Source organism: Mytilus trossulus, chromosome 8, assembly GCF_036588685.1.
Source record: "Mytilus trossulus isolate FHL-02 chromosome 8, PNRI_Mtr1.1.1.hap1, whole genome shotgun sequence".
NCBI lineage: Eukaryota > Metazoa > Mollusca > Bivalvia > Mytilida > Mytilidae > Mytilus > Mytilus trossulus.
Window position 1 is genome coordinate 6,087,049 of NC_086380.1, and position 72,089 is coordinate 6,159,137.

The 72,089-nt window shown below is 31.9% G+C and overlaps 3 protein-coding genes across 3 annotated transcripts in view; 1 reads left to right on the top strand and 2 right to left on the bottom strand.

The window, feature by feature from the left end:
* Window positions 1-14,681: 14,681 nt before the first annotated feature.
* LOC134728183 (matrix metalloproteinase-2-like) lies at window positions 14,682-35,956 on the bottom strand. The gene is made up of 9 exons (XM_063592676.1): window positions 35,010-35,956; window positions 27,535-27,797; window positions 21,720-21,901; window positions 21,110-21,208; window positions 19,529-19,687; window positions 18,620-18,813; window positions 17,383-17,527; window positions 16,399-16,671; window positions 14,682-15,120 (listed from the first exon to the last, which is right to left on the bottom strand). The coding sequence occupies exons 1-9, from the start codon at window positions 35,253-35,255 to the stop codon at window positions 14,879-14,881; spliced, it is 1,803 nt and encodes a 600-aa protein (XP_063448746.1). The 5' UTR covers window positions 35,256-35,956; the 3' UTR covers window positions 14,682-14,878.
* A 22,378-nt stretch (window positions 35,957-58,334) lies between these two features.
* Window positions 58,335-63,368, bottom strand: LOC134681608 (acid sphingomyelinase-like phosphodiesterase 3b). The gene is made up of 6 exons (XM_063541258.1): window positions 63,278-63,368; window positions 62,649-62,841; window positions 61,921-62,165; window positions 60,768-60,937; window positions 59,505-59,679; window positions 58,335-58,839 (listed from the first exon to the last, which is right to left on the bottom strand). Exons 1-6 carry the CDS (start codon window positions 63,339-63,341, stop codon window positions 58,361-58,363), a joined length of 1,326 nt encoding a protein of 441 aa, XP_063397328.1. The 5' UTR covers window positions 63,342-63,368; the 3' UTR covers window positions 58,335-58,360.
* An 8,583-nt stretch (window positions 63,369-71,951) lies between these two features.
* The window catches only part of LOC134728184 (uncharacterized), a 5,553-nt gene continuing 5,415 nt past the window's right edge, over window positions 71,952-72,089 (top strand). The window contains exon 1 of the mRNA XM_063592677.1: window positions 71,952-72,089. This exon is cut by the window's right edge and continues 3 nt beyond it. The gene's annotated coding sequence lies outside the window, so the exon portion shown is untranslated.

Below are 72,089 nucleotides of genomic sequence, written 5' to 3' on the forward strand. Positions count from 1 at the left end.
TGTTTGATTGCAAAGACATATCTTTTCTCTAAGATCGATTATGAATTATAAGAATTCATGAACCTTAAGAAACCATACCAATAATTGGCATTTCTGCCGCGAAATTTTCAATAGGCATTTATCCGTTTCAGATCCGTTCATCATCCGTTTTATACGTTATACGTCCGGTAGAAGTCCGTTTCAAATTCGTTCGACATCCGTTTTATCCGTTAAGCGTCCGGTAGACGTCGGTTGGTGAATTTGTCTACCAGACCTCCAACGGATGTATAACGAATACGAAACGGAAACGAAACGGACGAGTGCCGTACGAAACGGACATTTTATCCGTTGCACGTCCGTTCAAAGTTTTGAACATGCTCAAAATTTTCCACCGGACAGAACGGACGTCGGCAGATAAAACGCAAGTTTAACGGATATGAAACGGATATGGACGGACGTCTAACGAGTAGAATAGAGTAAGGCCACGTCTTCACAATTAAGCATCCCTTATTCACGCCAGACACTGCACTTTGGTGGCATTTTGAAGAACAAACCAAAACCAGTTACACAGAAACAATCTGAATATTTATGCGATTTACATGTAAAATATTGGCGCCTTTAATTTTTCCATATATCTTGTTCATCCGTTTTATCCGGTACACTTCCGTTAGGTGTCCGTTTAATGCGATACTCGTCCGTTGGATGTACGTTCGACATCCGTTCTGTCCAGTACGTCAGCGTTACGTTGCATCCGTTGTGTGTCTGTTATGCATTCGTTACGCATCAGTTTTACATCAACGGACTCCCAACGGATACAAATTTTGCCAACGGACAACTTTTATTTTCATCCGTTAGACGTCCGTTCGTGCTATTCGGTAAGGTGTGACCGAGGATTTAGGTGTGACCGAGGCTTTACAAATTCATTGTACCAACTACTAAAAAGTATTTGAGGTTTTCATAGGTAATCTCGTGCAAGTCAAATATTCTGCTCCCATGTAACATACCATCTTTTTACATTACAAGTTCAAAGTTCCTCCCTTCATCTATCTGGATCGGATCAACCATCTTTGCCGAAACCAATTAAATTTGAAATATTATTTTTTTTATATTTAAAATACATGAACTTTTTGTCATTGAGTGTTAAGACGATCACAACAAACGGTTTATATTATCTTCCCTATACCCAAAAGGAAAGATTTGTAATTTTATTGCATTAGACATCCGTCAGCTATCCTTGATCTTTTCATAGATTTGTTTGTATGTATACCTCGCCGTTTCGAAATTTAAAACGGTTTCTTCGATTCATAGGGATAGAAACTACCAACTAGATCATGATTAAATGTTTAATCCTTAATATTCATGATATATTTGCCGCGGGACCTTACGCTAACATCAATCAATCAACAATAAGACTACAATGTAAAATTGAACTCACATTGGTACTACAAATAAAAATATATAGAGTTTAAGTATAGTTTATAAAAAACACGTGTCCTACCGATAGGTCAAATGGTGTTTGGCCGTCAGAAACAAAAACCCAGTAAGACAGACGTTGTAGTAATATTCTAGTATGATGGCACACATATGTTTAAAAGAGGGACGAAATATATCAAAGGGACAGTCAAAATCATAAATCTAAAACAAACTGACAACGCCATGGCTAAAAATGAAAAAGAAAAACAGACAAACAATAGTACACATGACACAACTTAGACGATCGAATGCATTTCATTTTACATTGTTATTCTGGCTATTTAAAATATTTAAATATTTTGGTATATGTATGTTGTGTTATTTTTTTTAACAGTCGATCATATTGTTTATAACATAGAAAGTTGTATATTGAGGTACAAAAAAGAACCGTTTTGTTGCGTTTTTATTCGCACTCGTCGGGACACGTCGATCAGACAAAGCTAAAAGATGGGACAGCCAAACATTGATAAATAAAATGTACAACAGGACTGTATACCCAAAACATGTCTTAAAAGACACAACTTTTACATTGAGAGTTTCAACCGTATCAGCTTTGTAAACATATCAATATAAATTAATATGTTTTCTTTTAAACATCCATAGAGCAAATGTATCATGATTTGTCCCGAATTCTCCGTCTCCCTGTACGATTAGAAAACACTTGCAACAACTTTTCAATCTTCCATGTAGCATTTGTTCCAAAATCCAATTCAATTTGCCATCATTTTCAGTCAAATTCCCTTTCCTTCATTTCGGTAGAACCTCTTTACAAAGCCTATCTTTCTTGCTTTTTTCTCGTCATGAACATGGATCAAATATATTTTGGACTAGACAACGTTTGCATTTCACTCTAAACTGTAATATCCGGGGTAGGGGTAAAGTGTTATTTTTGAATATCGGATGAGATAGGGTAAACTCTATTTTTGTCCGTCTGATGAGCTAGCCTTTTTTCAACTGATTTTTAGCTCTTATGTTGTACTGTTATACCAGTGTCCCAGGTTGTGGGGAGGGTTGGGATCCCGCTAACATGTTTAACCCCGCCACATTATTTATGTATGTGCCTGTCCCAAGTCAGGAGCCTGTAATTCAGTGGTTGCCGTTTGTTTATGTGTTACATATTTGTTTTTCGTTGATTTTTTTACATAAATAAGGCCGTTAGTTTTCTCGTTTGAATTGTTTTACATTGTCTTATCGGGTCCTTTTATAGCTGACTATGCGGTATGGGCTTTGGTCATTGTTGAAGGCTGTACGGTGATCTACAATTGTTAAGGTTTGTGTCATTTTGGTCTTATATTTTCTTTGTTTCTGCTGTCATCGATTTTGGACTATTTAAACTCTGGACCAACACATTAATTTGAAAATTATGTAGTAAAAAGTTCACATCCTAATTATGATGTGCACTATAAGCTTCAAGTTGATATGACAATAACTTCATTATAAACTACCTTAAATCCAAAATTTAATATGAGAATGTACTTATTTGACACTGTTGTACAACCCCAATTTGTTATGTTTGTTTGAAAGTTCACATCATAATGGACATGTCTTCCCAGTTTCAAGTGATATGACCGCATATAAATGTTTATAACATAAGATGGTTGTAACGCCTTAGTATAATTATATTGTTATTCAGTATAGTTTGATAGATTGATTGTGTCCAAATAGTTCAGTCAAATCCAAAGTATTGCTAACTCCTACAAAATAGGCTATAAATAGTAAGGAAAGGACATTTTGTCTTTAAAATGGTCAATAAGTTTTTTTATATAGATTGGGGCGTTGGTTTTTCCGTTTGAATGGTTTTAACACTAGTAATTTTGGGGCCCTTGCTTGTTGTTCGGTGTGAGCCAAGGCTCCGTGTTGAAGGCCGTACATTGACCTATACTGGTTTACTTTTTTAAATTGTTATTCGGATGGAGAGTTGCCTCATTGGCACTCACACCACATCTTCCTATATCTATTAAGGTATATTTAAGAAAAGTGAGGGATGGCACACTCTTTTGGATGTTGGACATACATGTAGGTCACAAATGACGATGTGAAATTTAGAAAGTCAACAATTGGGATGTATGATATATATATATATATATATATATATATTACTATAGATAATTTAGCTGATCTGTAACAATAACATCTTCATGCCTTATATATCATGTACTGTAGTACGCCGCTAGATTAAAACTGACGTGGAAAGGTAACATATGGCCACCGAAAGCTCTTTTTTTGAGAGCCCAGGTGGTCGTGTGGTCTAGCGGGACGGCTGCAGTGCAGGCGATTTGGTGTCACGATATCACAGTAGCATGGGTTCGAATCCCGGCGAGGGAAGAACCAAAAATTTGCGAAAGCAAATTTACAGATCTAACATTGTTGGTTTGATGTTTAGACGAGTTGTATATATATATATATATATATAGGGGGATACAAAGTGGAATGTATGATATAGGGGATATAAGAAGTGGGATCTAGGGAAATAATGGGGGAAAACGCTTCACAAAAAGCTAGATTTTTAAAATTATCACCCCGTGTCACCCCCTCAAAAGTTGATATGAGAAAACACATATAACAAGACAGAATTTTCTTACTTTCCTTACAAATATCGTCATAAAGGTGACATAATTTGTTTCCAGCTACAGGTTGTGCAAAGTTCTTGCATTTGTGAGAACTATACAGAAAATCACATTATTTTGCTTTACATGAAAACTATAAACTACACACCAAAAACACTTAATAATGATTTGGGAGAAACAAAGAAATGTTTTTTTGTTACATAACAAGCAGATGATTTTAATGTTCCTTACACTTTAAACCTGAATAGTTGTAGTTGTTCTTCCCTATAAAGCAACTTATTTCTTAAAAGCAATCAGAATTTTCATTTCTGACAAAATCAGTTATGAACAAAAAATAGCCAATACAAAGTTCTTAATTTCATAGAAAAGTCACACAAATATATTGTTTATTTCCAGCCAGATATGATAATTTTAGTAAAACCTCGAATTCAGCAACCCACTAAATTAGCGATTCTTCGCTAATAAATCTTATGATTAAAATTGATACAAAGATGTACTGAAATATGTACGATTTATGAGTGTGTTCACTCTTCATAAAAGAGTCGCAGTGTAGTGAAACAATACCATACAACTTTATATTCTTAGCTTTTCATTATCCAAACACTTTACTTTGAATTGATATACCAAATTAGAACTGCCGAACAGCTGTTTACAATGTAAAATAACCTACTAAAAAGTGTTACAGATAGTTGTATTCGTAATGAAATTGTATGTATAGTACGTATGTGTAGAGATAAGTGTCATCCAACACCTACAATGCATATTAAGTGAAGAATTGTTATTGTTTCGTTTTTTCATGATCCATTCAGCTAAGTGTATGCTATGTTTGAACATACAATAACATCAACACCATATAATTTGTCTTAGTTTATTAGCATTGGTGTTAGGGTGGTATAACATAGTAAGAACATCATGAATATGTGAAATGTGCTATCAAACTGAACATGATAAAACTGTGTAAAACATTTATAGCACTCTTTGAACACAATGATAGGAAGCATTAAAATGTGCAACTCAAACACAAAAAAAATTCTACCATTACAAAAAGATTTTAAGTTGTACAGAAACGTGTGTGATTAACGATTTTTTCACTCTTCAAATTTATTGTAAAAAATGCCCCAGTGTGTTGAAACAATACCATACTAATATGTATTCTTAGTTTGTTATTCTTCCAATACATTCCTTTAAATTAATTTCCCAAATTTGAACGACCGAACTGCTGTTAGCAGGATTATAACCTATACTTAAAAATTCTACATGAAGATACTTTTATTTCATTCAAATGTGTTTTGTTTATATGACATATGCTGAGGGTATATGTACTTATTATGTAAAGAGTAACCCAACACCTACAATGTTCATTAAATGAATAATTGTAATTGTGTTTTCCTCGCAAGATTCATTCAGCTAAGTGTATGCTATCTTTGAACATTTATAACACCCAACATAATTGAAGTCTTCATTAGTTTATTAGCATAGTGAAACATAGTAAGCATATCATGAAAATGTGAAATGTGCGTAAAAACAGCTTATTCACGAGACGTATACAAATTAAAAGTACTGCTTAGTGGTATGACCGAAATTATGGTGATATTTTTAACTGCTACTGACCAAAATAGGCTTCTATTGATATAAGAAAAAGACAGTTTGTCGTCCATACAGTCATCAATGTATCATTTAGAAAAGATTTTTGATGTGTGATAAAGAGGGTAACAAAAGAATATGTGAGTAGTTATGGATGGGTTAGATTAATTGATTCTTTGATGCTAAAAGATCAACTGCAAATGTGTAGGTCATTTTCACGACAAGTACAAATTAAGAGTACTGTCTGCTAAATCGTATGACAGAACTTTAGGTGAACACTGATCAGAAGTTGATATAATTTAGTACTACTAAACGTAACATTCTATACATTGTAAGGAAAAGACAGTCATGTAAGTTTGTCTTTCAAAAGGTCATCAAGGTATACGTCCAAAAAGTCATGGTTGGGAACGGAATTCAGCAATTTTTCCATTTGTATAAAGGAGCATATCTCTAGAACGGTAATACTGACTCATCCAAATTCAAACTTAACCAAAGTTCGTGGTAATAACCATTTTGTGTAACTTTCATCACATATATGCGAGGCAAACTAAAGATAGAGAACGGAGTGTTGCGGTTGATGACAAGCTAGATGTGAGAAATAAGCACATGTGTAGTCTTCCTCAAAAGTAAATATGAGGTAATTGAATTAACATTTTTTTAATACTTTCCCTACTAGTTGTATACTATACCGGTATGTCGTCATTTTATCACTACTGCAATAGAATGTAAAAGACACTCAGCTTGTTCTCAAGCTTCAGGTTGTGCAAAATTCATGTATTTGTAAGAAAATGACTGTAAGTTGACTACTAGAAACACAAAACACATTTGTAAAGTAAGATATATGAATACCCCACACTTTTTTTGGGGGGATGGTTTCTTGCTACACAACAAGGAGATACATTTTAATGTACATAACATTTAAACCTAAATAATGTAAGTTGCATCTTCTTATAATGCAAACATTTATTTCTTTGAATCAATCAAATAACCGTTTTGACAGGATTCTGAAAATGATCTTTTATAATTGTCATTGATATTGTTATATTTATAAATTTACTGTTTACAAATTTTTGATTTTTTTGAAATACTAAGGCTTTTCTTCCTCAGGCATTGATTACCTTAGCTGTATTTGGCAAAACTTTTAGGAATTTTGGTCCTCAATGCTCTTCAACTTCGTACTTTATTTGGCCTTTTTAACTTTTTTGGATTTGAGCGTCACTGATGAGTTTTTTGTAGACGAAACGCGCGTCTGGCGTATACTAAATTTAGTCCTGATATCTATGATGAGTTTATTTACACAAAGTTCTTGATTTTAATGAAAAGGGACAACACTAAATTGCTTATTCTCAGCAATATGTTAGTAAATTTTCAGCAACCGATTGCGATCTATCGAATCTTTTCACAAATAAATCTTGTACTTAAATTTGTATGAGTATTTTCACTTTTCAGAAAAGTGCCGCAGTATGGTGAAACAATACCGTAGTACTTTATATTCTTAGCTTGTCATTTTCCAAACACTTTCCTTTGAATTAAGTTCCTGATTAGAACAGCCACACAGCTGTTAGCAAGGTAAATAAACTACTTAAAAAGTGTTACAGATTCTTGTATTAGTAATAACATTGTATTATAGAACGTTTGTAAACGGTCCTTGGTAAAGTGTTAATAGCATGTGCAATATTGTTGTTGAATAATAAAAGAAAACGTATGTAAACTGAAGGATACATGCTTACCCTTCCGGAGCACCTGAGATCACCCCTAGTTTTTGGTGGGGTCCGGGTTGTTTATTCTTTAGTTTTCTATGTTTTGTCATGTGTACTATTGTTTTTCTGTTTGTCTTTTTTCATTTTTAGCCATGGCGTTGTCAGTTTGTTTTAGATTTATGAGTTTGACTGTCCCTTTGGTATCTTTCGTCCCTCTTTTGTAAGTGTCAAACAACTCCTACAAAGCTCATGAAATCAAGGTATTTTTTTTTCAAAGTGTATACGGTCTTAACACATTTATAACACCAACACAATATACGTCTTCATTTGTTTATTAGCATAGTGAGAACATCATTTTAAATGTGAAATGTGCAATAAAAACAGAACATGATAAAACTCTGTAAAACATTCATGGCTCTCTTTGAACACAATGATAGAAAGTAGTGAAATGTGCAACTCAAACACAAACAAATATATCATTAAATGAGTTTTTAAGTTGTACTGAAACGTGTATGATTTACGAGTTTATTCACTCTTCAATTTTTTTGTGAAAAATGCCACAGTGTATTGAAACAATAACATACTTATTTGTATTCTTAGCTGTTATTCTCCCAACACCTTCCTTTAAATTGAATTCCCAAATTTGAACGACCGAACAGCTGTTAGCAAGGTTTATTACCTATACTACATGAAGATACTTGTATTTCATTCAAAATGTGTTTTGTTTATATGGTATATGCTGCGGGTGTATGCACTTATTATGTAATGAAACCAAACACCTTCAATGTTCATTAAATAGATAATTACAATTGTTTTTTCCTCCCAAGATTCATTCAGCTAAGTGTATGCTATCTGTGTACATTTGTAACACCAACACAATACAAGTCTTCATTAGTTTATTAGCATGGTAAAACACAGTAAGCACATCATGAATATGTGTAATGTGCTATTATAACAGTCGTGTTCACAAGAAGTATACAAATTAAAAGAACTGCTTAGTGGTATGACCGATATTATGGTGAACCTTGAACAGAAGTTGATATATTTAACTGCTACAAAATAGGCTTCAAATGATAAGTAAAGACAGTTTGTCGTCCATACGGTCATCAATGTATCCTTCAGGAAAGAAGGTGTATGTAATGTGTGATATAGAGGGTAACAAATGGATCTGTGAGTAGTTATAGATGGTTACACATGGATTAGATTAATTAATTCAGGATTCCTAAATGTCCACGGCAAATACATCGGTCATTTTCAAGTCAAGTACAAGTTATAAGTACTGTCTGCTCATTTGTTTTACAGACAGAAATTTAAGTGAACCCTAAACAGAAGTTGATAAAATTTAGTACTACTAGACGAAAAGTTCTATACATAATATTAATGGAAAAGACAGTCAAGTAAGTTTGTTTTTCAAAAGGTACCAATTTTCCCGCACCAGATGCGCATTTCGTCAATACATGTCTCTTCAGTGATGCTCATGGACAAAATATTTGAAATCCAAAGCTTCAAGGTATCCTTCCTTAAAGTTATGATTGGAACGGAATTCAGCATTTTTTCCAATTGTAAAGGAGCATAATTCTAAAACGGTAGTAGTAACTCTTCCAATTATAAAGGAGCATAACTCTAGAACGGTGATAGTAACTCTTCCAATTTCAAACATGACCAGTTTGTGTGGTGATCATCATTTTGTGTAATTTTCATCACATTTAGGCGAGGCAAACTAAAAATAGAGACCGGAGTGTGGCAGTTGACGAAAAGCTAGATTTGGGAAAAAAGCACCCCTCAAAACTAAATATGAGGTAATCAAATTCACATTTGTTTTTAATACTTTCCCTACATGTTGTATATAGTTATCTAAAGTACCAGGATAATAAAAGAGGGACGAAAGATACCAAAGGGACAGTCAAACTCATAAATCTAAAACAAACTGACAACCCCATGGCTAAAAATGAAAAAAAAGACAAACAAACAAACAATAGTACACATGACACAACATAGAAAACTAAAGAACAACACGGAACCCACCAAAAAATCTAGGGGTGATCTCAGGTGCTCCAGAAGGGTAAGCAGATCCTGTTCCACATGTGGCACCCGTCGTGTTACTTATGTGATTACTAATGCGGTAAATAGTCTTATTCGGTAGGTCACATTCATGAAAGGGAATGGGATTATAGTTACGACGTAAGCAACATATCCGATATCATTTGTGAAACGGTATTATAATTTAGTACGTCAGACGCGCGTTTTGTCTACAAAACTTATTAGTGACGCTCATATAAAAATAGTTATAAAGCCAAACAAGTACAAAGTTGAAGAGCATTGAGGATTCAAAATTCCAAAAAATTGTGCCAAATACGGCTAGGGCAATCTATTCCTGGAACAAGAAAATCCTTAGTTTCTCGAAAAATTCAAAGTTTTGTAAACCGGAAATTTGTACTATACCGGTATGTCGTCATATTATCACTACTGCAATGTAATGTAAAGGTCACTCAGATTGTTCTCAAGCTACTGGTTGTGCAAATTGCATGTATGTGTAAGAAAATTACAGTTAGTTGACTACTAGAAACACTTAACACATTTTCAAAGTTTAATATAAGAATATTCCGACACTTTTGGAGAAAAAAAATGGTTTCTGGCTACGTAATTAGAAGGTTAATTTTAATGTACATAACATTTAAACCTAAATAATGTGAGTTGAACTTCTTATATAAATGCAAACATTATTTCTTTGAATAAATCAACATTTAATTTGATTCCTGTCAACAATTATGACCACATTCTGAAGATAAGCTTATACAAAGTTCTTGGTTTTAATGAAATAGGGACACAACAAAATTGCTTATTTCCAACCAGATATGATTATGTCGGTAAAATTTCAGCAACCGATTGCATAAGCGAAATTTGTATGATTTATGAGTATTTTCACTCTTCAGAAAAAAGGCCACAGTATGGTACTTAGCTTGTCATTATCCAAACACTTTCCTTTGAATTAATTTCCAAATGAGAACAGCCACACAGCTGTTACCAAGGTGAATTAACTACTAAAAAAGTGTTACAGATACCTGTATTGGTACTAAAATTGTATTATAGTACGTATGTGTAGGGAGAAGTGTCATCCAACTCCTTCAATGCTCGTTAAATGCAAAAATGTAACCCCCCCTTTTTTTCTTCAAGATCCATTTGGCTCTTTAAACATTCATAACACCAACACATAATAAGTCTTCAGTAGTTTATTAGCATGGTATAACATAGTAAGAACATCATGAATATGTGAAATGTGCTATAAAAACCGAATATGATAACACTGTGTAAAACATTTATAGCTCTCTTTGAACACATGAAAGGAAGCACTAAAATGTGTAACTCAAACATAAAACCGCCAGATACTAAAAATGGATAAAAGATGCAATAACAATTTGAAATAAAACCATAAAAGCTGATTTGTCATAACATTTGTTTTGCTGAGTTTTTGCAGAATGCGTAAGGTTACCCGGATGTATATATGACACGTGGTCGTAATACTGCTCTTTAATGCTTTGTGCGCATCATCTATTTTTATCCCCTAGAAGATGTGACTAGAATAACTATCTTATTTTGATTCATCTTATAAGTATTGATTGATTAACAGTGTACTTAATGTCGAATTAACCAGCAGGAGTTTTAAATAAAGCCTAGAACCTTAATGCCAGTAATCCTATTATCATATTATCAAACAACATGTTGGAATGACTCTAATGTATCATGCATTCTCCGACAATGAAATGGGTTTAATCAGATAATATATGTATATAGTTTGCATGAATGAGTATTTAAGTTATTTTGTATTATGACTTATATGTTTGGATTTCTGTTAAGTTGTAAATTTATCTGAAAATGATTTAAAAACACAAATAAAAAATTTACATTTGGCACAAAAATACGTTTATACATATATATAATATAAATATATGGCAACAGAACAATAATGGGACTTTCTTATCATAAAAGAATTATACATCAGCTACATTATGAATGTAAATAAAATATGGCAAGACAAAAACAATGAATAATGAGGTTATGTTAATAAATATTGCACATAGTGACAAACTTTAAACTTTCCCAATGCTACCACTTAAACACACTGAAAGTGAAGCGGTTTTTAGATCCTTGTATCTAATAATAAAAGTATTGTAAAATAGCTCCAGGTAATCAGTATTCAGATGTGTATTTAAACTAAGGATTGCTTTGGAAAACAATGCATATTTGAAGCATTTAAAGTAGCTGTAAATATTCGTCGTGGTATCATGCGTTTTAATATAATAGAGTCAATCTGCAGTCAAAACTTTTAATGCATTTCTATTCCAATAATTGAACATTTAATTTTTAAGTTTGACATTTAACAGTTCCACTTCCAACAAGCAGTAGTAGCATTAAATACAACAACAGGCACTTCATGGGTATATCACACTAAATATCACGTATATATTCTCTATTTGTAATAAAGAAAAATACATCGTTTCCTTATTTACAATGTATGATATGGTAGGAGCACAGACAAGGCAGGTGATATTTGTGATTAAATCATAAAATACCTAGAAAGAGGACCGGTTTGTATGGATATCCGTAAAAAGATTTTTATCTAAATGGGCCTGATTTCCATGCAAATTTGCAAAAATAATATTCATGGTGAAATACAAACGTTATTTAGATTTCAAACTAAGAGGGCAATATGTCTGATCCTTGGTCTGATCTCATACTGCACCGGAAGTGACATTTTTTTTGACAACTTGATTTAAATTCATATTGGCCGCGGTTAATTGATATTTCTACAAGACCATGAAGACTATCAAAAACAATTAGTTTGCTAGTCTTCACTGTGAAGGCTGACATTGTCAAGTCAACACGTACATTCAAATTGTAAAATATGTTTTGAACTTTAATATTTCATGGAAGGTTATGATATATATCACATTCATAACCAATATTGGTTGTCCCTTAAAAAGTACATTGTACTTTATGAATGAATATGGAAAATAAAAAAAATGACTTCCTTTAAGGAAAATTAAATGTATGAAATAGATGTTTTGACAATATCTATAATTGTTAAGCACGAGTATTAATGTCTTGTTGAGTATATATGCATTAACATATCACTACAAGTAAAATCATAGTGTCGTAACAAAATCACATGGCAAACTAGTAAATGAGTAATAATTTCTTCAAATGTACACTAAAAACATCGTAACTCTGAATATACGATAGATATTAACGGTCGTTATAGAGAGACTATATCACAATTCTTAGAAGATCTTATAGTACGACTCGTGACTTTTTTCAGTAAAAAAATATGATGTCAGGAAATTTATTTAATTTCAGGATATTCACCTAAACGATTATTCAAGCTAATCTCAAGGAAAAATCTGTGTTTAAAATCTCTTTTTAATTTCAATAAATAATCTAACATGACCCCCTCAAATATAAAATAATTAATATTATCTCACAATTTTTAATAATTTCGTGGGGTAATATCGATTTGTACAAAGTAATTAAGATGCAAATATTTTTCTGCTTAGTTTATCAATATTGATAAAAACTGAATATTACCAGTTTGGTTTATTCCCCCAAGTACATTGATCATATTGATATAAGTGATTTGATAACATACAAAACACAGGGGGCGAATATCTATCACAAAATGTTCACTAGTATTATGATTCATTTATATTTTCAATAGATAAAATAAAACTTTGATTATCTTAATTATCTATATGAAAAAAATAGAGACGTAGGACATAAACGTTGGGTATTATGAGACAGCAACCCAAAAGTAAAATTAACACAAAACACGAAAATTTCATCAAGATAATAGATTTGAATCAATTCAGAGAATTCTACAAAAGTGACATATTTTCATAATTTTCTTCGAAACAACAATTATAATGTCCTTTGTTAAAAATGACATGACTTCAGAAAGAGACGTGAGGCTGATCATTTAAATAATCAAATGTTCAACTGTTGCACGATGATTATGGTTATTTCTGTAACTTTTCCAATATTTTTTTTACAACAGACATGTTAATTACCAAATTGGTTGTAAGGTGATATATATGTCAAGTTTTAAATTCAAGAAAGTAATTGTTTTATTAATATAGGACCTTTTAAAAAGGACAGTTTTGAAATGTTTATCAGGACAATTTTCTAATGTTTATTACTGTAACCTTTTAAATAATATGATACAGCAATAAATATCTCTATCGATTACTATAAATGTTATACCATATAATATATGATTAGACATGAACCTGGTCAATTTATTATTCATATTATGTCTAGATCGGGAAAATGTCTGGGGCAATTGGTCTGTAACATGCAAAGTTCACATTACAATGAGATAAATTAGTCTTAACCAATACCATGATTGATAGTAAATGTCTTACATGTATAATATGTGCACCAATTTGCCTTGGCATTCATCCACACTCGGAACTTCGGAAGCATACAATTATTAAACCACGTAACATAAATAGTCCCAAATACAAACACCACTTGCATATCTTTCATACATTACAAATTATAAATAATAAGCAAATTACAGGCAAAATATGGTAAAACTCGTTTATAACTTAACTTAATTTATAAATAAGTTCATGATGACCAAAAATGATAATCGGATTCTACTGACCTAGTTTTTAGCCATTGATATAACGTTTAGAAATGCCTTTGGAAATATAATTTTGCAGTTACCATAACTGAGATTGGTACTGTAATATACCTTGTAAACCTCATCAAGATGTTCAATAACTAATAATTTGCTAAAACATTACTACTTTGATTAGATTAATAGATTCTACTACACTATGCGATTGAAAACAAATTGTATCCAATCGAGATAGTATTTTTTACTGTAAAATACAAACAGCATTTTTTTTATATTCTAACCATGAACCATAACCGAGTTTTACCCTCTCCAGGTGGGAGTTTGCTCTATCATACATAATGCCAACAAACTATGAGTCTACATCACAGTATTTTGATTTTAAAAGGGGGAACCTTTTTTGATAACATACACTTTCATTCTAATTCACATATCACCGGTATCATACTCGACCTGATATCCACAATACACCTTAGTGAGCTACCATTTGATTTTTATGGGGGGCTAGGATGAAAAAAAATTTCCTGCATTTTTTTTTAGTTGTAATCTCTGTCCTGCCTTTTTATTTTTCACTCTATCCGGTCCTCCTTTTTTTCTTTAGCTTATCCTGACTTTTTTACATAAATTGTCATCCTGACTTTTTTTTTTGCAAGTGTCTCATCCTGACTTTTTTTTTACTCAAAACTCCTGTCCTGCCTATTTTTTTCAAATTTCATCCTAGCCACCCCCCCCCCCCCCCCCGCCCCCATAAAAATCAAATGGTAGCTCCCTACCAAACCACTCGTTCGAGTATCTATCTCCTTTGCAAAAAAAAACATATGCAAAGAATAGCATGAATAAATCAATATATAGCACCATTATAAACCAAATGCATGTTGACCAAGCATTGTCATGTTGTTCATGTTATTTCAATAGCACTAAGTTTATAATTTTAACAAACATTAATGGTAGAATGAACTTACAGACAAAATAAGTGTTAAAATTATTGTTAATGATGGGAGTAAATTGGCACTACCACTGCCGCCCGGTGATTTGATGGCTTCAACTGTTTTGTAAGAGTTTTTGTCATAAGTGTCACAACCTAACCAATGTTTCTTTATCAACTTTGGATAACCTTTCTGCACTCTCATCTTCTTGTCGTTGAACTGGTAATAAAACTGTCCTTTGAAAAAATACGTTTTACCTGAAAGAGATAAGGACATTTTTGAAAAATATAACATTTAACAGCATCCAAAATCAATGTGAAAGTTTAATTCAAGTGTTATTTAAAAAAAAAACCATGAGGATACAAAGATGTTATCCATGTAATCTAATGATATAAGCCAAAACCAGACACATTGACACTCATACCACAACTTTTTATATCTTATTTCACAAGGTCCGTTTTCAGAAAGGGGTTTAGTTTGTGTTTCGTTTGATTTTAAGGAGGACATGGGTCATGACGCTTAGATGTTGAAGAATAAGGGATCGGATGGTAAACCCATTACAAATGACAAACAACGCCCACTTCCATGGGCACACGACACCCAATTCCGAAAAAAAAAATCTATCAGTTTTCCATTATAAATATCACACGAATGATCGAGCAGCCTGACAAACCGGGATAGGATTTGGGGAAGGGGGGATTCACAGGCTTCTTTTAAGTGTAAGCAGTTGTTGCTCATCTGGTGGTATAAGTCCAATTGCTCAAAATTTGCAACAACACGGTGATAATAATATTTATTGTTAAATCTTATCCAACACTTTTCTGTAATTAAGATTTTTTGCTTATAAATATTCCTAAACACCTATGAAGATCAGTGTTTTCTTACAAGTCTGTTTATATATCAATCATTTTCTAAGATAAACTGAGTGATATCATCGATTTACTTTAAAGCTGAAACCTTAGAAAGGTGTCTACAAAAAGATTTAAAAAGGAAGAGAGTGTCTAAAAAAAATGTAAGGCTTATTTTATGTCCTTCCTGTTCAACATAACATTGGTTTTAAGGTTTAGTCCTAGCTTATAATTATACCGATGTACATTAATCTTGTCAAATGTTAACATACATCAGACTATTTATAAATATATCTGCTTTTATTACTTAATTTGAAACACATACTTTTGAACTTTTATTGATTAAAATTTATTGATACAACTAAAGATTTTATTTAATACTAAGAGAAAATTATAAACAAACTAGTTTGTTCAAAAAGATATTCTTTCCCTCAATATTTATTATCATTTATAATCAATAAAACCCATCAATATTGTGTTTCTAACTAACTGTCAAAAAACAATTAAAAGTGTTTTTTTAAATCTATTAAAACAAAGCAGTACTAATCTCCGCGAAAACTCAATTATATTTTTAATTATTAATCTATAAATATACTGTTTGGTACAATCCCACTAAACCAGTGGCAAGAACATTTAATTTACCGAACCTTTTTTTTATTTCTTCTAAAAAGGATTAGAATGACTTACCATCCCAATACTTAAACGCGGAATCTAATGGAACCGGAACCTTCCGCCAGATGCTCATGTCACGTGGGTAGTCTGGTTCTATAAAGTCGTTCTTCTCGTTGAGCTTCCAATACATGTCGCCACTAATAATATAGGTCCTGTTGTTAAAACCCCAAACAAAAACTGCATCGATCTTCTTAACGTCTGCTGGGAGGCCTAGTTCTGTGAGGGGAATTCCGGTCTTAGGATGGCCTGGTATAAGACTGTTGCCATTGAAAGTCCAAAACTTGTCGCCTGAAATGGTAGAATGATGTACTTTGAACTGAAGGGAAAACTTTACCACAGTATAAATTGACAATTGTCTATACTTACTTGCGATCGTACTCTAATTTGTTTTGAACTTCCAGCATTGTTCATGTTTTTGGCTTTTTTCAGTTTAATTAGTATTTTGAGTTCACATGCCAACATATTTTCATGCATGTCTTTTTCAGTCCGAGACTTCCATCTGTATGTTATCTTGAAATGGGTGTTGTTTAAATGAACGAATATTTGTTTGTTATAGATGCCTAACTTCTGGATTCAGTTCTAAATTATACTGAAGTTATTACCCAATAAATTAGACAATAAATTCAATTTATATGAAATATGAAATCGGGAAGATTATGTGATGTTTCATGAAATGTTTTTGATTTTGCTATTGGAAATATGCCGTAAAATAAGGGAGGTCTGATAATAAAACAAAATCCGATTAAAACTTAAGTTTAGAATAATGGGTAATATGAATTTATTGAGGAAAGTAAAACATCTTAGAATTTGCCAGAGCAAAATCTTTATTCTTTTCATTAAAACTTTCAAAGTGGTATTAACCAATATATTATAAGATACATGCAGCACAAATTTAACCTTGAGATAATGCGGCCCCTATTATATCTACGTGCCAAATGTCAAAACTTATGTCTATATGTTTAGGAAGTCCTGTCAATCAAATTACTGTATAAAACATACCTAAGAAAAATAAAATCCTTCCGTCGCTCTTCCGCTCAAAAACTGCGTCAACATGGTCTGCTGTGTCAGGGAAGCCATACCAGAATGAATGAATCTCTGTGGGCTTGCCTTGGATAATACCTCGTGAGTCTAACCGCCAAAATGTCTGTAAACAGAATGCAATAGTTACGCCACATAATTTAAAATATTCTTTTCAAAATGCATTCACTGGACCCATTACTGTTCACCGAGCTTAACACAGTGACAATACAATATTTCGTACGGATTTTGATACAAATAAAAGGAATTTTATGTGTTAACCAATAACACAGGAACTGAACATTCCCACAAATCCCACAAAAGCACATAAAACTGCACACCCTTCGACAACCAACAAGCGCGATCGTCAGGTGCGCATATTTTTTACGTTTAGATTTTAATCAAATTTTGATTGATATATATATATTTTAGTGTAAAGCAAAGATGCTTTCATTTGCCCTTACTCAGGACTGAAAATTCCTATAAAGGTAAACGAACAACCTTTATTTGTCTTTCACATTTTAGTCAATGATAAAACTTTTACCTACACTCCAACTTCATAACATAAAACAATGTGTAAAGATAGTATTATCCACGATACTATAGACTTAAGTTTATAGTAATAACAATCATTAATGGGAATACTAAATTTAGGTATATAAACGTCGAGATAAGCACCTATAAAGTTACATACGTCAATAAGCACATATAAAACTGCAAATGTCAACAAATGTAGGGTCTCTTAATTATGATACTTTGTATATTTAACTTGGAGATATTATATTCTGCTAGATGTAGTACAGCTGTATCTAACACAATACTATTTGTTCTGTTTTTCGTTTATGTTTTCTGTTCTTTGGACGGGTAATTGCACAAAATATCATAATAATTAGACACAGCAGTAATCATATCAAATTGTGTAAAAAAAAATCAAGATTTTTCAAGTTATCGATTTTTAAATGTACAATGAAATCAGAATAAAGATTAATATTCAAAGCATCGAAAACCAATGGCCTTTCTAATGATAAACTACGAAACAATAGAATCTGCGTTTTAACAACCAGCTGGGATCTACTAAATAATAACATAACACAAAAGATATGTGGGGGTGTCCAACAATAGATCCCTATTCAAATGAATTGAATGTCAAACATGAGAGTTCAACTCCCTCCCCTCAACCTCCCCTTGGGTCTTCCACTATAACATTAAATCAACATACCTGACCCATGAATAGGAAAACTTCTTGACGAAGAACTGCAATTGCTTCAAACGCATGTTCACAAGGATTAATAGTGGTCCCGTCAACACGTGGTCTCCTTGTCGTTTGACTTGGTCTAGGTGTTGATGGTTGAGGCTGATAGCGAGGAGTGACGGGTCTGTCTGGTGGAGGTCTAATGCCGCCAGATTTACCACCTGTTAATTAAACAATGTATCAAATGAAAGTAATGATTAAAATCGTATTAACGTTTATTTCAGTTTATCAGTTAGGCATTAGATTTTTTGGACAATGTTAAATCTTTATTATGCATAATGATATGTTCATCCAATTAATAGAAACGTAATATTTTATGAAATATTTGTTATACTTTTTTATTCTAAGGGTTTTACTTTCCTTAGTAGTCAAGAGACATCTTAGTCCAGAAATTTATATTAGGTTGAAACCCCAGTATATTATGAACATGCCTGCAGTTGAATAATCTATTCCTTATAGAACTCATTGTCAATCGTAGAATTGTCCTACGGAATCAAGTTAACATATTTTTTAGTAAACATGCTTTTTTACAATTTGGAAATTAGTATGGTGTTCATTATTATCACTGAACTAGTATATATTTGTTTAGGGGCCAGCTGAAGGACGCCTCCGGGTGCGGAAATTTCTCGCTTCATTGAAGACCTGTTGGTGACCTTCTGCTGTTGTTTTTTTCTTTGGTCGGGTTGTTGTATCTTTGACACATTACCCATTTTCATTCTCAATTTTATTTTGTTTATTTTCACAAGAGACACTTCAGTTTTCCTGAACAAAAGCCAACAGAAGAAACGTTTTACCTCTAACCTGCAATGTATCAGTTAATTACATTCGGAAGTCAAAGGTTCGGAATTTTACTCTATAATGTGCAGATGTACTTACCATAGAGAGTTTGAATCCCTTGGATGTCGTCATGTGGAAGTCGGAAGTTTGGAATGTAACCTTGGTACCATGGGTACATCAGAGCTCCAGGTTGGTTGCTATGGCTAAGACCTAAGGCGTGACCAAACTCGTGGGCTGCTACCATAAACAAGTCCACGCCTAAAATAAAAAAAAATGAACAATTTAAGTATATTAATACCATAGATATACAATAAAAAGGGACAAAAACGAAACGTCCAAAAAACCACAAGTCTACTTAATGTTAGTATGTCAATGCAATACAATCAAAAAGCTATAATGTATTACACGATCGGAGTACATGTATGTGCAGTAGAGGCTATACATTCTCAATTTTATGTAGAAAACATTTTAAGAAGGGATACATTTTTATCCCTGTATTTGCACAATAATTCCTCATTTTAACTAACAAGAAATATAAATTCTAAATGTGCAAATTCGAACATTTGATTTATTTTTCTCCCTTAACCCAAAATGTACCTCATACTGGTTACTGGTGTTAATAAAGAATTAACCGTATTTTTATTGGTTTCAAACTTGCTTTCTTTTAATTATTACTTTTGACTTATGATCTGTTGAGGTTAATCATAAGCCGAGATCATAAGTGATGACTAAATTATACACTATATATTACTCATCCAGACAAAGGATTCTAACTAGAAACGATTCTATCTGCCAAAGTATCAAATACAGCCATTCGATAATCAACAGATTTTTCATCAAAGAAGTTTGTTTTTCTTTGTTTCTTATTTCTAATCTGTCATTTCAATTAAGACAAAGCAATGCCAACGCACTTCCTACAATTGATGAATTAGTGCCAGTTCCTGGTTGTACGATAACCTATTTCGCCAGGTACATATATAAAATCAAGGTGTCTGGCTCGGTAACCAGATGTTACTATTGATTTCCGTTCAGTTTTGCAATTGTACGTAACATACCAGAGAAAAAAACATTAAACTTAAATATTTCATTTTTTCATCAATAACTAAGCACTCTATGAACATGGCATTTATTGATAAATTTGTCAATTTACTAATGCAGTTATTTGATTATATGATGTCATTTCTAACTTGTGGGACCAGCGGTTAGTAATTAGGATTGCCATACACAAAAACCATTTATGTGTTTACCGATTTTCTTGCAGCTGATCAAAATTAATCAACACATGTTTATTTAATGCACTGTCTGTTAAAACATTCTCAGGGATTTGCAACATGCCTGGTATCCACAACCGAACATTAACATTGTCGAAGCCCGTACGGTTGGTTATAATTGCCTATGACATCCACTTCATTGGAACTTGATGAGTCCTTGTTGAATACTTGTGGCATTGGCAATCAAAATACATCTTTTATTTTCATATAAAAGAAAAGAAGATGTTGTTTGATTGCCAACGAGACAACTGTTCAAAAGATACCAAAATGACATAAATTCTATAAGACACTATAGGGCATTATGCATTTTTGAATTCAGTTTTTTTACTCTCAATTTCATTAGTTTTCTGTTTGTTTTTCAACTTCTCTTCGATGATATAGCTGCATTAGTATAGAAAAGTATATGTACCATCAGAATCTGAGTTGAAAGTCCAGGTCTCGTCATCATCAAAATGAGTATCACCACCTTTATCTGTACCTGGGAAGAAGGCATGGGCTAAAACTAAACCTGTAAAACAAATAATTGTATTAGTTATATACCTAAGAAATGCTAAAAGATTCTTATAAAGTGACAATTTTCTTTTCTTTATGAGATAGTACCAATATGACGGTATGTAATCTCGAACAGGCCTTGTTTTCTATTTTTCGATTTATAAAAATGTCGCAATATTAATGTCAAAGAGGCTTCAGAGTTCTACAATTACATTCAGTGTGCTGATCTCTAATACTTTCTGCAAAATTATCAAATTAGATCTATGTGTTTCCATGCTGTTCATGGTATGTCTTCCCAAAGAAGATGGTGCTACTCATCTGTAGAAACTACAAATAGTCGATGCTTAACTTTGAAGGAAAGTTCCCTATTTTATAATTGTATTATAATGATATTCATGTTACATCTACTATCTAGATTGCATTGCATATGTCATTATGTTTTATGATATTCTTCATATGCTAGCTATGTGCCCTCCTGGAGCCCTAACTTTGTAAATATAGGTATTCTATTGTATTCAATCGCATACCTTTGCCATCGAAAGGATAACCATCTTGATGATATAGTCTGGCGAACTGTATTATAATATCAGCATCCCCACCTCCAACTTCTGTGAACCGAAGGTCTGTTACACCTTCCCATACCTTGAACGCTTCGGTTATTGCACGTCTTACTGTACTTTGAGGTAAATCAGGAGTGTAGTTTGTAATTCTGAAAAAGAATGAGTTATTGTGTAACTGTACAAAATGAAATAAAATAGGGGAAAATCGGAAAATCTTGACACAGCCTAGCTGTTATAAATTGTTTATGTTTTTGAAATAATATAGTAATTCTTTTGCTGAAGAAGGTTACTAACAAAAACATGGTCAATACTTGTGATATTTTGTTTAATCATATTTCTTGATTCAACGACAGTTTTTCATTGGTTGATACGAGGGTAGATGTTCATTTCGAGGCAGATTACTGAACAGGTAGCAATTGATTTTAATGCTCCCATAAAAAAACCAACAAAACAAATATCAGTGATTAAAAGACAATAATAACATAACATTCAGTGTAATAAATCTGAGAGGAAATATAGCTTAGAGGGTATTTGAGCGGTTCGTTGCAACTCGGCCTTTGTCTCGGCTGACAATGTTATTTTTGAAGGTAGCGATCTGCTTGGCCTCTGATCTTTTATTTATTTATATAATGGAGCAGAAAAAGAGTTTTACGATCAAGTGTGGTCAAATTTATTGGCTTGCATGGAATCTGTTTTGGCAGGACAATGTATTATGGTTTGAGTTTGGATAAAAGAAGACGTGCATTGATGCATGGGGAATACGTTAATTAGACAGAACCGGTTGAGACAGATATCAACCAGCGACATCAATAACTAAACAAACATCTAGAAAGAAACAGGCTCCAGCTGTAAAACTTTTAAATGAATTAATTATATGGAAAAAACAAACAAACAAAACGGCATCAACATTAAAATCTTTAAATGAAAAAAAACACCAAACAAAGAACATGAAATATGACGTTACATGACAATTGAAGAGCAAGCTGAAGAGATCCATATCTTCAGACTGTAATAGCTTTCACTTTTCAAACATTGTTTGATCATAAAATTTTCAGAGAGAAAAAACAACTCGGATTTTTTTAACTTGTTTGAGTCAATTTATATGAAAATAGACAAACGATGGTCATGACTTTTCGACAAAAATATTTGTATGATGCAGGCAAGTCTTTTGTATAATATGTAAGAATAAAACAATATTTTCGATTTACACAAGAACAATAAGTTAAAATGGATATACTACAGATTGTGTGGAATAAAGTTTTACAAACAGCCAATAAAATCCAGTAATTAACTCATACTACAATAATTTCTATTTAATCACAAATTTATATACATGTACATGTATAAATATCTAACATGCACAATTATATAAAGATGTTAAAACGCTTAACATGAAACATATAACTAATAGTAAAATGATATTTGATCTACTTTTCGTGTAACAGGTAGGACGCATTACCAATTTTGCTTCACGTCTAAGTATGAATCACTACTACATGTGTAGAAAATATTAAAGTGAGATCATGTCGCACTTTTTGATGGTTAAGAGACCACTTAGATATCGGTACACGCTAGCGTATTTTTCTAACATGTGTATATTTAACCAGCCTCCAGCTGCAGCTTTATTCACAAAACATCTTCACCTACTCGCCTTCCTCCACTTTACAATATTTCCTCATTCAAATTAAAATATAAATTTTCAAAAGATTTTAACTAAGCACTTTAATTAAATTGTTGATGACTGTTTAATTTTTGGAATTGACAATTTCTCAAAATACTTCTTCATTCTACAAAAAGAAAGAACGCAGATATTAAAGCAAGCCACGTGTTTAAACAAGAACTGTCTCTTTATAGTAAATGTTTGAAATAATCTAAAGGGTTCCTATTTCTTGAACGTTTATTTCCGGTTTGAGGGCGCCAAATATCTTTCAGACGTTTATAATGTCCCTCCACCAGATAAAAGGTTTTGGAACGACCTCTATTGACAGTTTAATCAAAAACGTGTTAAATCTGTTTTCTTTAAAAGAAGACACATTGCATGAAAATGCATACATATTGCATAGTGAAATGTAGCGTGACCATGTATCAATCACAATGTTACTTTTGCAAACCATGTACACATGTATACACATGATGCTACTCCTCATAAAATGCCCAGTTACAACTTAGACATGGTGGTAATCATTATTAACTTTGACAACTGTTATATTACATACTACATAGATTATCAGCACGAGAGATAACAAGCTTCTTAATTTTGAGCAGAATGCTTCCCTGTGTCTCTAAACTGACCAGTATAACAGCAGGGGCGGGTCCAGCCATTTAAAACAAGGGGGTCCCAACCCAGGACAAAAGAGGGGAGGGGTGTTCAAACTATATGTCCCCATTCACATGCATTGATAAAAAGGGGGTTCCGACCCCCGGAACCCTTCCCTGGATCCGCCACTGAACAGGAAAGGAATGACATCTAAATCCGTTTTCTAGGCTTTATATTAAATCATCCACTTTTTATTTTGAAAAGACAAATATTGAAATAACCAATAAAATTTAGTTGATACGAGAACATGTAATAGCCATGAAAAAAAACCCTGAAATATCAAACAAAAATCAATATGAAACAACACACAGAACTAGAGTAGGTCTATAAATGTAAGGTGGACTTCGTAAAGGAAGCAGCCACTTATGAACATTTATTCATGTTTTGTATCAACTGCTGTAATGAAAGGTTATCGTTAGCTATAGTCTAATGAATTCCGATCGCCACTGTAATGACAAGAGACAAAGTAGGGATAACGCCTTTCCGTTCGCTGATTAGAGAAAAATAAATATGTCATTGATATTGTATCTCAAAAATTAAAACTGCTTCAGCGTCAAAGATCAGTTAGTTTTATTCACCCATTTAGATTACCTTAAAATCAATAAATTATTACTGATATAATGCATAAAAAAATCATTGAACGGAAAAAAATCAACTGGTTTATCAATCAAATCAGACAACTTCTACCATACATTTACAGCAAAATAACCCGAAGTTTTAGTAACCAAAAAATATCTTTGAATTATGGAAAAAAATATTACCTTCATTAAATAATAACTTTACGTTTGAGCTTATTGTAGAGAAAAATTACTGTGTTCTTGTAACGTCGCAAACCCGACACAGCATAACATACTAGATACATGATGAGCGACCATACTATACATTACATATCTAGCATTTCTTCATTTTTAGGTAATCAATATTCAAACAATTTGAGATGAAGAAAAATGCCTTTGAAAATAAAGTGGCTGCAACAAGTTAAGTTCATTTAAAAGTAAAAGGAAATCACTGGTATTGATAAATAGAACAAAAGATATAAATATATTGAACAAACGACATATTTCACACCAGTGTCAGGCTTGGCTTTTGTTATGTAAAAAAAGATTCAATAAAAGTACTGCACTGGTTTCTTTTCTTATAAATCTTCGAACAATCTAAATTGAATACAAGAAAAAATATGATAACTTCAAGAAAATCAATACTTTTATGGAGAGTTTTATGCGAAAATTACTTTTTTTGCTAGATTGACAATATTCCATGGAGCGTTAGTGATTTCTGGAAAATACAGATAATATAGAAAACATGCTATTAAAAACACGGAAACATAAAACCGGTATCAGGGTTTCATCCAATTCTGTCCTAATGAAATTATACAATTTTATTGCTGCAACAATAATTTTCACTTAGATGGTAGACACATTTCGAGACTGCTAATCAAATGCAGAAGGTGGTCGGCATGAAGCATATACATGTATAATGCTGATTAGCATGAAATATATCACTTTGGAAAAGAGTCACTTCCAGTGATACACAATGTGCGAACCAAATGTATTTCGAATCATTAGTGATTATCGCCATGAGTGTGTATGCGTGAATTTTTGTCGAAAAAAAACCCAACAAAAATATATGTTAGTTCATTTATACAAATAAAAAACAAAATTATATACGAAAGCTTTTTCCCATGAAAATTATGGCAAATCGCACCTCTATGTAAACTAAATCCCCATGTGACCCCAGAAACATTAGTCTTCAACAGTTCTAATGCTCATTAGTTCCAGATGTTTTCTATATTTATTTATACAGAAGCTAGGTCGAGTGTTGGGGCTCAAAACGGGACCTAAAAAAACCTTTTTTTTAAGTAAAGTTTTTGCTTTTGAGATATACTTTTCAACTTGTTACGACAATGACATAGATAGAGGTATAGTCGTCTGTACATTTTGTAAATTAAGAGAACGTTAACTCGAAGTATTCTGCGAGTTTTCAATAACACGTACATTATTAAAACACGTGCACGACAGAAAAGAAACAAAGAACTACGCATTATAAACTCCACTAAAAAAGAAACTAAAAATGTAACGCTACTAAAACCAAAGAAAATGTCTACAAACAACATAACTTAGCTATACTACGTCCACATACGATTCTAATCAAAAACATATAAAAGTCCATAAAAGACGCTGGTCACTCCAGAGTTATTCCATTAGTCAGTAGATGGTCAGCTATTGTTGTCAGTCATTGCCGTATGCCCTCATTCATGCAGGTTGTGATGTTTCTTATCTACATGACAACATGATGAACAAGGGTACAGTAGCAACAATCGGTTGATGATAAATCCCGCCTAGAACGTGACATCTTCTGCTGCTGAAACCTAAAAGCAAGATGGCGGACCCAACTCGCAAATCACGACTGTTCTCAAAGTAGTGTGGAAGTGAAATATTAGATGTCATAAGACATATGATTTTACCATGCACGTGGAACCGTGGTATAACATGAATTTTGATTGGCTTAACTGATGCTATTTTCCCAAATCTTCTCACACTAAGAAGTGAATGTCCTTCCACATGTGAGTGATTGAGGTGATCAACAGGGGTTTTTCATCGAACGCGGTCAGCTTTTGGCTTACTGAGCACCAGAGATAATTGGCAAATGATGTTATCTCATATTCTTGCAAGATATGATGAAAGTGCGCTTATCAACTTGATGATTTTTCCGATATAAGTATTGAAGGATAAAATCACTTGGTATATTCCCTCCTGCCTAACTATCTTATGATTATCAATGACGGGAAATCTACAAAGTGCACTTAGCTTTCTCAAGGATTATATGCTTCACCATTTCAAATCTTAAGGGTAAACTTTGTAACAAGTAGGTAATTAAAATATGAAAGGGAAGCGGTTCTTTTTAATATTGAAATTATATATGTGTAAGAGTTATAATCAGATGTATATATGCTAGTTGGTATGTGTAACCCTAACAGTATTATACATGTATAAATCTTTGTTTTTATCAAGGTCTCTCTAGACAAAAACAAGTCAACTAACAACAGTTACTTATTTTTTCCATCAATGTAAGCAGTGCATACATAGTATACAAACTTTTTTTCATACAATGAAGATTTCTTTTTTTTTGCTCCTTTGAGATCTAGTATAAGTTACCTTGAGCTCCTACACACTTGTACTATTTAGGAGAGAGTTTATAAATATCGTTTCCTTGGTGCACCCTTTGTGACATTTAGGTTTTTACTCTATACTTGATAATTTTGTCCAACTATAAACTATTAGATTTAATAAAAATGCATCATTTTGTTCAAATTATTCCAGTAATAAGATTTATCTTCTCAGCCTATAATTAATTTGCTGATTTCAGATAACAATTTCAGTTTAAGACCATTTTATTAATTTGACCATTATGTCTACAGTAATGAGACGGATTGAATAACATTAATCATATTACATTAAGACTAACCTATACGTAAGGTCTTTTTTGTCCCACTTTGATGGTGCCAATACGTAACGACGCATGCGTTCTTCTGAGTCTCCAACAGTATCTTTGTTGCCACAACGAGGTTTCAGAATCTGTTCTTTGGTACGTTGGTCTAGAACACCAGTCTCTGGAATATTGGCGAATTTCTGGAAGTTCCTGATGGCTTTTGGGAATTCTGCTGGGTCCATGAGGTTACCTGTTTCACTAGATGGACCTTCTAAATACCCGAACCGGCTAAAATAATCCTGAAAGATCAAAACAGTGTGTCAAACTCTCTTTATAAGAACTCAAGAGAAAATTGTTCGATTTTTTTTAAATTTTGACGTTCATTTATGTAGGATGAAATGGTTCACAAATGTACCGCTGTGTATATCGATGATATATTGTTACACTCCAAGCAGGAGGCACGCATTTTGCAACGCTATAGACAAAGGGCACTAGATGGTAGACGGTAAAGTGTATATTTCAAAATTATATAAATTACAAAAGACTAGACTAGGAAGTAGAGAGAAGTTTTGTTAGGACGCGAAAAAACAACAAACTGTCAAAAATCTTATAACCCAAAGGGTAGTCATACAGAATGTCCCCTTCCATTTTCATTTTCATTTCTTAGTATCGTTATTTTTTTCTATCACAAAAAGGAGGAAAGAAACATGGTGTTTCCCTTTCTTTCAAATGTGGGGGCATTTGTACACCTCCACCCTTTGTTTGCCTAAGCAGCTCCTATACCGGTCCCTGTGTAAAATGTGATGACTTATTCCCAAGATGTCTTAGTTTCTCATTAAATTTAAAATCTTTTGCTTCTTAAATATATACATATATACATGTATATATATCAAATGCAAGTAAGCATATTTATACCATCATCAATGATTTTTCACTATTCACATTTTATCATATTGCTAAAAGGCAAACATTGTATGTCATTTAAATATCTTTAATAATAATGAAAATCTGCATCGATCAATCTTTTCAATGATAAATTCTGAGAAGATAAAAAAAAGTTTAACAGAGTACTCAGTACAATAATCAATTATTAAACAATCTCTATTAGTTTTTCCATTATTTTTTGTTGCAATATATTTCCCCCAGATATCTTCAGTCACTTAGTTTGGCAGTTGTTTCAAATACATGTACGTATTATATAAACACACAACTTGACGAAACATGTATGCTATATATGCTGTCGGCTTCAAGACAGAATTATTTGTTTCTAATTATTGTCTTATTATCTATTTATATCATTCATTACAAATACTCCTACAAACCATGCACAACATCTGTTTCATTTAATCAATCATAATTATTGTGCACTTTTCATAATATAGGGATCTACACAGTCTTGATGCTATGCTCTGCATTTGATATGCAAAATAAGGATATATACGTCAGGCAGGGGAAAGATGAAATTGACCATTTTTTAAAACACTTTTTTTTTTTTTTTTTTTTATCTTTACGTGATAGGCCTCGGGAAAATCGTTCGCGCAATGACCAGAGTGATATTTCTGTTATAAATACATAGAGAGGCATAATTAACGAGGGTAGGGGGTAGCCCGATTTTCTCTTTTGGTTCTACATATATGATGCATGCATAGATTATAACATGTTGCACTCCAAACTTTTTCTACGTGACATGTTCTTCAGGCAACCTTTTTTCAAAATATTTGATCCGCAATTAATCATGATTCAATAAAACTGTTTTAACATGCTCTACGTTACGGTTTGATACTTGGCGTACCAAGGATATTTATAGTATGAATACTATGATAACTAATGAAATATGGATATAAACACAACTCAAGTCTCTTTAGCGGAAGTTGAGGCCAAGTTTAAAACAAATTCAAAATCTGAAACAAACGTTGACAATCTAACAAAAAACTAAGATATAGGTAGACCCGGGCAATAATCAACAATAAGCAAGAGAGGGATACATTCCTAAATGTCAAAAGGATTTTCAAATTTTTCAATGTCCTTAAAAAATTTCATTGCTGTAGAATTATTAGTTTACTACAATACATGTATGTGAGAGACTACAACGGATAAATATTTACCTATAATAAATATGATGCCAAACATGATATCTCTGAGATTGCAAAAGAAACCAAAGAAATTGTAACCGTTTTTCTTTAAGAATATTTTTAGCATAATATTTACGGTACACTATGTATATTTTTACGGTTGCCAAGGATATGTTGCACGCATTTCTAGCCACATTTTATGTAATTTATTACGTATTCCTGCTATTACACTGCGTTTGTCGCTAATTATTCAACAAACTGTGTTTACTCATCTGAAAAAGTCGTATAATGTACTCGTAACCTGCAGCAATATAAACATGTATTCTTAATCTTCAGTAATTTTAATAAAATTTTGTTGCTTTTATTAACAATCTTTCAGGTAAAATCATTATAGACAATTATAAATGAAATTGTAAGTTCTAATATCCCAGCAGAGTGAATCATATTGTAACTGAGTACCATGACGAATTCTGCCTAGAAAACACGTTTGTGACCTCTTTGACATTTGATATCCCATCTGGTGTGGTAAAATTGGGTTAGAGGCTTTAAAAATACAAATTTCATACATTTTAAGGCTTCTCTAAATACAGATGATGCAATATTAGCACTTGAGGGGAAAATGATTAAAAATTATGGACGAAAATGGAATAAAAAAAAAGTCTACAGGGTTTGAAAACATGTCCCCATGTGCTGTTCACCCTTCTGCAAAGATCATGGAGGTGAGATAAAATAAAATGTTACACAACCTAAATTAAGCAACAGCTTATAACATGTATACTATGAACACAATTTTACAATTGTAGTTGGTGTGTCGTCGAATCTTACTACTGTAACTGCAGAATTTATAGAAAACCTTAGAACCTGTAAATGCAGTTCTGATAACCATTGATCACCATTAACAATGCTGATATAAAAACGAAGATGTGGTATCTAAAATTGCCAATGAGACAGCTCTTCACAAGAGACCAAATGATACAGACATTTACAATAATAAATCACCGTACGGCCTTCAATAACGAATAAAATTTACTTTTAGAATGTATATGATTTCACGTAATTTCCTCAAAAGATATGGTAAATGTCTCTTCAATTTGTTTCACTCATGATGTCAAAATACAATGATTGTGCATCTGTAGGAAATTAAATATTATAATGTCTTCTTAATATACTTTGAAGTATAAGAAAAGAAGATAAGGTATAATTACCAATGAGACAACTCTTCACACTGAGAGACCGATAACATTGAAAGTTATTGTATTCGTAGGTATCAATGTTCGTGTTTTCGTTGTTTTGAGCACAAGCTACATGTTTATGTTTCTTAAATTCGTGGATTTTAGTTTAGAATATTTTGATAAAAATGTGCCAATTTGTACATGTTTTTTTAACATTTTCCATCGAAGCACATCCTTAAACCGAAACGATTACTTCGTATTTGCAAGATGATATGTTATTGGCCTCTTGCTTTAATAGAGTATATATACATTAATCCCTTATAATCATAAATAAACTTTTGAACTTTAAGTAATCGTTTCCGTGGTTTTATTTATGTGTCAGTTTGTGGTTTATATAACTTGTGTCCACTTGATGTCTGGTGCATCATAGGATAAGATAAATAAATAAATTGAAGGTCTGAAAAGGAAGGCTACCAATCGGACTCACACATCTTGAAATAATTCTATTGTTTTCCCATTTATACATCAATATTTTTGTAATGTTCGTTGTTGCTCAGTCTTTAGTTTTGTCTGTTCTGTTTTGTGTATTGCTGTTTATCTGCTAATTTGTTGGTCTTTGGTCTTTTTTTTTTCTTTTCCTTTCTTAGCCATGTCGCTGTCAGTTTATTTTTTACTTGTATCATTCGCCAGCCTTTTAAGACCTGATCGTAATGCTACTCGGACATACATGACATAGAGAGATCAAATTGAATAACAAATGATATGAAAGTACACCCTTCGCAATCATTTTACACAATGTAATTTTAATTTATTTTTTCCTAGATCTGATCAGTTTCATAGCTGATCATCAAACACAAAATGATGCGTATATATGATAGTTTCTTCTTAACAAGGTTTTGAGGCTTAAATTGAGAGTTTACTGCTTTTTCAAACGGGATTTTCTCTCTGTATTGAAGACCCGTTGCCATTTGGTAGTCTTCATTTGTTTTCTGCTCTTTGGTCGGGTTGCTGTCTTTATGACACACTTCCGATTTCCATTCTCAATATTTGCATGTAGCTCATCTAACAAGATGGCCTCCAATGAAAAAGCATAACCATTATTACACCCTTATAAAGAATGCTTGAATACAAATAAATTCATTTTGTCAGAATATCATGGAGGATATGAGGTATGTACATCCTTAAAGCACATAGTGACTGTGTATCTGGTTGAAATTGCATAACAAACCATTACATAACATATAATATATATGCATATTGCACATGTTGCAGATTGATATCTGCGGAATATTACGTATAAACATGATAAATAAACTGCAATTTATATGATGAAGAAATAAATTAAAAATTATTCTAAAATCTAAATCACTAATTATATTTCAGGTTAGATGAAAAGTGAAATATTATCTTGATTTTCTTGATTAATGAGTTTTATAGACAGAAAAATAAGGAGAATTGAAAATTATATATTTCACACTTTTTTATGAGCTGAAATTTTCAAAACTAGTATTTCCGAGACCAAGGGCGTATACGTCCTTGCCAATACCAAAGACCAACATTAAATATTGAAGAGTTTAGAAATCTTGATCATTTGTCGTCATTATTGGACATTGCCCATCCTGAGGGTATCACTATAAGACAGAATATTCAGTGTTAATTTTCACGCACCAAATCAAAGACAAATATGGTATGATTCAGAGACCATTAGATAGAACTTAGTCAATAAAAACTCATTATTCAGGGTGGTTAAAAATTGATTTTGACTTCACCAAGAAATCAAATGACAATGCGGTTTGCTTGTTAATCTTTCATCGCGTTATTTTTTAATTAAAATTAGACTGTTGAGAATATCAGATTCATGTGTGCATCATCAGAGTCATCTGAATGTACATGTAACTATGATGCACGTTTCCTGACCGATTTTTTAAAAGAAGAATTTATTCATCAGAGGAAGCTGTGACTGAGTCAGTTTCAGCTGCATCATTGTGCATCAATTAAGATTTCCTGGTGCATTGTATTCATACTTTATTAAATAATTGATGAGAAGGCAAGGAGTGACATTTTTCAAATCTATACCAGTTACGTGTATATTATGGAATTTTTAATCTAATGAAACAACATAAACAAGCTGGTGTTTCAGACAAGTCTTGTCACACCTTTTTTGTGAAGACTGCATTCTTCGTCGTTATAAATGCTCTTCGTGCAAGGTCACCTTTGATATTTCAAACTCTCACCGCAAAGAAAAGTTGCAAGTGAAAAGTATACCTTAAAATTACGCTCATTGTTAAATCGATTGTATGAATCAGTTATCACTTAAAGGCGATATGCACACAGGTAAATAATGCAAAGATGCAAATACATCGTTTTATATTTACATTAAATTACTTTTATGGGATGAAGGTACGAAAGGTGTTATTGAACCTTAGAATTAAATATTTTTGATTGACATGTCTTGTAAGATTGTTGTCACACCTGTGACATGGATTAATATTTACTTTATCATCTTCTCACCTGGCTTCAATACGTAATGTCATTTACATGAAATCTACACTTGACTGAATTATCATTGTGATATTCAATATACTCATCATCAATTATAAGTAAATATTTGACAATTTTGCATAGACTGTCATAACATTTGTCTACTTTAGAGATTTAAATTAATTCTGTCTTTCGACTTCTTTTAAAGAAGTTTTTTTTTTAATTTTTCGATCTATCATGTCTATCCTAAAATTTGATGAATCATGAATATAGGAAGTAAAAATTCTTCCGTCAACAGCTGTACTTGCATGACTTGTAAGATAACAGAAAACTTATAGTTCCTCGAATTTAAAATGACTCAAACCAATTAAAAAATTATGAAAATTAAATATGAATTTAGTATAATAATAAATTAGTCATTTAGTGGGATTGATTGACAACTGCAACCTGGGTATATTAAGGATCGGCGAAATGAAAATACAAACGTGCCTGAAAATGAAACTATATTCTTACATGTCTTACTAACAGGCACCTTCCATTAGTTTGACATCAATGTTTCATCAGGTGCACCATATGTTTTTACGGCCTGTTTCATCTTTGGCACGATTCAATGAAACGTTCTATGAAGATTTGTAAAACTCATTACACATAAAAATAATTGTAGGAAACATCTGGCTATAATGTTTGCTTTTATAGTAATGCCAAGTTTTTACTTTGGATATGAAAAATAGGTAATAGGAAGAACGTCTTTACCTCATGATTTATTTCATATGAAAATACACGAATTTCAGATTTGCCGTGGCTAAATTGTGTATGTATACATGTACATAAGAAGTATGAGTGCAAATGAGACAACTCCAAGTATAAAAGTTAAATATTATAGGCCGAAGTGCGGTCTTTCTATATTTGGTTTGCTTAAAGGGTTACTAGTGGAAGAAACCTACATAGAATGCATACATTTAGGTACATTTTTGTTTATATATATATATAAAAAAAAAAAAAGATGTGGTATGATTGCCAATGAGACAATTATCCACAAAAAAACAAAATGACACAAACATTAACAATTATAGGTCACCGTACGGCCTTCAACAATGAGCAAAGCCCATACCGCATATAGTTAGCTATAAAAGGCCCCATTAAGACAATGTAAAACAATTCAAGCGGAAAAACTAACGGCCTTATTTATGTAAAAAAATGAATATGTATATATTTTGATAAACTTTTAAAATCATAATCATAATACCAGTTCTACCATCAATTGAAAACATGTTAAAGAAATTGATATATTGTGAATGATTTGTAATACACATTGGACGAGGTTAAGAATATGAAAACAAAAAACATTAAGAGGTATTACATGTATTAAGATAGAGGTCAATTGCTTTCAATGTAAGTTTTAAATAATCTACATCCGACATAAACAGACACTAATTACGAATAAAATACATGCATGATCCTTCTTTAGATCAGAGACATATAATACAATTGTATTATATGTCTCTGTTTAGATGGACGAAATAGATAATATTTCGTATTCCCTAAAATATATCAATTATTCAATGTCCATTACCCAAAAATTATATAATATGTTTAATCAGAGACATATAATAAAATTATTATAAGGCTTAGATTTGAGCAAGATAGAATGAAAAATAATCAAGACTATCAACAATTATTCCTTGATATGTAATAACCTTGTATATAAGAATAGTATACTGAGTAGGCTAAGATGTAACAATATGTCATGCCCCTGCCCTGTGTATATATACATAAATAATCTTACCAATGCTTGTGTAGATGCTTGATCTTGTTTTGTAGGAGAACCCGTCAAACATGGAAATAAACTACACAATATCACACATATCACTATAGTCACACTTAATAAATTACTGCATGAAATATACATCTTGGACGAAGAATATGCACAACCTTTAAGATGAGATTTGGTCCCTGAGGTCACAGAAACTGGACTTAAAACACGTTTAGTCCGAACGGAATGGTAAGAACACAGACAATCCAACAAGTTCATTTTAATTATATCACATATAGACAACACACTTCCAATCTCTATGAAACTCAGATGTTAAATTAATGTAATAAAGCGTATATCCGTTTATCTGGTTTACGAACGTTTTTCTCTGCGGGTGTTATATTACCTACTGACCCCGATTTTATTAAACTGATTACTCTAATCCAAGAAATTATTGTTTATCTTTTTTTGAAGATGCTTCATTCACATCTGTAGTTATGTTATGCTTGGATTAATAATTAACCAATGAGAAAACATTATTTCCTGTAGCACACTCTGATAAGTTTATTGTCAGAGGAAGAACAATAAAGAAGGTTTCCGGAGTCAGCCCCCTTTGACACAGATGTTAATTCGAAGTAAGTATATTGTTTTGTTTATGAAATAGTGTCATCACTCCTAAGTGTCATCTTTGTTTGTTTACACAAGAAACATACCAGTCAACATCATCCGGAAATTGACGCGCCGTTTTTATCCTGTACAGAAATTGATTTTTGAAAGATTATAGATTAACATATAAAATACTCCATGCACACACAACAGTTACACTAAAAAGCACATGTACAAGTTAATTCACACATCAAATATTTTTTTAATCTTCTTTTAATGCCATCGTCTGACGTAGCATGAGTCATTCATTGTAATCAAAACACAACATCTTCAACAGAGAACTGCCACGCGAACACCAGACGATAAATAGCTACAGTCGTCTGCTGTGCGGTACATACATTGTAACGTTTAATAACAAAATGAAATCGATTATGATAGATCTAAATTGTTCTTTTCATATTAGATAAATGTCTGAAAGAATTTTTATTGAGGCAATTCAATAATAATTATATTACTATTTGACTTTCGTTTCCTTAGTTACTGGTGATGCTTATCTAATTCGGCATAATCAAATTACTAGTCCATCTTTATTCAGATCGACTGTTAAATACTTTTACATAATTTTAACACACCTATAATTTATTTCCGATGATTAACTCTATTTTCTACCCCAAAGCCATTTAAACGGGATTGTTTATCCACCACAAATTAAACATTACTATTTTTAATCGTTACCTATATACAGAGTTTACCTATAAAGTACCAATAAACTGTCGTGTGCGGTCTATTGATGAAGGGTTACGGGTGTATATTGAAAAGTACCAAAATGGTTTACCTCTTCCTCTTACAAATATGTTGCGGTCAGTAAATGCTCATTAAAAATGAATACCTTTAAACTAATTCCATTTATTCTTATTGGAAAATCTGATATTCGTTTTAGCAAGGATTTGTATAATTAGACTAACTATACAAATCCTTGGTTTTAGTCACAAATCATATAAGTTGATTTATATGACCATAAAGTTTTAATTTGAATTTAAACATGAACAAAAAGGCTATTGAACGTACGTCGCATCAGTTAATTAAATAGTATTATAAAATAAACATAAAAGTAAAAGTAATTTACACTTGTTATTTTACTCTACATCTCGTACTTTTTGCGTATTCATGTAAAATTGTGAAAAGGACAAGATGTTTTTCATTTTTTAATATGTCATTGACTTGTATGTAAGTAAAACAAACCACATCATTTTCTTATTTAAATATTTGTCAACAAAAATAACATCTGTATCCATATCATATGTTGTTATTATATATTTACTGATTCATACTTCATAAAAAACCAGGTGCGAATTTACACACCTTGAATAAAGTCAGACATTCAACATCTTGTATTACAAAAATGTATTTTATTTGTACTCCGGTCGGACGCTTCGTTTTTATTGTAAACGGCCATTAAAAATCAGTGAATCAGAATATAATTTCTTTTTTTCTGTAATTTTCATAATTTTAAAACAGTTATTAATCGATAAAGTGGACATGTTAATCATCTCATAAAAAGCCATATGGTGACAATACAACATCTTTACGAGTGACAAGAATCACTGGAGTGTAACAGTTTTAACGGTTACAATATTATTTTAAATAATTAAAAACGTCTTTTATCTTTGCATCAAATTTTTGCGACAAAGAAAAATAAGAGAAACGCTTGAATTAGTCGAGAGTTCGTTGTCTTATTAAAGAAGTGGTATGACTTGGTAACGTTGCTGAATAGACTTCCCAGCTTAAGCTTTGAAACATTATAACAAATTTTGCATCACTATGAAACAGGATACAGCTGTCGCTTGTTAAGCTACTTGCTTGTATTCAATTTTCAAATATGCGAAGCTAATTCAAAGTTTTAATATAATCAAACTGCTTTAACTGTTTAATTACACGAAATAGTTTTATCCTGCTACTTGTATTGACTAAAGCGAATGTGTAAAGAAAGAAAAGACACACGAAAAAAAGGCCACATAAAAAGTTAATTTGAAAAGTACAAAAAAAATAAGTCGTCGGAAAAAGAAATTTCCCAATATTCAAAATCTTTATACTATAGTTATTCTATATATTGGCACGTAAACTCAGTATTGAAATCAGTATCCATCAAATAGGAGTTTCAACTGTGATTTAATTATTTATGACTTGTGTCAGTATATTGCTCAGTTTTTGAATGGAAGTTTTATACAGTGTATTGATACTCATGGTTTGTGTTAAGAAGTCACACATTAATTTAACGGTTTGTGAATTCTTTTTTGTTTGTTTTTCCCTCACCCCTTCACTTTCGGACTATCCTCTTGACTTTCGGACGGTAACGAGTCTTCTTGTCGTCGACTCATCTTTGATTTTTTTTAAGTCACCTGTTTTATGATTCAGAAAAATAAACAACCTTTTGGTCAGCATGAGAATATGGTTCACCTGAAAACCTCCGGAAGTGCCCTATAAAGGATGCAAACTTAAGATGAAGTAGTTGAGAGCACCGTACCACATTCCTACACTGCTTGACATCCAAGGAACTCTTTAAGTCTTAGTTAATTATTTCCTTTATATATATTTATTATTAGAAGAGTACGGTACGACAGGTCAAAAGACTGGTAATTATATCTACATGGCTCAGGTTAACATTAGCCTTAACTTAGGTCTCTGCTTCCTTTTGTTAACAAGACAATCATAAATTAGGCTAGATCTACAGCGGATAAGGAGTTTCTATGTCAATGGGAAGAGCATGTGACATTTTGTGAAGTACTGTTAGGTGAAGATTATTTCTTACTTAGTATTTTTTTTTTGATATTGGCAACGTTTAAAAAATATACATGATCAATCACGTCTTGGTTGCGCCTGAAATTTTAAGTTTTTTGTTACGTTACCAATATAACAAATAAGACACAACACCGTGCGTGCAGCATAACAATTTCGATTGTTACTGTTTTATGATACCAAATCTTTTCTTTTAATTATTTCAAATAAATATTGGCAAACCTGGCAGATCGCCGCCACCAGTTAAATTTTCTTCAATATTTTTTTGCATTATCCCCCTTTTTATGATTCTAGGTCGACAGAGTTATCTGTGTATATAAGTATGGTAACATGAGCCCGAGCAAGCACAGAGGGTGATCTAAGGTATAAATGGGATGTAGCTAATAATTATAAAACGATTGATTAGTTTACATAAACCATGATGAGGTAAGTATGCGAGTGTTTCTCGTTTCTCATCTTATACATATTAGACTGTTGGTTTTCCTGCTTAAATTGTATTATACTAGTAATTTTGGGACCATTTAAAGTGATGTTTGCTATGGGCCAAAGTTCTGCCGGTCTCGGTTGAAGGCCGTACTTTGGCCTTTAATGGTTTACTTTTTTACATTTATTGTCACTTGGATCAAAGAAGCTATATGACCTTCTTGCTTGGATGGAGAGTTGTCTCTTTGGCATTCATACCACATCTTATATATGACACCCTATAAGTGTCGTGTGTCCGAGGCGTCGCGTGTCCTAGGTGTCGTGTGTCCGAGGCGATTTCCTGAATTGACCTTCATCATTGAACTTTCAATGGAAAATTTAAAAAATCTGCATAAAAGTTTATATTTTTTACAAAAATGTGTTCAACAGCTGTGTTTACGAATGAATAACCCTTTAAATTGACAGATATATGTAAAAGTGTTTTAATACCTTTTAAGCATTTACAATTATATATAACACTTAGTGTAGTATTTCATATCCAAATTCCAGAAATGCCGACATTGTATATATATATACAATATATATATATGGGATACAAATACATGGGAATGAAGTCAGAATTAATTGTCCTGTTTTTGAGTACTTGATTAAGCAAATCAGGGCATTTTTAAAAGTTATATTAGCCGTTCGTCTTCGTGTGAGGGATGTATAAGTACGTAGTCACGTCTAGATTGTATGAAATACAAATTAGAACTCGAGCAACACCTTTTTCGAATGGGTATCTGATAGGCTTTTCTGGTCGTACATGCAATACAACTTTATTTGTAGGGGGTCAGGATTATCAAATAAATGTTTTGTCCCGTATATATATATATTTTTGAAATATAAAACAAATGGTTTGTCCCGTATATTTATATATTTGAAAAATAAAATTTTATAGTTTTGCTAACTATTTTTATAAACTTAAACAATATTTGGTGGAAATACTTGACGCTTAAACCTTATGAAATATCAGAGAGACTCTCATAGATATAAGAAAGTGTTCTTCGTCTTGGTCTTCACTTGAGATATTCAAAGATGAAAATTACACAAGAGATGATAACTTACAACAAAATCAAGATTGCACGGTCTCTCTGAGAAACAAAAAAATGAGAAAAATGGCCTAGGAGAGAATACATTGATGAGTATACAGGAAGAATTATTTGTATTCTTACCGTCTCCCATCAGTTATAAATTCAGACTCGTACATGTATATAAAATTTCAACCAAAAGGCTGATGGGATACACAACTGAACAAAGTTATTTTTTCGTCAGAAGATGTTTGAAAACAGAAAATGAACTGTCAGTATTTGACAGAATTATATAAAAAGATCTTTGGCTCTGCTAATCTTCTTCCGAAAGAAAGTTTCGTGGTTTTACTTTCCTACTCTAGCTTTTTATAATTACAAGTTAATTGGTTTCATATGAGTTTCGTTATTAATAAGCATATACTGTTCGAACGTTTCATTTACTTATATAAATAACACATGAAAAAAAACCCGCAATATTGTTTTAAAGAGAACGATGTAAGGATAAAAACATGAGAATAGAAATGACGCGCAATGCGGAATTTATACAAATGGTCTTGATGGTTTTGTTTTAAAATCTTATAATATACGTAGAAAAAAATAACTAACTTTATTTGTTAAAATGATGTCTGATGAAGTCTTGCAGAAGTCTAAATTTTGAACGTGGAAATCACTTAATTATTATGAACCATGCTTTAGAGTGCCACCACTCATATTTATGTTTTTTAACAATAGTTTACACAATTTCGAAAAAAGAGTAATAATAAATGATTTGTTCAAAAAATAAGATTACAATGAAATTCTATCTTCAAATTAATTGACCCATGAGTATTCTTGCTTATAAATGTCTGAATGACAAACCAAAGAGGAGGTCTTAAAGATTATTAATTTATAGATGCTAATCAGCATAATCAATAATAGTTTTCCCAATACACATTTGTCTTCTATCCAATACTTAAATGGAGTCTGACATTTTAAAACTTTCCATATTCAAATGCTGTTATACGATACACAAGTTATACCGAAATGGCGTCTTGTTTCTTAGAAGACTGTCAAAAACCACAGAAACATCAATAACCAATTCAATCTGTGCAACAGAATTGATCAGTGTCAATGTCAGAAGAAAATTGTTTGTTACACCTCAGAAGAATGAATTTCTTGAACGCATTATATAGGTGCAGTCTTTTTTATGCTACTGACATTGAGTATTTAAAAAAAGGAACTGTAAGTATAAAATAGAAGATGGGGTATGATTGCCAATTAGACAACTGTCCACAAGAGATCAAAATAACACAGGCATTAACAATTATAGGTCACCGTACGGCCTTCAACAATGAACAAAGCCCATACCGCATAGTCAGCTATAAAAAGCCCCGATAAGACAATGTAAAACAATTCAAACGAGAAAACTAACGGCCTCATTTATATAAAAAAAAAATGAACGAAAAACAAATATGAAACACATTAACAAACGACAACTACTGAATTACATGCTCCTGACTTGGGACAGGCACATACATAAATAACGTGGCTGGGTTAAACATGTTAGCGGGATTCAAACCCTTCCCTAACCTGGGACAATGGTATAACAGTGCAACATAAGAACGAACTATACAAATCAGTTGTTAACTCATCAAATGGACAAACATACAAGTGGACGTGGCCGGGTACTTATACATCCTCAAATAGACAGTTGCCCAACTACACAAATAAACGAAGCTTTAAAAAGACACGAGTGTTTGGAACAGACTTTCAACGGTCTGTCACAAACAATACATGTATATTCCCCAAATGACATAAATGTTAAAGTGATTTAAAAAAAATGTAATTGAAGATATAACAAAACACCACAAACTTATTCAAACATTTTCTCTTATCATGCTATACTTTCTGTGCAACAGACTATATGCGTTAAAAACCATTAAATTTATTCACGACCTTCACAGTTTGAAATTAGTTACTAAGTTGTTTTTATCTAAAATATTGTCAACATAATCCTAGATGAGACGTCCATGTACAACGATTTCGAAAATGTTTTTTTTCTTTTTTTTTTTTTTTTATATATTTTATGCCTTTAAAATCATTTGGATTTTCATATCACTCTTAAAGATGGTCTTTATTGATTTTCCTTCATCTAAAGTTTTTTTCTAGTTGTTATTTCTCACACTTAAATAAATTTGTACTTGATATGCATTTTACATTAACTTCATAAAATTAAACTTTGCCAACTTATTTGCAATTTCTCCATCATAATCTAAGATACCGTTTTATGAATGTGTAAGTTCCAAAGTAATAAATACTTAAATGTAAATCGTATTCTTTTCCGCGCAGAATTGTCCTTCTTTAAAAATGTTGCACTTTGGATTTTTAGAAACAATTTTCCATAAAAGACAAAATGACACAGAAATTAACCTCTATAGGTCTTTGTACGGTCTTCAACAATTATTAAAACCCATACTGCATAATCAGCCACAAAAGACCATACACATAATTTAAAACTAACGGCCTGATTTATATACTAAATAATTAACTAAAACAAATATAATGTATGCAGCAAAAAGCGACAAACACTGAATTACAGATTCCTGGCTTTTATAAACTTATTTTGAACTTTCTATTTTTCTTAATACTCAATGTTAATAAATATATGACGAAGGATTTGTTAATCATAATAATTACAAACGTATAATTCTTCTAGTGTTATACTTTATTTGGATGTTTCTTTTATTGCAGCAGTGCAATTCAGATTATAGTAAACGTATGTTTGACTTTCTAAACATTAAAATTGTTATATTTCTATGTTTTTTTTATTTGGTTTCTGTAAAAAAAAACTAACAGATGCTTCAATAAAATAGTTTTATTTGTTGTGCACATTCCAGTGGTTATGCCTGCAGGATTCACTGTGCATTATTCATCTATCTGAAATCTAAGAAACCCTAGATGATGTGTTTACCTGTAACTATAATTTTCTGCACATATGTATGCAGATGCTGAATATATTTACACACATAAATAAAAAGGTATATAACTTTATTACACCAATATATATACTAAATATGCCGCATACTGAATATCCGATACTCTTTATCAAAGCTACTAGTAGTTGCATTTCTGTAAAATTATAAAAGGGTAGTCAAAATGGTATCGCCGATGAAATCAAAAAGTTGTAAAAAAACTTATTTGCAAAAAGACCAGATAAGATATATTGCAATTTTCAAAACCATTAACCAGTTCGGCTTGGAACATATCTTAACTAAGTTTTGCCAATCTAAGTACAAAAACAAGTAAAGTTTCCTTCCAGACATTGATATGAAATAAATGCATAGAGAAAGTATTAGTCATACAGCCCTTACTATATGTTTTAGATATCAATCATTGTTCCCAACTCCTCAGAGAGAAAACATCAATATTTAGTAGCTGTCTGTTTCATGTGATATTTGTGCAAATTGGTTTCACCCCTACCTCTCTCTTATTGATTAACCATCCATCAAACTTCTGTGCAACAAGTCATGATGAAACGGCACAAACCACGTCGATATATCTAATTATATAATTGTGTATTGACATTTTTAAGCAAGTAGCAATTTAGAAATGTTAGAAACCTAATAGAAGATCACCAGAAATGAATGATACCGTTTATGCTCATTTAGACGAGCTTTAAGATCCCAGATGATTACATAAATGGAAATGACGTTTTCTAAGTCAATGCATCATCGTGATATTGACTTATGACATCCATTCTTAACAATCGAGTGAGTTTGGATACTTTATTAATCCAATTTGTACAAATTACTACGCAGAGTATTAGATTCGGTAGTTTTGACAATTTGTCCGTCCATCCTTCATGTCTTGTCCGTAATCGACCCATCGATTACATGACTCATACACGGCATAAGAACTGTTGATATTTCGGAATTTGAATTTATATGATTTCGGTTATAATTAATTTTTATCATAACAATAAAACCCGCATATTAAACAGTGTGCAATTATGTCTTTTAATCAAGTATTTTACAATATTCAAATTATAACGAATATTAATGACAGCTATTCATAATCTCCACAGATTACAAGGTTTCAATCATGCCAAAAACATAAAGCTGTCGATTTGACAAGTTCTGATTTTTTTTTAACCCAGAAAGAACAAACTGAATGTATAATTCATAATACGTTTTCCTGTAATTCAAGATCGACATATTAGTCCCTTCACACTACTACTTGACGTTAATGTAAAGCGGAAAAATACAGAATTGCGTATTGTTTTTTTGTAACTTTTATTTCAAGTAAGGTATAAACAAATCCACACCTGAAAAATCAAACTTCATATCAATTTTCTGAAAAATAAGTTCGTACAATACCATAGCCGAATCTTTTTGCTGATTTTAAGTAAGGTATAAACAAATCCACACCTGAAAAATTAAACTTCATATCAATTTTCTGAAAGATAAGTTCGTACAATACCATAGCCGAACCTTTTTGCTAAAATATACCCACATACAATTCATTATCATTGTATGGGAATGTTCTGCATCTGAAAATTTTTCTTATGTACAGTACTTTATTGTTAGCAAAACTAAAGTAAGGTGTTAAGCTGGACACATGTTTCTTGTCTTTTTATGAAACAGACCTAACATTTATTAAGCTTAATTGGATGTTTTTATTATAGAAGTAAAAGGGAATGATAGTGCAATTTACATGGGGCATTCTATACATTTTAACTGATAATCACATATACAATAGAGAGTGAATAAACATGATCAAGTACATTGTATGTTAGGACTTTTTGCCGAGAAATATAATATTTTAGTTTAGTATATATGGTATATGTTCCTGCTTGTTGCTAACACAACTAAATAACGTCTATATAACGATTTTAGTTATAAAAGTTATCAAAGGTACCAGGATTATAATTTAGTACGCCAAACGCGCGTTTAGTCTACATAAAACTCACCAGTGACGCTCATATCAAAATATTTGTAAAGCCAAACACTGATATAAATTCTAAATTTTGAAACAGGCTTATGATTTGGTTTTGAACGTGTCTTAAGAAGACACATCAGTGACGCTCAAATCAGTTGGAGCACCTTATATGGTAGACCTTGGTTCAGGGAGATAACTCTTAAAACTGTGATGATTTTGTAAAAGTCAACTTGCATCAATGTATTTCAAGCCTTTATCTGATACAAATTGGAAATAGTATATGTAATAAAGAAGCTTAGACTATATTTATGAAAATGGTTCTACGAGGGACACTATTCCCCAATATTCATAGCCCTTGAAAGAACAAAATGCGTGTATAATTCATAATACAATTTGTTGAATTTTAAATCGACACATAATCCTTATACACTACTACTCGACTTGAGGTTTACGAAAGCGGAAAAAGAGAATTACGCATTGTTTATTTTAATTTAAAAAAAGATATAAACAAAAAATCCACACCTGAAAAATAAGCCTTTTATCATTTTTGTGATAAACAAGTTCGTATAATATAATACAGTACAGTAGCCGAACCTTTTTGCTGAAATATATTCACATATAATTCGTTCCCACAGAATGGGTATAATCGGCACTCTGGAAATGTACTCATGTAAATGAAGAAACTAAGATATATTCTTTTAATGCTCAAAGATACCAGCTTAACAGTTCGTCTAAATAATTAAAATCAAAACAGTTGGCACGCCAAATCATATACGAACTTTAAAGAGCAATCCAACCCACTTATTTCGAAATATTGGGACAAACACAAATACTGCAATCTATGGAAAATTAGAAGATGTGGTATGATTGCTAATGCGACAGCTCTTCATCATAATGACAAAATGAAATTCAAATTGAACAGTACTTTTTGGCTGAAATATACCCACATATAATTCATTTTCACAGTATGAGTATATTCAGCATTCTGGAAATGTACTCATTACTATATTTAAAAAAAAAATTGATACGAAATGTTAAGAGTTTCATGCAAAATGCAAAGGTTACTTTGTATCATTCCTTTTAAATGAAGAAAAAACAAACAGTGTTGATTTCTTTAGAATTGGATTTTTCAAGGCTTGTTTGATTTGTTTTTACTCTTGTTGACATTTTCTTTAGTGGAACATGACCAAATCATATATGAATCAAATGTCCCATTAGTAAATAAAATGTCAATCGGTCAGAACTCTACTGTTATTTGGTTTAATGCAAGTGCTGAAGACCTGTACAGATGAACAAGCAATCAATACACCAAAAGTTTTAATTACATCAAGTGAACAGATATACTATAGAATATGGTGAAATTGTATTTGGATAAGTAACTAATACAAGTCTAGCAATTTATCTTATTGTCATTTTTACGTTATAGAGCCGATATTAGATATAACTATGTCCATTTCATATCTGAAATTGGTCTGGGTAAATAACCATTGTAAATAAATCTGTATTGAGGCAAGTTAACAACGTCAAATAAACATAAAGATGAATACGATCAAGCTTTCGGTTGATATTGATCATCGCTACAAATTAGACTTTATTTATGGCATATTAGATTTTCTTTTTATGATGTTTTGCCAAATAAATATCGTTATAGATAATTTGCCATAACAAAAACCACAGTTCCGAAATCAAGTTTAAGCAATCGACTTATTGGAGTAAGAATTATATCTTATTTTATATCTGCATCGTCAGCTGCACGTCAGTATGATTCACATCCGGTACGAAACAGGTTCGATCTTAAAAGGAGTGAATGCTTAAAATCTAATGTCTTTGTTAGAAGTTTGGGTTTATAATACAATTAAGATGATCAAAGTAATATTTGACTTGAGGTCAGAGAGCAATTAATAATTGAACATATTTTATTTGTGGTTATATAATCTGCATATGTAAAGGAAGTAGGCAACTGACGAAATCATATGTTTTGTCTAAAGTTTTTCTACTTAGGTTTACACATCAAACATAAGAAATGTCCATCCTTCTGAAAGTTTTAAGTTGTTCACGTCGGATGACATGATCCTGGACTATCTCTAAATGCAGATATTTTTTAAATGACGTAGGCCTCTACTTTAATAAGTGCAAATTTTATCATTTGATTTTGCCATTTGATTAAGGACTTTCTGTTTTCAATTTACCTCGGAGTTCAGTATTTTTGTCATTTTCCTTTTTATACTATGAATACGAACCTACAAAGTTTGTTATTCAGCTGGTCATCCTGGCATGATAGTGTTATGTGCATCCTCGCAAGGATTTTCATCATTGTGTTTGGGCAGGTCTTTCTTTGTGGTATCTGCAAGACAATAATTATCAGATAAATGAAACAAAACCAAAGATTCAAAGACATAACTATAAAATAAAATATCTAAACGACTGTTAGACAAAAGGATGAGTTTTCATAGACTTTATGACCAAACAACTGTTTGCTTTTGATAAGCTAAGGTTACAAATATTTAATTCAAAATATACGGGATTGAAAATTAAATTAGAAAGACACGCTTTGTATGCATCAGATGATAAATTCATTCTGTCTGCAAAAAAAGATTTATTTTCTGAACACAATATATCCTGTAAAGTCTGGCCGTGAAAGAAATATGGAAAAAGATAAAAAAAAAATGTAACCCCAAGTTCATTATTTATGTAAGAAAACAGCGAGGTTTCTTACAAAGAAAGTATTTTGTCTTTCTGACACCTACCCCAATATTTTACGGAATATAGGTATATTGTCATCTAGACTTCGCCGTTTCAGCAACACGCTAACTAAGGGAAATGTGTGTCCGTATCCTCAAAAAGATATACGTCGAAAAAGGTCGTTAAATCTGTTTCCTTGTTTCGGACCACGTCATGCTTTTTAATAGTGCTCTTAACTTGATTTTGGATAAAGCTACATTTAAAATGGTTAAAACTATTGATACACCATTCCAATTGTATCATCAACATCTAATTGCGTGTTAAAACGGAGCACGTATTACAGTTGTATTGAATTTTAAATGTTTTTTGTAAGAATTATAATATAAAAAAAAATAATAATAATAACAAAAAAATAATAATAAAAAAAAAAAAAAAAAAAGAATTATAATATTGTCAAAATACTCTGAAGTAGGAGTCACACACAGCAATTAATCTATTAAGTCAGTCTACAAGCGGGCCTTTAGGGTTGAAAGGCTTTAACTATCATGTTGTATTTTTATTAGTGACAGAGATTTTGCATTGTCTACAAACTATATTTTACTTTTTCGTAGATGTAAAGAATGAGGTGTATTGTGCTATAGCTATTTTATGTATTCTTTTCTTACATTTTTGCTTTTTTTTATAGGTCAGTAAAGTGTCCACACGCCATTTTCTTTTTCTTTGTTGATACATATAATTGTTTGTCTATAGAGATTGTTAGATAAACGCAACGTTGACTGCTGTACCCCATTTTTTGGTATTTATACCTACAATATAGGTCTGGTTTTTTCTCTCACACATAGCTGTCCATATAAGAGAATTTTATGCAACTGTCATACAAGTTGGAGGTTACGCTAGCTATAAAACCAGGTTCAATCCACCATGTTGTACATAAGGAATGTCTGTACAAAGTTTTGTATGTGATTGTGCGTTTAAATTTTGCCATTTGTTAAGGAACTTTCTGTTTGGAATCTTCCTTAGTGTTCGGTATTTTTGTTATTCTACATCCATCACAGAAAAAAATGCTCCCTCGTCTATAAATGAGAAAAACGCTGTACAAAAGAGGATAGAAAGATACCAGAGGGACAGTCAAACTCATAGATCGGATATATACTGACAACGCCATGGCTAAAAACGAAAAACAAATAATAGAACACAAGCCACAGTAAGAGTAAGAAAGACTAACGGGAAAAAGGGCGGGGGGGGGGGGTTGATCTCGTGTGAAAATTACAAAATATGCGTGTCCGATACACTTTTCATGATTTATGTCAAGAACACTCAAACTCTGACTCTATTTTGTTCATTTGTTGAAATCATGGTAGTACATATATGTTTCTTACTCTGGTATCTTTCGTGATGCTTGGTGATAGAATAACGTAACAACAAGAAAAGAACTTAATTTTGAGAAATTGTGTGATTTGTTTAATAGTGATTTTTTATTGTTTAATTATTTATGTTTGAAGGTTAAGAACCTTGAACTTGTCCAAGTATATATCACTTCTTAAGTGTAGGAAAAGGATTAGTAACTGAAAACTATCGGATATTGTCAATAGTGTCATCAGTTTTACAAATCTTAACAACCTTCAAGTAGACAATAATCTAGAAGACGACCTCAATCTACGTATTACATACAACGTGACCATTTGTCAGTTGTTTCCGTCAACAGTTGTCGTTCCTTTTCCTTACAATTACCACAACTGCTTACATGTACATTGATATTGTTTACAATTTGTCGTTCATGCATGTTTACTATTGGACCTACACATTTACGGTCATTTATGGGTTTTTTTCTTGTCCCCCTTGCGCGGTTTTATTGAACAGCTTTATTTCCAAATATGGAACTTACATTTAAATTTCTTTTCGTTATAATACCGGTATTGCGAATATACATCTTTAGCATTTTATTAATAATATTATAATGATAAATTGCGTTTATAGATTTCAAAGTTACATTTACAGTTTTTGCATGAATCAAGGCCGTTGAAAATTCAAGTCGGTTTTACCTCAGGAATAGACTGCCTTAGCTGTATTTGGCAAACCTTTCCGAATTTTTATTGGTCTTAAATGCATTTCAATTTCGTCCTTTATTCGGCCTTTTAAAAAAAACAACAATTATTCTAGTGTCATTGATGAGTCTTTTGTAGACGAAACACGCGTCTGACGCAAATAAAAAAAAGCAATCTGTCTTTGATAAGTTATTTATTTGATCATGTTTTGAAAGAAAAAGTAAAACAAAAGGAGAGGAAAATTCAAGAAGAAAAATCCCTCCAGATGTCAAAATCAAAAACCCAAACACATCAACCGAACAGATAACAACTGTAATATTGCTGACTTTGTACGGGAATGTTCTTATGTAGAAAGAGTAAAGGAAAAACTGATTATCGATGAAGGAAATTTACATCCAATATTCTACGAAAAAAATAAACAACGAAAAATTATCTTTAACTATATAATATACTTGTCGAAACTAGTTTCCAAAACCACAGTGCTTACAAGGGAAAATATATAAGGACATCAAAACTGCTTTCGGCAAAACAAACGACCTATGCTTGAGGATTGTCTGTACTGCTTTAAGTGATGTTTAAATTTGCAGGAACGTCCGATACTTACATTCGACACCCCGAACTGTGAGATTGCAACCTCCATGAAAAAGCACCAATAAATCATAAGCAAATGATTGTATGATCTAGCTATAGACACACGTATACATTTGTAGAACAAAATGATACAACCAAAACTATGATTAAATGGTAAAAATAAACAGAAAACATTTGTTTTAAAAGGAAAGTTGTTCCGGATAATAAGGTGGTGGGGTGGTTGTTGTGCGGGTGTGTTCTTATTTAAACATTTAGAATTGGAAAGCTTGTATTGATAAAAATGTGATATAATTGATTATGAGATAACTATCCACTACAGTTAAAATGAAGGAGAAGTAATGATAGGCCACCGTACGGCCTTCAACCAAAAAGAAAAGAATGTATGAATAAAATGAAGCGTTTTATTTGTCCAAAATTCATAAATAAAGGCAACAGTAGTGTGTTCAAAGGTTATAAGTCGTTTGAGAAAAACAAAATCAGAGAGAATCACATAAACTATAACAGGACAACAAGTGAACAACAGGAACATTGAAGTGAACAAAAGAAAACCCGCTAACATACATAGAAACGAACTACTAGTATTCGATAATAACTGTCATATTCCTAACCTGGTACATGACATTTAAAATAAAATGGTGGATTGAATTGGTTTAAAACAGTTGAATTATGGTAATGTATGTACTTATTAAGTCTACTTTTATCATCTCTCTTCGATTATCAAGTCCCACGGTTTTACAAACTTATGAATAGTACAAAATTTATTCAGACCTTAGTCGATCATTGCAAAGGAATAAATAATGTTGCATATTACTTTCAAGCATCAATGGTCAAAATTGGGAATCTGCAATTGCAGCCCCCTACAAAACTATGCAATAATTAATATCACTTTCATGTCGTCGATTCAGATTACTTTTTTATAGTAATTTGCGGAATCAGAAATTGAAAGGTCATGTGACTTTATATTAATAACAAATCTTCATTTCAGTAATGGTAATACTATTTCTATATTGTGTGATTTTTGTTGTTTTCTCTCGAAATATTAAACCAAACAAAGACAATTATAAAGAAATCGAAGTACTAGATTTCACATACATATTTTCGAAAGATTTCAATCATTCCGTGTTCAGTAGAAGCTTTAATTGTTTTTTCAATGCGAAATATTCGAAAACCATTTGACAAATTCCTTGTTGGTGCGGATGCGTACGGTTGCCGTTATGACAACTACTAGACATTGTAGGATCAAACTAGTTACGATTGTTCTTAATTTTATCATTTCGTAATGAGAGGCCTCACAATACACAACTCGTTTCGTTATTTTAGCTATATTTACTTCCTAGCGAACATCAGTCAAGTGACGAACTTTCAATTTTTACCATTAACCTCTCGTATCGCATACACAAATTGCAATCGCCCTTAATATTTTCATTTGCCTATGTCTAGAAAAAAAGTATACTTACACTGCTTTTTGGATCCAATTTTTCCATCCATTTATTATAAACTCAAATATCGCAACTTGAACCAAATAAAAAGTTCATGTTATAAAACCAAATAAAAAGTAACATTAAATATGTTGGTAGGAAAACAAAGATACCCTCTGCGCACATTATTCAATCTATGTCAGTAATAAATGACAGGACTATACAAGTAACATAGGAACCGATAATTCTATTTCTGACATTTAATGACTTATGTAAATCAGGTGTATAGGGGATTCAATGTTTTCCAGGGGAAGTTAAAGGAACAGTTTAGACTTCATATTTTCTTTGAATGTGTCATAATCAATACAGCTCATTAATTTGTGATTTACTGGAAAATAATGAGTAAAATGGAGAACCAGTCAAAACAAACTGATAAGATAGCTTATTATATAGTTCTAGCTTATGTTTTATATACAATGTACAAAAATACGGATAAGATAGCTTAATATATAGTTCGGCTTTCTATAAACAAAGTATGATGCATCATACAAAATCTATTTTGAAATTGATTTAACACTTATTTTATTCACTAATTTGTTTCGGTTTTGCGAATTAATTGAAAAAAGCGTTTTATATATGATTAATTTGGTGTAATTTTTTGGAAGCATAATTGAATAAAGATTCTATGCTTCACTTTGTTTTAGTTTGAGAAGTATGATTGAAAAAAAATACTTTAATGCACGAACTAAAGTGCTTTAGTTTTGGGAATAAGATTAAGATTTCAATACACTTAATTTCTTTAACATGGGCATTATTTATAACACAAGCGGTTTTAATTGATGACACCAAATGCGCATTTCGACTATTATTGTTTACTCAGTGATATTCGACGTCAATGGTGTAAATATCCTTATTCCTAGCTAGTAAAACCAATAAAGAGACGAAAGCAAAGACATACTTAAAGAATGAATCAGAACTATGCGTTAACAGTTCGGATGGTAGACCTAAACATACGTTATCAATCTTCTCGAATTCCGAATAAAAGACAATAAGTAGTGAACAAGTTGTTATATATGTGAGCTTTTCGTAGCACTGGTAAATAATGACAAGAACAAATAAAAGAACTCAAAAAGCATCAACACGTTATATGTCGTGCTTGTTTTTGAGATATAATCTATTGAAAATATGGCGGGATAAAAAGTTTCTCTTCATTTTCCACAGCTTTATAATTGACTTGTTATATTTCTCATAGCAAATTAGTTAAAAAAAAAAGATGTTTAAAGATTTTTAAGATGGCTTATCTAATATAAAAGTTTTCTGAAAAGTAAAATGAGTTTTAGCAAGAACTTTATTTTACAAGAATTGGATTCAAATATATAAAACCGATGAATTCCGAAAATCTTACAACATGGCTTAAAGAAATTGAGAACAGTTCAATAATCTCACATTTACAAGAAAGTAGTTAATTTGTCAAATTTTGACTAAAAAATAGACATACGTATGCTGAGTTTAAGATACGAGCTCACTCCGTATTATGAGTTCAAAACTATAGTACAACACAACTAGAGAACAACAACTCTACAAAAGCAATAAAATCTCTGAAACCGACCTCAAATTCGGAAATAAAGTGAACGGATAGTATTTCGACCTTCCTAAACTAAATAAAATGATTTGCATTTCATAATAAAGTAAAGTAAGTAAAATTGTAAAGTCAAAAGTCAATATAAATAAATACTTCCATGCTCACACCTGTAGCTAATATCAAGAAAAAAAACTTAATAGCTAAATCATTGTGTTTTTTTTTTCTCGCTCAATAATATGAAATCGTGTCAATTTAAGTGATTCCTTTGGTATAAAGAAAATCATCATACATACCAAGTATGAAATTGCATATTTATGCCATAAGCGCGTTTCGTCTGCAAAATACTCATGAGTGACGCTCGAATCATTTTTTTAAGGCCAAATAAAGTGCGAGGTTGAAGAGCATTGAGGACCAAAAATTCCAAAACGTTTTGCCAAATACAGATAAGGAAATTATTTCTGAGGTAGAAAAGCCTATGTATTTCAAACATCAAAAGTTTTGTTGACAGTTAACTTATAATTATGAACATATCAATGATAACATAATACATATGCTTTTGATAATATGTATACTAGGTAGATTTTGTTTCATTTTTCTTTAAATTGCTCGTTTCGAAATGCTCTTTCTTATATTATCTCAAACTTGTTCAGTTGTCTTTCTTGAAGGAAGGTTTTAGTATGAAGTTGGTGAATCCTGACATATAAGTTATTGCTACATGTTTTTTTCCTTTCTCTTTTTTGCAATATGTTTTTAATAAATCCATCATGTTTAGATATATATTGATACTGATTTGTTATTTTAAACGATGCCATAAAGATGTTATTTTGGATATTGTGTTTTGAAATGTTGTTTCGTTATTCTCAGAATTAAAAAAAAAGTTTGAAATATTATTCGATTAATTAAACAGATCGATGCAAACGTTTGCATGTTCTAAGAATTTGAAGGGGGAAATGAATATGAAATATTGTGTTTTGACTAATAACTCTTAAATTACTCTTAATGAAATGTTGGTAGGTAATTTATTTTTACTTTTTCTTATTTTATTTTTCAATATATCGGAAATACTATATGATGATAGAACTTCATGATTTCAAACGCTTCCTTTATAATCTTTCAAATAATATTTGAATCAATTTTTTATCAAGTATATGTTGCAGTTATATAAATGATTCTTAACCCATAGATACATTTTTGTATGACGTGTTTTAATTGTCAATTTTTCTACTAAGTGAAAACTTCATGTGATCATTTTTAATTCAAAAAATAAAAGTAAAATACATGTGGTCATGAATGTTTCCATAAAGCATATTATAATTATACTTTTTTCCAAAAGCAAGTATACGATATAAATACATTTTTTGACAAATTAAGTTTACACATGTACATACATATTATATCGTATACGTTCAGGAATCAGGATAATTTTTGTTTTCCTTGATTTTTTGTGTTCTGTTTAATTCCAATTTACATTATTATCAATTTTAGTAATCTTTTAGAAATAGAAGTCATCTGATTCACAAAGGCAAACATAATAAAACACTCTGGAAAATTAGATTATGTGATTTTTTTCTATCGCTACAAATTATTATATTGATAACTTTAAGTGAAAGCACTAAGTCTCATTGATAAAAATAAAGACGTTACTTTAATTGTTCTTGATAAAATTCATGTTGATCTAATTTTTTTTGGTCTGAAATGTAGTTGTTGAACTTTAGTGTGATGAATGGGTTTCATTTCACAGTATCTTATGGCTAGGTGTTCAGGTTTTTATAGTTACTCGATAAAAAAATCATTAGAAATGAGAGAAAAATAATTTTAAGATATATGAAAAAAGATAAATAAATTCAATATTTGATATCAAATTGTTTCTTAAATAAAAACCACGCATTATTGTCATGAAAACAATATCAGTTTCTTTTATAATATTTATTTATGTTTGCCTATTATCTATCTTGAATATATATAATAATCTATACCAGACACAAATTATATATATTTACATTTAATATACATTACTACATAAAACATGTAGGCTTTTTATTCCGATATCCAATGAAAATAGTGACAATGTAACTAACCTTTTGGATGACATCTCTTGGTATGCTTCTTTCATCCCAAACGAAGCTCGTCTCTCTCCCCATCACCAATGCGTAGCTCAAATACATTCTGTAGCTTGCTTATCATTAAAAATACCAAGCACTGCAAAGCTTTGATCAAATCAGAACATGGGCATCTATTTATCGACAAAATGACAAGTAGTAAAATCAAATAACATTTCTTTTGTATTTGTTAGATTAGCTATCCAGATTTGATAATTGGCTTCATGCAATATTCAACCAGTGGGAAAGTTTGTATTGCTTAACATGTAAGATAATAGCACACAAAGGAACCCTCTGAATTTGTTAGATAAAGTAAGAGCAATTTTATTTCAATTATCAACATTTAGGGAAAAAGTTATCATGTTGAAGGAAAGAAAATGTTGATGATTAATGGTTTGTATGAATATTAGAAAGAAAAGAAAACAATGAGAACAAGGTTATTGCACAATACAAAGTAAAACGAAAAATGGGCAAACGTTAATGGATTGTTGGAGCTTTATTGAACATGTATTGTTCTGATTTAAATGTGTGGAACCACTTTTAAAGATAAGTGAGGCGCGTCTTAAATACTTTTTATTGTGGATGTGTTCATATTTGAAACATTTAACTGATAGTACATAATATATAAATATTATCAAAACGTGTTCTTTATAAATGTATTTTAACATATGAAAAATAAAACGTAAATGGAACCACCAACAAATACTGAACTTTCAGGCAGATTAAATCAATCGTCAAAACTCGTTTCTTAAAAAAGACAGAAAAACAACTAAGACGTACAAATAAAGGCAAACAATGTAATCAAATAAGATCAATTTTATTTCAATTATATACATCTAAGGGAAAAGTTATCATATTAAAAGGAAATGACATGTTGATGATAAATGGTTTGTTTGAACATCAGAAAAACACATTGAGAACCGTTTTTTGCAAAATAAAAAGTAAAAAAAAGAAAAGAAAATGTTAATGCATTGATAGAGCTTAATTGCACATATATTGTTCTGATTAAAATATGTGGAACTACTTTAAAAGATACGCGAGATACGTCTTAATTTTCTTTTATGCTGTTGTTTTTGAATACTTGGAATACTTGATAATAGCAAGAACTATTATAATAGTCCTAGATAATAGACAATATAAAATTTAATCGTTTCTTAAATACATTTAAGCATCTGTAAAATACACAAAAAAATGATTACACGTATCAACAAAAATACAAAACACACCAATCAATAAAATCTGACTCCTCCGATAAAACCAGGCGTGCAAACAATAACGAAAAACAACTAGTCAAAATAGCATGTAAACACTTTTTTGAGGAAATATAGTTTGCTAGAAAGCAGTTTTCTAGAACGACTGAATCCATGCATAAATCTGGCGTATAGTTAAGTTTAAACAAAATGTTTACAAATAAATTGCATTCGATTAGGAGAAAGGAGTTCTGCGATCATGGGTGTTCAAAGATGGAGGTTGAAAACGTCGAATAATTTGACTTTTTTCATTGAGTCTGCAGGTTTTACAAATATTCATTCTTGTGCCCCAAATTCCGTTCTCAAAATCCTGAATCCACACCTGGTTTGTCATTTTCCCGAGTCAGGACACTTGCTGCTGTATTAACATTTGACATGTGAGCTACTAATAATAAAAGGAGATGCAGGTCATGAGTAAAAGATGCATATGCTACGATTTTTCTTGTATAGTCGTACACACTATTTGGTTGAAATTGCAACGTAAGAATTCATTATTTTTAATGTTTTATTTCTACAGATGAAAAGTGATTTAGTATTTTGATTTGAAACAAATACATTACTTAATTTAAAGAAAAAAGCTTAAGAATCCTTTTGCAGATCGTAAGTGACAAATTACAAAATTCAGAAAAATTCAGGAATAATTGCAAGAAATTCTGATTGCATATATTTGAAACACAAATATGTTGTAGATAGTGTAAATGTAACCGGGAGACTGGCTACTGATTTGAAGTTGAAAACGAGATGCAACCCACGACCGGTTGCAGATGTTGGCGATGCCAACATCGACGATAATGACTAGGATCTAGTCACTTGACTGAGAATACTCGCTTTAACTCCACTTGTAGAATTAGACACAAGTCCTATGCAGTAATTAACAGTTTAATGATTCAGGATGGAATCCATGTAGTTTTACAAAATGTTACAAATTGATGTTCTTTTACACATTGACATATTGATACAACTTAATAAATCGAGCGGATCTTGTCAGTACGAATGCCCGACTCTCACTGAAGTTTAGAACTTCAGAAAACATATTTAAATCAAGAATTTACTTGGTGACAACTAGATAATAGAAACGAGATTACAAAATGACAATGAAATAATACGATAAGAATTAACAAAAGATTATAACAAAAATCTGTCGATTGAGCTTTAGGTTAAATAGCGGCGTAATTGAAATTACTAAAGGATTAATTATTCTTTACGTAAGAAAACTAAGAACTCTGTAAAGCTGTGACTTTATCTATTATTTACAAAAAGAATTATCTTGAAACAAATTTCTGACTTTGTGAAAATATACTTGACACTTAATTATTACTTATAATACAAAAAGCTTTACAAAGAAAAATCGTTACATCATAATGAAATTACTTTGACGGACAAATATTGCAAATATAATGATTTCGATAAAACAATGAATAGTTTAACAATGAAATGACATTTTATGACCGTACAGTTTGTCAACGAAAGTTCAAAAGTATCATATTTCTGAAGAATACCCTTTTCACACAGTTCCAAATGAAGATGCATAATTTACACAAATTATCCCTATCACACTAGTTTCAACTGCAGTTGTGGATAGTGATATTTAAATGCTGGCTGGAATACATTTGTTTTTGTTGCTTACAATTTACACAAAAGATTTGGAATATCGAATCTATTCAAAAGGATCTTTGATTGATACGTTCTTACTATACGCATGTTATTTTATTTCATAAATGTAATATTTTCCTTGCAAAAAGTCTTTTTAAATTTAGCAACTTATATTTATTGTTAGTATTTTGGTTCTGTTTTAACACACTGGAATTTGTCAAATCTATAATAGTAGACCAATATGACCCAACCATATCAAATCGATCATAAATAATTTATTATGATAACACATTAAACAATTTATTACAAATTTTAACCAAAGGCAGGGTTTCTACTGGTTCCATCACTATCACAAAACTCAAATTCGGCCAGGTCTACGTTACCAATACTACAGATGAAAGGCTTTTTACAAGCTAGAGAAGAACAATGCGTAACTCTCCTATCGTTAGAGGCACCTCCAACATAACGTCGCATGGCATAGTCTGTGAATTCTGCGCTACCATTTGATTTCATTCTCTCCAGTAGACCATGGAAAGAAGTTGGTGTTAAGTCCTTCATTTGATAATCTTTAGGCATGCTGTATTCTAGTGTCCAGTTTGCCACTTTATTTACGTTACTCAATTTGAAGTCTAGATGGTACTGTCTAACTTCTTGTGGTTGACCGGTCATTCTATCATATCTGACCAGCCGAATGCCAGGATTTCTTGTTGGTTCTCCGATGCCTTGTCCTCCCGGGATATACGTCCATGGAGTAACCGAAGGAGCACATAAATGTACTATAACTGGCAAACCTACGGGGTAAATAGTAAACAATACTTGACTTCCTCAAAACTTTAATTATGTGAATATAAATAATACATGAGTTATTTTAATTCAAAATTTAAAATAACGTTACAAAAGAAGAATGTGTCTGAGGATACGAATTCCCTAGTTCAAGCTTTGTAAGTCTTTAAGTTCAAAAGGAGCATAACTCTAGAATGGTAAATGTATCAAAACCCAAATTCGAATGCTGTCTGCATGTTGCGTTTTTTAGCCATTGTGAGATGTTACAATACAACAACCTATAATAGTGAGGTTCTGGCCATTCATTGTTGTAGAGCATGTGATCTATATATCTTTATCTTAATTCTCACAAACCAAATCAAATTTTGAGATTTTCAAATATTCTTGTTCCTATTGTTGTTATTGAAACGCTAGTTAATAATGTTTTTTTTTTATTACAGTGTCTGTCCTAAATACTTTGTCTAAAAAAAACCACACCTCCAGATTGTTTTGAAGGAAAAAAAAAATGGCCGGGTCATATCTTTGGGTTCAATTTGTTTATCGGTTGTTGTCTCGTTGACGAACTCCCCACGTTCGGAGTATTCGTAAAAAAACCAACAGTTACTGTCGTTCATGTTACTAATCACTGCGTTAAATTCAATAAGTTCATCATGATGTTTTTTGTCATACGTACCAGATTTATAAGATATTCTGAAATTATCCATATGTTCATGTCCGAAATATAGACCTGCAATAGTGTCCGAGTACTCTAGTATGATTTCATTGAAGCGATGGTTAAACTGTGGGTACATCCATGTTGCCTTTTCTGTCGCTATAACTCCTGGGGGTACATGTGACATGATGATCACCTAAAACAAGTAAATTAAAACTTTTTGAACAAGAATGTGTCCAAAATACACGGATGCCCCATCCGCACTATCATTTTCTATGTTCAGTGGACCGTGAAATTGGGATGAAATCTCTAAATTGTCATTTTAACATTAGAAAGATCATTTCATAGGGAACAAGTTTGCTAAGTTTCAAGTTGATCGGACTTTAAATTCATCAAAAACTTTAAACAAAACTTTAACCTGAAACGGGACAGACGGACAAACGAACAGACGGACGCACATACAAGAAAACATAATGCCCATAAATGGGCATAAAAATAAAACTTTTTAGCATGATATGAACTAGCCCTATATAGATTAGACCGTTGGTTTTCCCGTTTGAATGGTTTTACACTAGTAATTTTGGGGCCCTTTATAGCTTGTTGTTCGGTGTGAGCCACGGCTCCGTGTTGAAGGCCGTACTTTAACCTATAATGGTTTAATTTTTAAATTGTTATTTGGATGGAGAGTTGTCTCATTGGCACTCACACCACATCTTCCTATATCTAATAAGATTTAATACTAATAAACTAAATAAAAAAATACGATTCATCAGGATGTATAATAAGCATCACAAACGGTTATGAAGGATTTGTGGGACTTTCTCGTTGTGTTGAAGACCCATTTTCTCGTTACAATTCCGTTTCAAAGAAACATCAACCCGACCACCCATTGGTCTTCAATACAGGGTGAAAATCCCGCACCTAGGGGCAGGCGTCAGCTGTTCCCTAAATAAAACGTTTATATCTGACTGTTCTCGTTGTTGAAGGCTAATGACTTGTAGCTGTTAATTTTTGTGTCATTTGGTCTCTTGTGGAGAGTTGTCTCATTGGCAATCATACCACATCATCTTATTTTTTATTTTTTTTATTTTTTTTTATTGTTTAGCGAAAATGGACGTCACACTTTTAATTAACAAAATAACTAACAAATAAAATGCATTTAGACACAATATTGTTTGGACCTAACAAAAAAAAGAGATGTTCAACGCTCTCTAGACTCTAGTATCTTACGCTCTCTAGACTCTAGTATCTTTTACTCAATATATACTTTTAAAGAATAAGTACCCGTTCACTGTTATTTTTAGCATGTTCTAGAGTTTCAGCCATCCATTGGAACTGGTCTGCTGGGTCTGAATACCTGTACATCCGGGATATCTTATCTGATCTGTAGTATAGATTGGTATTCAGGGACATTATACGGAGTCCCGTTGATATCTGTACAGTATAATATGCTCCTAAAAACACAAAATATGCAAATAACCTGCAGTAAGAATTTTATGTAAATAAAAGTAAAAAAGATTAACAATGATATTTTTTTCATACAAATGCATTACAAAATAATAAGGGTGATTATTATTTATATCTTAAACTCCATAATTTAAATGAAACGAATTGATGATTTACAATACTATAGTAAAAAAAATAATCAGGAATGCCTGTTAATCTGCAACCAACATATTCATGATTTTCTACATATATATGATAGATTAGACTGTTGGTTTTCCCGTTTGAATGGTTTTACACTAGTAATTTTTTGGGGCCCTTTAAAACTTACTGTTCGATGTGAGCCAAGGCTCCGTGTTGAACACTGTACGTTGACCTATGATGGTTTACTTTGATAAACTGTGACTTGAATGGAGAGGTGTCTCATTGGCACTCATACCAAATCATTCTATATCTATTATAAGCAAGCCAATTAGTACACACTTTAAAGTTTCTATTCAGACATAATGTATAAAACTGTGATTTGTTTTAAAATGGTCCAAACAGCAAATCAAAGATGACCCTGCGTGTGTTTCTGTATTTAGATGCGAAAAGTCAAACTGCTTTTGGAAACTTGATGTATTATATAGTGAATGTGATGCTTTTTGAACGATTACGTTTACGGGAAAACCATTGTGTTTTTAAATACACTTAAACAAAAAAGAGTCAAATCTGTATTCATGTTGGTAAGATGTCAAATCATGTTCTAAAACAATCAAACAAAGATCTTCAGTTTAGCACCAAATAAAATAAACTTATAAGGAAGAATCAGAAAGAATTAGAGAGAACCAGAAAGAATTAGAGAGAACCAGAAAGAATTAGAGAACCAGAAAGAATTAGAGAATCAGAAAGAATTAGAGAGAATCAGAAAGAATTAGAGAGAATCAGAAAGAAACAGAGAGAATCAGAAAGATAATAAAGTAAATATATCCAGAATTAACAAAACTTCGAATACCTTTCTGGAAGTTTTTTTTCTGTCCATCGTCGTTTATCCAGTCTTTCCATCCTTCATAGATCTCATCGTACATCAAATTATTATTTGGCGGGAACTGATGGGCGGGGTAGTAGTCGTGATTCCCAAAGACAGGATATATAGGAGTAGAATTGAACTTCGATTTCAACTCTCGTGTGATGTTACGAACGATATCTCTGTACATGTCATGACTACCTACATTGTCTTTTATATGTGGTGAACTATCACTAGGAAGAAAATCAATCATAAAATAAACTATTTTAAGAAATGCAATTCCCTCGAATGTAATGAATAATATCTGTGTTTATGACATTATCAACAACGTTTGTCTTGAATGTGTGGTGTTCTTTAACTAGCAAGACAATGTAAACTTGTTCTCGCTACATTGAAGACGCATTGGTGGCCTTCGGCTGTTATCTGCTCTATGGTCGGGTTGTTGTCGCTTTGATACATTCACCATTTTCTTTGTCAATTATTAAGTGCATGCATATTCATTTTGTTTGCTAAAAAAACCCGAATGTACAAGAAATGATCACGCTAAACTAAAAAAACAAACAACTAAAAGTTTTAAGTATCATTCAAAGTTCTCCCACACCCCACCCCAAAAAATAACGTATCCCCTCCCCCTCCGAAAAAACATAGATATTCCGTGTGGAATTTTTTTGCGGGTATCGCATGTAACTCTAGATTAGTGATAAAACATAATTTACCCTGTCCATAGGATAAAGTCAACATTTGGTTCTTTATCTCGCATTGCCTCAATACTACTAGTTACCAGCTTCCATGGAGAATCACACCAGCTGCTTCCGAACTCGCCTCGTGCTGATGCATTCCTATTACATGACAAGGCGACATCGAGGTATGTAGGGTCATAATGAAAATCTGTCACGTGCCAGAACCAACCTAAAAAGTAGTAATGGCTGTTCAAGTTTGATCTTCTGAATTAAAAATAAATATCTAAGATGTTTTCACAAAATATATCGGTGCAGGACATAATGGTTTATATCACAAACCTGTCAGTGCTAGAACAAACCCTATCGAATTATGAAAACAAATCAAGCAGGTCACTAAAAAAAGAGACAGTTCTATTCCGCGTCCACATGTCTTCTGTTTTAATATTCACAACATATACATGGCCTGCGTTTAAAAAAATTATCTTAAGTATACCAAGCTGTGAATGACTAAAATTATCAAATTTTGGCGTAGGATTTATTTGTAAAAAGGAGGTCTGATCCGAAGTGAGACACAACGACGGCAAGTGCCACTGGTAAACATGTGGAACGCTAGTGTGATGACCGGACCCCTTCCTCTTCAGAGCTAAAATTGTATTAGTACTTACCATCATCGGCATAAACAAAGTTTGTGTATAATATTAAAATGACAACAAGATAAACTGTCACCATTATGATTGTCGTTCTGTGTAATCTGGGTCGATCTTTACAACGTGAACGTAATATAGATAAGATAGCTGTAAAATATTTGAGCATAAGTAGACTGCACGGAACGTACTTTTTTTTATTATTCACACCTGATTACGAAAAATTACAAACATATTATTAATTATATTAAGCCGCACAAAATTAAAATATATATTTTAAAAGTAAGAACAATTTGCATTTGATATTACCTACTAGTAATGCACTAGTTCTTACGGATGGGAAAATTCTAACATAAGCTAAACATGTCGAGATAATTATTCTAAATTTCTTCCAAATATTTGTTTCAATATATATATTATATTTTTTTATATCTTAAGTTGGAACTTTTGTATGTTGTGACAATAAGACAAGAAATTTTGCCTGAACAATCAGAAACGTAAAAATGCATGATGATTTCAAGAGCTTTTGAGCAGTTGGTAGTATATCATGAATTTTTGTTTGTTCGTTTAGTCTATGCAATTGCTAAGAGTAGTATAAATATAGCATATTAAAGAGGGATTTGATTGGTTAACTTCAAGTGCTATATCCGATGTGACAAAATAAGAGAATGTTCGGACTAATTTTGTATATTGACTAAAACTGGAGGAACTGAGAATGTAATGATAACTTGTTATTTCAACTTTTTTATTTCTTGATACATGTAAGTATGACCATCCCAAGACATTACTTCAAAAACAGCTGACAGAAAACTGCAACCGAGCCAGCCAAAGTTAACCTGACCAACCAGGAACGGCAAAATTGTAAATTTAATAATCCTAGCATCAAACCTTTTAATTTAAGAATATGCGTCAAAGAAAATGTACCTAGATGTTTGTTAGTTTTCCTGTTTGAATGGTTTTACACTAGTCATTATGGGAGCCTTTTATAGCTTGCTGTTCGGTGTTAGCCATGGCTTCGTGTTGAAGACCGTACTTTGACCTATAAATGTTTACTCTTTCAAGTTGTGTCTTGGAAGGGGGATTTGTCTCATTGACACCGATACCACATTTTCTATAATCTTACCACAGCAAATTATTTGTACTGTTTTAAATTCGAGACAGAATTTCAGAATTTAAAAAAAAACCATAGCAACAAATAATCAAAACTAAAAAACGAGAACAACAAGTTAATGCTTTTGTGGGTCAGCTACCACGGAATGGGGAGTTAGTAATTGACAAATGTGAACAGCAAAATGCACAAAATAGTAGAGCAAAAACCCAGAAGAAAAGATGCAATATTTGTCTTAATTTAACTAAAACGTATCCATCAAGGAAATGAAATCTTGATAAGATATCTGGTATTGACCAAAACCAAAACAGAAAATTGCTTTTGACATCATTACCCCCGAGAAAGACAGTGATAAATCTATAGCCTGTTTAAAGAACATAATAAAATCTGACTCTGCACATATCAAACGAAATATTGATCAAAATATCTATAAAACATGATGGACGATCTTTTTCTTTGACGCCGAAACGTCCAATGAAATTGAACACATTTGATGTGTGTATTTACTTCGCCATGACAATCCCAATCTCAATTAGGAAATTCATTTCTTTCCGTAAGAATTATTTTTCATCGTTGTACAAAAAGATGATATCTTTGGTAGTATTGATATATTTTTGGCACTTTTGAAAGGAAATTAAAGACTTTTCTTATGATTCATCTGGTTGGCTATAATTCACTGCTGCTTGTTGCTGTGAAAGGTCAAACGGGTCACTGGTTATCAAAAGAATATTGTAACTAACTTTCAACATCGGTAGCATGTACAATGATTACCATGGAAAGGAACTGTCAACAAATAACGAATTGCCAATGGTATAACTCGCTTTGCAAAATATCAAATGAGTTATAGGAAAGACGAACCTTGATTAGTATAAATTAATTTTTCTTTCGTAAATGCGTGATTTGTTTGAATTTTTAATTGGTTAAATTGTTTTTTTCTAATGTTTATACTTTTCGTGCGTTTTTTTAAAATATGCATACACTTGGTTGCATTACATAATATAGGATGTAAGGATTGGGCGATTGTTGTTTGCATTAATAAATGAGATTTACCTTATGATCGAAAATGATATATTTGTACCAATTCTTTAGAGTATATCACCTAGTTTTTTTAAACCTAGATATATATGCAGCCAAAAAAGGCCGGTTACGTCTAAAATGGCGAAAATTTTATAATAGATATAGGAAGATGTGGCGTGATTGCCAATGGGACAACTCTTCACCCAAATAACATAGGTCAATGTACGACCTTGGCTCACACTAAACAACAAGCTGTATAGGGCCACAATAAAATTACTAGTGTAAAACCTTTAAAACGGGAAAACCAACGGTCTAATCTATATAAAAAAAATCGAGAAATAAGAATATTTTTTTTCTTAAGAATAATGGTGATAGAAGTTTATACCATTCTTGTGTTGAGGATATTCCTATAAAGTTTTTATGTGTATGAAAATAAGAAGATGTGGTATGCCGTATATTTTGCCAATGAGACTATGCCAATTATCCAACAGAGTTCAAAGAAGTGGATTCAACCGGACGACCTTTAACAATGCGAAAAACCTATACGGCTATCAAACGAATAGAAAAGCTCAAGAAATCGCAATTTCGAGTGAAATGTCGACCCCATATAACTTAAGGTGGCACATCACGGTATAAGTTTGTTTTTTACACATTTGACTTGATTTGGGGAAAAATAGCTTGTATACATGTGTTATATTAAAATTTTGTCTTTGGCAATTCATAATTTTTCTATAACAACTTTTTGTGCAAAGACAAAATTTTAATATAACACATGCATAATATGGGAGCAAAATCTCCGCCTCATTTTTAAGATGGATGTTTCTTTTAGTTTTGTGTTATAATGGTGTTTCATGGTTTTGGAACAAAATTAAATGAAAAAACAAAATATGAGGAACCGACTTAGTTTTGTTGTTAGAGTAACTATAAGTGTTGTGTTTGTCCCAAATTTGAACAATATTTTGTTGTTTAAAAATTCAAATAATCCTTATCTTGACACCAAACTTACATACATAATTCATTCTCACAATAAACGGAAGATTTGTTTCTATTAAATAAAGAAACTTATGTTTAAGATTTTTTGTGTTTGATATTTAAAAAATGATGATGTATTCTGTCTCGTCAAATTAATACGTAACAAGAGGCTCTCGAAAGTCTGAATCGCTCACCTGTAAATTTTTTACTGAAATCTTTCATCAATGATTATGTTACTTAGTTTGTCAATATACATTAATGAGTGGCTATGTTCCATTTTAGCTACATTTGTATAATGGCTTTGTTTCTTGACATAAAAGGAAATAGGATACAAAATTTATACTTAGTCTAGATACTCTGAAACTCATTCAATCCAAGTTTGGCTGAAATGAATTCAGCAGTTTCAACTGTTCAAAGCAGAATATTTTTTTTAAAGTAAGCAAAAGAGATGAACAAACTATGAAAAAATGTCTTTAAATGGCAATAGGAGTCAATTGAGAATTTTGGTGGTGCTAAACCATATTTGCAGATCTGACTTTGCTGAACATTTTTGCTGTTTACAGTTTATTTTTTATCATTTATAACATTCTAGATAATAAGCAGAAACTTCAAAATTTCCTTCAAATTACCAATTTATTGGCACCAACCCGAATATACGTCGTTTGTTTCATCTGAAAATTTCGGGATTGATAGACATTCACATAATGAACACTTATTACCATTTTCTCCAAATGCCTTGGGTTTTGAGATATAAACCAAAAACTGCAATTTACCCCTATGTTATATATTTAGCTATGAAAGCCATGTTTTTGACGAAACAGCAAATAAAACACAAACTATATTCTAAATACAATCAGGATCTTCAGCTTATGTTTGGTGGGAATTGGTTCAGTAGTTTCAGAGAAGATGTTTGAAATTGACAGACGACGACGGACGCCAAGTGCTGGCATAAGCTCACAGTTCCTTCGGAATAATCAGCTAAAAATGAAAAACTTTTTCGGTACAAAAACATGTTTATCATAACAAATTCTAGAAAGAAAGTGCTTTGTGTACCCTTTAAAATAAAGCCCCAACAAGAATATGTCATCCATGCCAAGAAATTGCCTCCGTTGAAATTCTGCAAACACCCCATATGACAAATTACATGGATGCTTAATATTGACCATATGGTATATGGCTGTGTTATAAGCGACACGTACATGAAGTTCATAAATTAATTTGTTGAATGAAATCAAATCTTTAAATACTAATGGGTGCCGTAGGAGGTACACCGGAATTTATAGCGAGGATTTTTTGGCATGTAACAGATAGAAAACTCAGGGTAAGAATTCATAAAACAAAAGAGGAACAGTGGCAAATATTTCATGTATATTTTGAACACTGAGAGAGAATTACACCGGCCAAAAAAGGCTTCTTTTTCTTGTTTGTGCCTTCTGACTTTAAAAATTTATGTTTTGAATTGTAGTTTCACTTTCCATATTCGGTATTTATTCTAATGCAAGCTCCACGTGGTAAAAATAACGAGATGCAGGAATATATAGTAACTTGGAGTTGGGCTATTTCTTTCTTTTCGGGCGTATACTCCAGACATGCATGTGTATAACGTCACTATAGATTTTCGTATTAAATAAAGAAAGTTGTCGGTCCGGTACATGAACAGATTGGTTAGAAAGCAAGGTTTTAATTTCAATTAGATTGGAAAGCTTAATTCGAGGGTTGAAAATAGAGAGCACAAAAATGGGGGGGGGGGGGGGGGGGGTTCCACAGGGCATATTTCTATCTAATGAACTCTTCATTTGAAAGGTTTATTGTGATTTTTATTTAATTAAAAAAAAGAGAAATTCTAATATGAAGTCCTTATTACGCTTTGTAAACAAAGCCGTGTTCTAATGAGCATAAACATATGTTTGACACATGCGCACGAACTTACTGTGTATATAAACGTTATTTCCATCGTTATCCTTTAAAATATATACATTTAAGCAGCTAGCATAAACTTTAATTATATATTTTTATAAAACAACATATATTTACCCTGCTCGTGGTTTTTAAACTTATCAAATATGAATTGTAATGCACAAACTCCTCGGGGAGGACACAGGAAAAGCCAAACGTTTTTACGGTATTTTCTTACGCTTCGACCTATAAAAATACTGCATTTGTCATATTAGAATCGAAATAATTCCTTCATGTCATGCTCTATGCTCATTTTAACATGGGTAGGCATTATATTTGACCACATTTTACACCTCGCTAACGCTCAGTGTAAAATATCGACAAATATAATGCATACCCATGTTAAAATGAGCATAGAGCATGACATGTAGGAATTATTTCTTAAACGAATGTAAAACAAATTGTGAATGGTCTTTCTACCTTTCTCCCGTCCTCTAAAAAAACTATTAGTAATTCTCTTGGTATTCAGTTTTTTAAATACTAGCCTTTTCAGAACACTGAATCAGACGTCATATAATAAGAACATCACAACTAGAATGTTTGAAACTCAAATTTAAAGTTTAAATAATTTCAACACTTCATTGTACGTAAATCAAGTTTTGCTACGTCTTTTTCGAGAGAAGGGAGGCAATTCCAATGTTATAGATAAACTCATCATAGATACCAGGACTAAATTTAGTATATTCGCCAGACGCGTTTCGTCTACAAAAGACTCATCAGTGACGCTCGAATCCAAAAAAGTAAAAAAGGCCAAATAAAGTACGATGTTGAAGAGCATTGAGAACCAAAATTCCTAAAAGTGTTGCCAAATACAGCTAAGGTAAATCTATGCCTGAGGTAGAAAAGCCTTAGTATTTCAAAAAATTCAAAAATTTGTAAACTGTAAATTTATAAACATAACCATATCAATGACCATTCATGTCAGCACAAAAAGTGCTGACTACTGGGCTTGTGATACCCTCGGGGAAATAAATCTCCACCAGCATTGGCATCGACCCAGTGGTTGTAAATAAACTCATCATAGATACCAGGACTAAATTTAGTATATTCGCCAGACGCGTTTCGTCTACAAAAGACTCATGAGTGACGCTCGAATCCAAAAAAGTTAAAAAGGTCAAATAAAGTACGATATTGAAGAGCAATGAGAACCAAAATTCCTAAAAGTGTTGCCAAATACAGCTAAGGTAAATCTATGCCTGAGGTATAAAAGCCTTAGTATTTCAAAAAATTCAAAAATTTGTAAACTGTAAATTTATAAACATAACCATATCAATGACCATTCATGTCAGCACAAAAAGTGCTGACTACTGGGCTTGTGATACCCTCGGGGAAATAAATCTCCACCAGCAACGGCAACGACCCAGTGGTTGTAAATAAACTCATCATAGATACCAGGACTAAATTTAGTATATTCGCCAGACGCGTTTCGTCTACAAAAGACTCATCAGCGACGCTCGAATCCAAAAAAGTAAAAAAGGCCAAATAAAGTACGATGTTGAATAGCATTGAGAACCAATATTCCTAAAAGTGTTGCCAAATACAGCTAAGGTAAATCTATGCCTGAGGTAGAAAAGCCTTAGTATTTCAAAAAATTCAAAAATTTGTAAGCTGTAAATTTATAAACATAACCATATCAATGACCATTCATGTCAGCACAAAAAGTGCTGACTACTGGGCTTGTGATACCCTTGGGGAAATAAATCTCCACCAGCATTGGCATCGACCCAGTGGTTGTAAATAAACTCATCATAGATACCGGGACTAAATTTAGTATATTCGCCAGACGCGTTTCGTCTACAAAAGACTCATGAGTGACGCTCGAATCCAAAAAAGTTAAAAGGTCAAATAAAGTACGATATTGAAGAGCAATGAGAACCAAAATTCCTAAAAGTGTTGCCAAATACAGCTAAGGTAAATCTATGCCTGAGGTATAAAAGCCTTAGTATTTCAAAAAATTCAAAAATTTGTAAACTGTAAATTTATAAACATAACCATATCAATGACCATTCATGTCAGCACAAAAAGTGCTGACTACTGGGCTTGTGATACCCTCGGGGAAATAAATCTCCACCAGCAACGGCAACGACCCAGTGGTTGTAAATAAACTCATCATAGATACCAGGACTAAATTTAGTATATTCGCCAGACGCGTTTCGTCTACAAAAGACTCATTAGCGACGCTCGAATCCAAAAAAGTTAAAAAGGCAAAATAAAGTACGATGTTGAATAGCATTGAGAACCAAAATTCCTAAAAGTGTTGCCAAATACAGCTAAGGTAAATCTATGCCTGAGGTATAAAAGCCTTAGTATTTCAAAAAATTCAAAAATTTGTAAGCTGTAAATTTATAAACATAACCATATCAATGACCATTCATGTCAGCACAAAAAGTGCTGACTACTGGGCTTGTGATACCCTCGGGGAAATAAATCTCCACCAGCATTGGCATCGACCCAGTGGTTGTAAATAAACTCATCATAGATACCAGGACTAAATTTAGTATATTCGCCAGACGCGTTTCGTCTACAAAAGACTCATGAGTGACGCTCGAATCCAAAAAAGTTAAAAAGGTCAAATAAAGTACGATATTGAAGAGCAATGAGAACCAAAATTCCTAAAAGTGTTGCCAAATACAGCTAAGGTAAATCTATGCCTGAGGTAGAAAAGCCTTAGTATTTCAAAAAATTCAAAAATTTGTAAACTGTAAATTTATAAACATAACCATATCAATGACCATTCATGTCAGCATAAAAAGTGCTGACTACTGGGCTTGTGATACCCTCGGGGAAATAAATCTCCAATAGGTGATAATTTATGACTCGCCTGTTTTAACATGTAGATCCGCTACAAGTTATGTCGACACGAGACATCGGGTTGAATGTTTCAAGTCTGTTCTGTTGCGAATCTATATATATACCACCTAACCAAACGGACGCTCCGCTCTGACAAGCGTTTTACTACTGGTCGGAATAATAATAAAGTTGTTCATATTGCGATATCTGAGTTCCCTGATACATAACTGATAATAAGTTCCTACAAGTCCTAGATGGTATTATTTTCAAATCACTTCTTAAAGTTTATAAATTTGCTTGTAAATATATCAAAACTAATGAACATACAAAGAGCGATTTTTCTAGCTTTTACTACTAAAATGTTAACTGCTACATTACAGAACTCAATTCTAAACATTTATATTGCTATTGCATTGTCACTGTAGAAGGTTTTCAGATTTTGATTATAAAATAGAGAAAAGACTTGTGGGGACGGAGAAATTCAGATTATTATATTTTACTTAGAAAGCAACAATATTTATAGTAATGAAAGAAGTTAAAAAAATATTAATCGAATCGAAATTCTATATTTGAAAACCGTAAACCGTGGCTAAAACTATCACTTGATATCGACATTTTTGAAATGCAGTTTTAAGTTCAGGGATACCAATCGAGTTTAATGCCATATTTTTGCATTTGCCCTATAAATTGGAATACGTTTTTCCCCTATAAGTTCTTTGCTATTTATAAATATAACGTCAATATTCAGGTTTTTGAAACACTAAAAATAGATCACTATTTACATGATAGGAAAAGAACTAAGAATTAAAGGACACATATAAAGAATTTAAATCAATATAAAAATGTCCGAAGATATATCACATGTAATAAAAGGAATGTGGAATTCCCAGTAACTATTGCTTTTAGGATACCACAAATCTCCAGGGATATGGCAAATGCAGAGTGCGCTACCCAGTAGCCTTCAATTTGAAAATAGCAGTTTAAAGGTTT

Excerpts from the sequence above, each read along its gene's own strand:
- LOC134728183 (XM_063592676.1), bottom strand. The coding sequence starts at position 35,255 with ATGAACTTGTTGGATTGTCTGTGTTCTTACCATTCCGTTCGGACTAAA. Across the intron at positions 27,798-35,009 it reads AAGCATCTACACAAGCATTG|GATTATTTTAGCCGGTTCGG; the intron begins GTAAGATTATTT and ends TTGATCTTTCAG. Across the intron at positions 15,121-16,398 it reads CGCGTTTAAGTATTGGGATG|GTAAAACGTATTTTTTCAAA; the intron begins GTAAGTCATTCT and ends TATCTCTTTCAG.
- LOC134681608 (XM_063541258.1), bottom strand. The coding sequence starts at position 63,341 with ATGGTGACAGTTTATCTTGTTGTCATTTTAATATTATACACAAACTTT. Across the intron at positions 60,938-61,920 it reads GAAAAAAAACTTCCAGAAAG|GAGCATATTATACTGTACAG; the intron begins GTATTCGAAGTT and ends TTGTGTTTTTAG. Across the intron at positions 58,840-59,504 it reads CAGAATATCTTATAAATCTG|GTTTGCCAGTTATAGTACAT; the intron begins GTACGTATGACA and ends TTTACCCCGTAG.